This window comes from Cynara cardunculus, unplaced genomic scaffold (genome assembly GCF_001531365.2).
Source record: "Cynara cardunculus var. scolymus isolate 2C unplaced genomic scaffold, CcrdV1 Un_Scaffold_3614, whole genome shotgun sequence".
Taxonomy (NCBI): Eukaryota; Viridiplantae; Streptophyta; class Magnoliopsida; order Asterales; family Asteraceae; genus Cynara; species Cynara cardunculus.
Window position 1 is genome coordinate 1 of NW_020201544.1, and position 54259 is coordinate 54259.

The 54259-nt window shown below is 36.0% G+C and overlaps 1 protein-coding gene across 7 annotated transcripts; it reads left to right on the forward strand.

Annotated features, from left to right (window-relative positions):
• Positions 1-7958: 7958 nt before the first annotated feature.
• LOC112503711 (protein SABRE) lies at positions 7959-41310 on the forward strand. 7 transcript variants are annotated; one of them, XM_025107697.1, is made up of 23 exons: positions 7959-8254; positions 10401-10512; positions 11475-11747; positions 13264-13529; positions 15029-15242; positions 16929-17099; positions 17193-17270; positions 18286-18555; positions 20168-22279; positions 23989-25840; positions 26070-26167; positions 27657-28001; positions 28718-28836; positions 30671-30920; positions 31687-31911; positions 34925-35064; positions 36840-36912; positions 37986-38087; positions 38182-38364; positions 38562-38888; positions 38979-39146; positions 39641-40022; positions 40830-41310. In XM_025107697.1, exons 1-23 carry the CDS (start codon positions 8190-8192, stop codon positions 40976-40978), a joined length of 7974 nt encoding a protein of 2657 aa, XP_024963465.1. In that variant the 5' UTR covers positions 7959-8189; the 3' UTR covers positions 40979-41310. The 7 variants fall into 7 exon arrangements, with proteins under 7 accessions (XP_024963465.1, XP_024963466.1, XP_024963467.1 ...); XM_025107698.1 differs by having other exon boundaries at positions 18304-18555; XM_025107699.1 differs by having other exon boundaries at positions 16950-17099.
• The last annotated feature ends 12949 nt before the right edge of the window (positions 41311-54259 follow it).

Consider the following 54259-nt stretch of genomic DNA (forward strand, 5'->3'; position numbering starts at 1 on the left):
TTTTGTGAGAGAACCAACATTGTAAGCAGAATTTCAGTTGGCCATTGAAAAATTTGGAGAAGAAGAGAGAATTTTTTATGAGAAAGAAGATTTAAAAATTGAGAGATTTTTAAATGATCGTTTGATTGGATAATCAATCAAATAGGCTCTGATACCAATTGTTGATTCCAGATCTCTCAATAACACTAATAATCTAGTTATAAATAACCAAATTATAGTGATTTTACGAAGAAAGTTATGAAGACTCAAAAATAAAATAAGAACATTCAAGACCAATTTTGAGCTTCAAAGGTTTTACTTTATAAATAATAAAACGTAAAACAAAGAGTAAAAATCTTTTTCTCTATCACACTTACGTACTTTTACAATAGACCTAATCATCTATTTATAGTAGTTGGCTAATACTAAGATAACTATATATTGCTACTTTCTAGCAAATAATCTAGTTAATAGATAAAGTTTATCTTTTACATGGATAAGCATTATTAACAAGATAAACTATAATTCCAGCTGTTGATTTGTCATCTTCAGCTGTCATTATCAATGTGATGATTTCATCCTTATCTTCAAATCTCCATTGCACGCTTGGATGAATACTTAGAAAATCTTCTAAGTGTTTGTCTGTCCAGAGCATCGATGAGAACGTATCGTCCATTGGTCCTCTGGTTGAACTTCGTCCATCGGTCCAATGTTCATCGATCCTCTGGTTGGTCTCTTTGTAATATTGTTCACATTTTTTTTGTAAATCTATTTACTATGTCTACTTTCAGTGATTAATCTTCTAGTTTGTAAGCATTAAACATGTACTAAACTACTTGTAATATTACCAATGAATATAATATAAGTGTTTCGTGTACTTCATTGAAAAAGATCCCTGAAAAAAAAATAATAGGGACACATGTCTATGAGTTCCAGTGTTACTTTTCACATTCACTAACATTCTATAAGTCAGTAAATAAGCTTTCAGTTTCAGTTTCTATCCTTGTAACTTTTCTTAAATATGACTTAAGAAAATTCTTCAAGTAAATACTGACTCACTGAAAAAGATCTCAAAATAGTAAAAAGGGACATGTATTTTATATGTTATTTTTTTCTTACTATTATTTGATAAGACAACCTTCTTTATGTTGTCTTGTTATCATCAAATAGGGGGAGATTATTGATCATCTCTCTCAGTGATTTGATGATAATCCTTTTTGTTCTACACGAAGTATTTTTGTCTCTGTCTATTCAGTTCCAGCAATCTGCACTAGGTCTGTTCAGTGATCATTGAAGAACTTGTATTGTAAATCCAATCAACGACAACGATACTTCAAGAAGACAACACTCACATCAAAGAACCTTCAGCAAATGTTGAAGACTGAAACTGAAGATTAGAGACTGGCGAGTACGTGATCTGAAGCGGTATTCAGTGATTACAAGCATGTCTATATATATGTGTGAAGACTGTCCAAGCCTCAGCAAATGCTGAAGAGACCTTCAGGTTATTCCAGCATTTAGCGATCAAATGGAGCTTGCTAAGCACAATTGTTGTTGTCTTGTCCTTATACACACAAAGGACAAAACAAAACCCTTTCCAAACATGCTTCTCTCAATTAAAAACAAAGATTTTCTCAATCCATACAAAAAGATTAATCCACACAAACAACTTTATCCATATAATATGCAGTTGATCATCCGATACTATCTATACTTCTATGCTATATAATAAAACATAAACTCTTAAAAACCGTTTCTGATGCATCAAATATTGTTTATTGATGCATATTACTTAAAATTCAAGATTACAAGTAAATTGTGCGTCAGTATAACTTATTAAAACTCTATATTTAAATTCGTGTAACTAACTTCAGATACACATAACTAAATACATGATAATCATATTATTTTCAATATAAAAAATCTAAAATATAATTATAATAATTATTGAGTTCTAACAGAATATTTAATTATTAATCTTTATAAAAAAATTATATTATTAAATCAAAAATAAATTACTTTGTTATTAAATCTAAATTAAATTATAATAAAAAATTGAACTAAATAAATTACACCAAAAACGAGAAATTTTAAATAGTTATTTTGATACTAATATCGATAATATTTTTTTCCCAATTTTTATATGAAATTTTCAAATTTATATTTTATTCAAACATAAAAACATTATTGTTTTATTAAAACCGTATTATAACATTGACAGAGACAAACAATATAATGAAATATGAAAATCAAGATGTATTTCGCTGCATTGTGCGAGTATCCTTCTAATTTCAATTAAAAGTCAATACATTGATAGGTTGATTCGTACATTTGATTTGATGAGACGGATTACAATATCGGACAATGCAACCGTCATTTTGAAGACGAACTTTATGTTGTTATTTGTAAACATCATGTGCTGAGAAATGGAGATGTGGAAATGCCATTTTGGAATTTTGCCTTACATAATTGGCAAGGAAGGTATCGCTTTGTTGCAGGTTGATCTTAGATTGCATAGGTGTTAGCAAAAATGGATATACTCGAGATAATTCGGGTGTTTCTTTAGAAACTTACTTACTATGTTAGTTGTTAGTATTTTGTTTTAGTACTTCTCAAGTTTTATTGCTTTCAAACATTACATTCACATTTGATATTAATAAGCATTGATAATCCCTTTTTCCATCAAAATTAATGATGTATGTTGATGCTACAAATGCCATCAATGTTCTTTATGTGAGGCAAAGACTGACAATTTGAGGTTGCAACTTCGAGATGATGAGCTTGAGGAAGATGGATTTGGTAGAGTTGACATGAACCAACATTGTGAGGGGTTATTTGTATAGTCAAACATATTTTGATTCAATTAATTTAAGGTCCCACGTAGGCTCTCAAACAACATTTTGTCCTCGAGCCAAATCTAGCAGATGTTCAGGTATGTTCCTTTGAATGATATTGTTCGTTTTCTTAGTTTTTCACTTGTGGTTACAAACTTTTTGGTTAGTACCGTTTAGGTACGTACATGTGAATATAATAATGTAGTTTTCATGTTGACATTTTCTTTGATTGATATTTGTCAAGAATAGTCCTAATTTAATAGGTCTTGTTAATGCTACATACTTGCATTTTTTTTTTGTTATTGAGGTGATTTGGTTGCTTTTTTAGTGTATGCACTTGTAAGATGCCCCTTAAAAATGTTAATGTTAGCTTCCTGTATTTACAGGGTTTCATTCATTTGACCGAGGCCAAATTCATAAAGATCTTTCGCTATTTCCTAACAACAACAATTTTAACCAATGGAGCACAAAACTTTATTCATTCTCTAGTAACAAGGGCAACAGTTTGAGGTTTGAATCGAGATGTTTGTGAAAGCAACGAACTTAAAATACTCAAGGTTGAAACGTAGGTATATTTTACCAATTGTTATATATTGAGAAGCCTATCCAATTTAAATCATTCTTATGATTACAAAACGTATGGAGTGTAATATGAACAGAGACCCCCACACATTTCCCCCCACCCCGATGTCATTGAATGTATGGATATGATTGATAGTTCGATCGGGGAGAGATTAAAAGAAGGGACCAACAATTGAATATCATTCTTCTCTCTTGGGACAACACAAGAGTTTAATGGAGTTGTCTACCAGTCAATGGCGGCTTGCTAAGGACATAATGTAGACGAGGGTTAAAAGATAACTGAAATAGGAAAAGATGAGCTGGCGCATGCCAATAAGGCGGAGAAATGGGTTATGAAGAACTATTCTATACTCACCATATATGAGGAAGTGAATTTCTACGACCTCCAATGTTACGAACACATAGTTTAAGGTATCCAAAGCCTTTTTTGCAATGATGGGTCACGTCCTGTAAGTTTGTATACCCTCTCTATATACACGAGATCATTGATCCACCTTAATTAATCATGTATGATCTAGTCTATAACGAACTTTAATATAAAAATAGTTCATTTAAACTAACATTAGACAAATTTAATTTTTTTTCCATGTTTATTGTCGATAATAATGATTGTTTAAGCGTGGTTCTCCAAAATTACAGTGAATCGACCTTTGAAGCTAATTTTGTCGTCATGATTATCGTATCATATTGAAAAACCTTGTTACAGGGGTATTGTTTTTGCTAATGTAATTGACACGCGACCTCTTTTGCTTAATGATAAAGAATTAGAAGCCATTTGTATTTTCTGGCTTAAAATTTATAATCCTTATTCAAGCAGTAACATCATTTTGAATATATTCAATCTGAATTGGAATTTTCTCCATTCCAATTATTGTGAAGAGACATCTACAATCATTAGTCTTTGACAGTTTATTTGTGAAAATGTTTGTATAGCCAAAAAAGGACCGTATTTAAAATCGGGTTAAGTTCTAATTGTTCAAGTTGACTCTGTGATAATACGGTCAGCTAAGCCTTATTTGGCTACTCCACGTCGCTCCACTTGCTTAAAGGCAGGAGGGCAACCAGCTCGACCAACGGGAGAGGGAGAGTGAAARGAGCACACTTCTCGACTAAGGCAATCTCATCTAAAAACTCAAGCTCAACTTGCCGGTCTGAAAAGAGGCTTAACATTCGGACATATCTTTTCGATTGTTCTCATTGCTAAGCAATCCAACTCAAAATACCAATGTAAATTTTCATATTTTTTAGATTATTTATAGAAAATGTCATTCTAGTTTAGATAGGCATGAGAATGAGATGGGGACCTCAATCACCGTCCCCATGCCTAAGTTTAGACATTTGATTTTTCTTATTTAACGGTGGTTGAGAGGTTTTCACAATTTATTTTATTTTTTTTCTTAAACCTTTGTATATGCAAGGGTGGACCTATGATGCGCTGAGCGGGCCCCATGCACCTACCTAACTGATTTTCATAAATAATTTTTATTGTATGAAATGTGTAACTGCTAAATTTTGAGAGGTCCTCAGAGATATCAACAAATAAAGGAACATCAACAAAAAAACCAAAACAATCTCTCGAAATCAACCATAAAAATCAAAATCACTTGAAATGGAATTTGGCTTAAAACACGTCAGATGATTTGCGACTTTTGATCCAGCTTAAAAGTGTACCAGCAGTTAAAAATCCTGGACCCACCACTACGGGGTGTTTGAGATTGCTTATGCAAAAAAACTTGTGCTTTTTTATAAACGTGCTAATCAACTTATGTTTGTGTTAAACCAGAGTTTTATAAAAAGTATTTTGATTAACTTATGATGATACTAAAACGTAATAAGCTTATAAATACATATTTTTTCTATCAAACATTAAAAACTTTTACCGGTACCACACCAGAATAAATCAATATATATATTAAAGAAGAAACCATAAGTGTTTGAGGTGGCCTCACCTAAAACCTAGAACTCCATTTATCTTTTTTCTCCTTCAATTCTCTCAATATCCACTACTATATTTTTTTTTTGTTAATTTATGTTTTTTTGTTAAATGTTTGCATTCAACTCCAAACCATTCATCTTCTCTATATTAATTCTAATGACATAACTCCAAACCATTCATCTATTCTCATCAATCATTTATATATATATATATATATATATATATATATATATAAACAACAACTATTTATTCATCTTCATCTCTCACGCCCTCTCAAATTCTATCTCTATCCTACATATCTCTAAATTTATTTTTTTTCTCTTTGGTTTTTCTTCTATTTTACTATTGATAATCTTCATATTTTTTTTTTGTTTTTTCACTTCTCCCATAATTTTATGTATGTTTGTATCGTTATTTAGATTGTATCATAGTTTTTATGCATTATGTCATGAAGATTTGAAGAAGTATTCAAGTTCAATATTTGATTTTTTGGTTGCAATATAAGGTAATAATTTTATATTGATTTGTTTCATGATTTTGATTGCATTATAATTTTATTTATGTTTGTATCGTGATTTTTGTTTGCATTATAACTCTTATGTATTAGGTGAAGATTTAAAATGTTCAAGTTCACTATGTAATTTTTATTTATGTTGAACGTTTTTTTGTTTTGCAGGTTTTCAAGTTCTTTAACGTTTATATATCAAGTCTTGAAAATTTGAAGTTTTCAAGTTTGGGTTGTTGGAATTTTTTATTATGATCTAAGGTAAGGATGTTATGCAAGTTTGTTTTGTAATTAAGAGTGTATTAGAATGTTATGTATATTTGTATCATGATTTTGATTGGATTATATTTTTAAGTATGTTATAATCGTAAGTTTAATCGTATTATAATTTTATGTATGTTCATGTTGTGATTTTGATTGCATTATAATTTTATCTATTGGGTTATAAACATTTGGAGTCTTTAAGTTTGGTATGTGATTTTTTACATATCGTATGATTGGTTCATTCACTATTGTGTTCTTAAAGTCAATGTGTGTGTTGATGATGAAAAATGGTACATGTACATCATCATTTAAAGGAGACATATCTTTATGTGGAGTATTTTTTTACTCTTAAGTTTGTGTTAGATTTCTTAATATTCCCGTCGTTATTATTACTCATTTTATTTAGTTTTACAATTTTATTACTAAACAAATCTCTCTCTCTCAATATATATATATATATGTCTGTGTGGTGTGTGTGTGCGCGCGCATGCGCGCATGTGTGTATATATATTAAAATTTCACTAACTATATTTTATTAACTTTTTCAAATTATTTGAATACGATTTGTTGATGATTCTATTAACAATTAATATATATTTATATAAACAATCTTCAGATCATTAATCAAATTACTCATACTACCGCGCAACGCACGGTTCCCTTACTAGTTAATAAGTTAGAAGAGAGTATCTTATGAAAAAATCGTTATTACCGATGCCAAACCGCTGTGTGTGTGTATATATATATATATATATATATATATATATTCCCATCAAAGCAATAAAAACTTCTTATTATTGATACCACATCAAAACAAGTCAATGAACACTTTAAATAAAAGAATCATAAACATTTGGATACATATTTAAATAAAATATAAGATATGTTTTAGGAGAAAGGTGTGGTCTAACTTGATAGCAACTACATAACACGATCATGGATTTTTTTTAGCATTTTATGCCATCGAGGTTATTGACAAAATAGTCCCTGAACTATGACCTTATTCCAATAGGTGTCCCATACTCGTCATTCATTCATTTAAGTTATTGTTTGAGTAATTTATTTTAAAAATAGTCCTAGCAAGGTGTTTGTTGAGCTCTTTTAGCTTGTCACTTGTACTTTCTGCATCAACAAAATCTGGATAAGCTTTCCTCCCAGTGATCTTCGTATTAGAATAGACATTTGGCAATAAACTTCCGTTTGTTTAGAGGGATCATCCTAACTCTTAATGAACGTTGACAGCATGCTTAACATATGCAAATTTTTTTAAATACATAGCTTTTAAATTTTAATTAGATGGTAATGAACGTGTTTTGACAAATTCCCAAGCTATAATTAATCTTAAAGAAAAAAAGTTTGACGGAAAAAATCGCTTTTAAAACTTGTTTACAAGCAAAATAACTAAAAACAACCATTGTAAAACCAGAAAAAAACTCAATTTGGAATAATTAATAGTGTAGAGACTAGTCTTAGAATAATACGATAATTTGAAGTGTGTTATTTATAATTTAGCTCGAGAATTCCCCATCCACACCTCCCTTAATCCCAAAGATGTCTCTTAGAGACAATGAATACAAATAACAAAAGTTTGAACAGAGTAAATGTGTAATTTAATACATCAGGTACAAGTCAGTGAAGCATTACCATTTTGGATTTAGTAATTCTTGGTCTGGAAAAAGAAATCATCAAAAAATTGGGTTCTGCTTTTGACTGTAGAGTAATGTATAAATTTTAATGCACGAGGTACAAGTTATTGCAGCGGTGTATCTCTGGAATTTGCTATTTTTGTTTTGGGAAAAGGAATTACCAAATCTTTTGGCCTGCGCTCTTTACTGTCTCTAAATGGTCTACAAATCGTGGGTTTTGACCCTTTTTTACTTCCCCTTCTATAATCTTCTTACGAATTCTCTTCCTCAATTGTTATGAGTTTTGTGATCTCTTTGTTTAGAGGAATTCAATTCGATTTCAGTGTTTTTAGGGTTTGGTGATGATGGTGGAGTGATGTGTAGTGAAGGTATTGTTGTTCATCATCAACAACAAGAAGCAGAATGAACTGTGTGTAGAACAAAAGACGATTTGCTTTGTAGAGATGTCTCCTGTCAAATTCTTGTTTATGTTCTTGTTCATATCAATCATACTATGGCTTCTGTTCATGTGAGTAATCGATCAAGCATCTATCTTTTTATTTGATCAGTTTTTGTATTTTCAAGGGAAAACTGCTATATTCGGGGAGCTTGAATTTTGGAGTTATAGGGGAATGATCGAACATATCACAGCATTTGACTATGTTATTGCTACAAATACAGAATCAATGTAATAAAAATTTACATGGATGGATGGAATTGGATTATTGAAGTCCTATATCATAATATAATAACAAGTGCACTGGTGCATTCTTTTGACAATATTTTTTATATTTGTTGAAGTGCCAAACCCATTGATTCTGCAAAGTTGGGTGGAAGTTGAGTCTAATATTGTCTGAGTATACTAAATATCATATGGAAAGATTAATTTTGTGTAATTGGTCTATGAATGGAATGTTAGATCACTGAAGTTTTACTGTCTAATTTTGTAAGTGGGGAATGGGTACATTACCTTTTGGTTCTTAGATGAATCAGGAGGTTGATACTCTTAAGTGATACAGAATCCTTATCTTTTAAATGGAAAGTGTGTGAATTTGGTAATTTGTTTACAAGTTATGAAGATAGTTTGCCAATATAATGCTGTTACGTGTGGTTTACAGATAGAACCACTTCTCAGGCACTCCCTTCCGTCCTTGACATTTATTATCTGGAGTATTACAAAGATAGTCTCAGGAACTTACTGTTTAACCTTAATAAGAATATGGAGTAGCTAACTAGCCACACCATTTTGATGCATCAAACAATCAGTTTAATTAAGTCAAGTTATACATACTCCTGGGCCTCAATAAAATGTGACGGTTTCTGCAGTTTAATTGAAAGTAGTAGTTTGTTTGCAGTGTAAAGTTGTGATTTTTTTCTTTGAGTCCGTTGAAATGAATCATAGTCATGTACTTCTAGTTTCTATTACACCAAGTTGTGGGGGCATACTTCATCACGTATGTTACATCAGAATGAAAGATGTTGTTACACTAACAGTAAGGATGAAAACAATACAGTGGCTTAATTGAAGGTATTACGGATTCTTTTCTTAGTTATTATAATCTTTATCCATATACAAAATTTCTTATCATTTTTTCCTATACGGTTCTTGGGGGGTTCATTTTGAGCAACATCTATCCTGATGAGCCGTTTATTGAATCATAGCAATTGATGTTCGATCCTCAACAGAAGGAATAGATATTCAGAAAGGGGGTTATTATGATCAGATCAAGAATCAAACTTATCTAAACATTCCTGCTATTCTCTATTTATGTAAAAAAGGTGCTCAGCCTACAGGAATGGGCTTGTAATGGTCAAAACACAATCTTGACCCTATATGGTTTCGGACTTCTCTGGTAGGAGAGCCTTATGGATCTTTTTGGTACAATGTGTTACATAGCTCTCTTTTGTTATCTCTGATCGTGATTTGAGCTTTCTACATTTTCTATATCATCTCGTTATCATATATATATATATATGTATATATATATATTTTCCTGTTGTTGATAAAGATGCTTTAACGAATAAGCAGCATGGTAACTTATATTTTTATTATTATTATCATTAGGCACCTAAGGAAGTGCAAAATAAACATAGTAATGGCTAAACCTGCAAGATTTAAGCTGACAATCAACAAGCTGTTTAGGACTAATAAGGAAATTTGAGCTGAACGATTAACAAGTTGTTTAAGATCAATAAGGAAATTTGAGCCAAATAATCAACAAGTTGTTTAAGACTAATAAATGAAGGATCTTTCTTTGCTAATGCTGATCTCTTTTGTCTTTCTATCGAGTGTATAGTTGAGATACGGTCTGAGTATGAAGTAGAATATGGTTAATTGGTCATATGAAAATGGATATATGTGTGTGTATATATATATATATATATATATTTCTTATTGGCTGTGAATTTTGCAAAAGGAATTACATTTTTTGGGCTTATCTTGCAATTCAACTACAGTGCATCATGAATCTAATGGATCCTATTTTAAATTTTAATTGCACTCGAAGTTTAGAAGAGTAGTAAAGTTTGTGCAATTAATGATTCTTTAATGAAGGAACACACCGTGGTTTGATCTCATAGTCATATGTTTAATCATGCTTGGTTTAGAACAAATTTTATTATATTGCATCAATGTACTTAAAAGTTCCAGAGGCTAACTAAATATCAATTTTCAGATTTGCTTCCAAGTTAGTTGCTTGGACTTTAAGTCGGATTATGAAAGCATCGGTGGCATTTAAAGTTAGTGGATGGAAATGTTTGAGGGACATTACGATCAAGTTTGAAAAGGTGATTCCTTTTGGCTTTGGTCATGGTATCTGCTCAAATATTTAATTTCATTGATGCTAGCGCTTCAACCTTCCATGTACTGAGCTAGTTTATTCTGGTCTTTTAACATACATCTAATTGTGATTCAATTCTTTTTTCTTCCGGTATGATTGCTTTTATTTCTCCATGTCAAAATTATTTTTGGATTCTAATGATATGCATATTGAATTGGTATTTTTCAATTGATTCACATACTCATATTAATTTCTTGTATCAGGAACTCTATAAGCCATAAAGAAACTTAATTCAAATTGTTAGAATGATCTATATCAAGTAGTTAATATTCTAGAGAACTCTTATCTTTTTATCTATTTTGGAATGATAAATTGGATGCATATTAGCTAGGGACCTGTTTGTTGGATCTGAAGCATAACTTTTTGAACATGGTCGAAATAAGACTTATTTGACTTGAACAAAATCAAGGAATTCTTTGTCAAGACAGGAGGCAGGTACATGGATATTGGATCAAAAAGATAATTTTCTGTATCTTGTTAATATAGGATTTGTCGCTAGCGAAAGGCAATATAATACATGGTCAAAATTGGGAACTTATGTTATACATTCACTAATTTTTGCAGTAATCCACTGATACCATTTGAAGCCTTACCATTGCCAACAAGTTTGGCCCATTATGCTCTTCACTGGACTTGACATAGCTATTCATCTTACAACAGATGATATATTTCTTATTTTTGTTTTTTGTAGCATATTTTTATGCACCCTTTTCTATTGATATTGTTTCTTTTCAAAAATCAAGTACATCTTCTCGGTTTTATGATTTTCGTGTAATTGCATCTATGTTCATTTTAAGTATCTTTCTGCTATTGATATGACATAAAACTTAAACTACTACCAGATCGTCTAATAGCAGCTAACTGACATCATACGTTGTTGACCTTGATGTTATCCTTGGCAATTTGCAGGGTGCGGTTGAATCGATTTCTGTTGGTGAAATCAGATTTAGTCTACGGCAATCCTTGGTTAAACTAGGGGTTGGTTTTATGTCTAGGGACCCAAAATTGCAATTGTTGATAAGTGACATAGAAATTGTTACAAGAACTTCAAACAGAAATACAAAGAAAACAGAGTCACGAAAATCTCGCAGATCCCGCAGTAGCCCAGGCAGAGGGAAGTGGATGGTTGTGGCTAACATGGCAAGATTCTTATCAATTTCTGTGACAGATTTGGTTGTAAAAGTAAGTTGTTCCGATGAAAATTCTCATGTTTATGACATAAATCTTTTGGTACTCATTCTTGCTTACTGCTTCGTCTTGTATGAAATTATCTTGTACATATATATATGTATATATATTATTGATATGGTCATTTATAGTTGGCATGATTTGGAGTTTCTGTACAGCTTCTTATATTCATTAGACGCCAAAGACCATGGAGCAGGCAAGTTGGCTTGTCATAGAATAGTGTTTAGCTAATGTTTAAAGTGGTTCATGCAAGGATGGGTTACTAGCATAACCTGGCTGATCTGCTATTCAACTTGGGCATTGTATTAAATATTAATGGTGTACTAATTTCCGTTATATCTATCACTATATAACAAAGTTGTTGATAGAAGATATTCAAATATAATAGAAATCTAATAATTTGTTGAATTCAAAATTACAGAATGTTGTGGGTTAATTTTTTTGTCTATGATCTGTAAAATTGCATTTTTAGGGCAACTCTACGGGGACAAATGTCCCACCTGAAATTAAAGTTATCTGGCCCACTGAGAATCAAGGTGGTGTTTGGACTAAAATCCGAATTAAATATTATGAATACCCCCAATTTGAATACCCCCAATCAAGGCATTTTCTCTGTAACTTGTCTTCTCCTGAAGTGAGTTCTTTTAGATTTGTTTCTCAACCAAGCTAGTGGGCCATCTGCCATAAAGCTTAATGCCTCTGCAATCTGCCATAAAGCTTAATTAATACCTCTGCAATCTGTCATGGACTTACCCTGCCAGATAATTCTGCTAGGCCTCTATTCTACTGTAAAACTAGCCAAAGCAGCATGGTGGTCTAGCTATCCACTTGGTTCAGAAAATCAAGGCCAGAAGTTATTAAGTAGCCCTATACCAACAGGATGTTCCATCCACTGTCACTCTGAGTTACTCTCATAGTAATCCAGTATTTTCATGCACGTTTACACTCTACTTGCATATATGTCAGCACAAAAAATCTACATATAACTTCTTTTAATGAAAAAATGGACATCAAATGAGCGTTCCCTTATTCAATGAGTGTTTAGATTATATTCCTCCATGGTGGGCTGCATTACTACAGTTTGCCTGAGAAAAAGGGTTCATTGGAGTATGTAGAAAGTATTTCTGTTTCTTAGAGGCAAATTTGTATTATGTCATGTGCGCTATTTCCATGTAGTAGAATGTGGGAAAATATACTTGTTAGCCATAGCGGCTAGTTGAGTTGCAAGAGTAGATTTCAATGGAGGAGATTCTTTTAGGTAACCACTTGACACAAGAGGGTGCTCTTGTGGCTGCCTCTTCCCATCATGAGTCCCAGATTGTTGGTTGCATGTTTTTTATAACTTTTGTTACATAATGTGGAAATATTGGTCAAACACACAATATTTGATTATAACCTCAAAAGTCTTGTAAAGGTATATGGGTTAAATTTCCTGTTAGGCATGCTATCCTTTGCTTTATAAAGGTTTCATTTTATCAACTGCTTTTGATTTTCTATTATTTCGGGGCAGACACCAAAAGCTACTGTAGAAGTTAAAGATTTGGGCGTCGATATATCAAAAGATGGCGGTACAAAGCCTTCTCTTTTTGTGAAGCTGCAACTTTTGCCCGTTGTTGTTCATCCGGGTGAACCACGTGTTAGTTTTGATCAATCATCTAGCTTTAGCAATGGTGAAAACTTTACTGTGGGGCAGACATGCTTTGCAACAATAGAGAAGGCTTCTGCTCCTTTCATTTGTGAAGAATTCCATCTCTCGTGTGAGTTTGGTCATGATAGGTTGGTTTTCTTTGTTTTAAATATGTTTTTCCACAAACCTATATTACACTATTTAAGAATAATGAGTACTTGCTTGTTCTTTTTCTTTGGCTTTTTGTTCATTTGCAGAATTTCTAGTAGTTTATTTCTGTGTTCTAGGATTGTTTATTTGTTATTTTACATCACATGAACAAACTGTTGTTGGTATTGTTGTTTGAATCTTATTCTTTTGTTGCTTGCGAACTTGCAATTAAGCTAGTCATTTATCGGGCCAAGACCCACTTCCTATTCACTTGCTAAGATAGAAGGCTTTCTAAATGAGATCGACTTCATGACCTGGGTATGTTTGTGCTACTGCTGCTCAGAATTCAGATAACAGCTAACTCGACTAAAACCATGACACCCATAGTTTATGATCTTAAAGAGAAAAACATATTTTAGAGGTAGAAGATTATATTTATAATGTTAGAGTGACAGACTCAGCTTCTGTAATGTACTGATCTTGAGCGAGAAAATGTGCACTTTATATGGATGATGATAATTGTATACATGATTTCAAAGAGTATGAGTGTGCGAGTCATTTGCACTTTGAGGTGAACTTCTAATTCTAAAAATGTCTGTTATTTCTGAAAAGAAACTGCACTATGGTTTTGGGGAGAGAGAATGAGGTTTTAGAAAAATACATAAATGTTATATATTGTTTCTTTTTCTTCGTTAACCCATAATGTCCTACCCAGTTTCAAAGATATCCGACTTGTATTATTATAAGTCATTTGGTTTGCGTTGAATATGGTTGACAAAGTTTTGACATGGGTTAGAATGGGTTCAGATATTTATTTGGGTTCACAACCTAACCCACCTAAGTTTGCAATTCAATAGAACGAGAGACATACTTGGGGGTGGATTATCTGTTTTCCTGGTGTGCTGCTAGGATAAGAAAGCTCCTATTTATCTCTCATCTTTTGTGTTTATCTATTGAATAGCATTGGTTTTTTTTGGGAGGAGAAAGGGGGGGGGGGGTCTATTGGGATCCTATACTTGGGAGAAATCTCGTTAGTTTCTGGTGCCGGGTTGTACAGGTGGCTATAGGCCCTAATCTCACATGTCAGAAAAATGAATTTGTACAGAGCATCCAGGAAGATGGTCCTTCATAAATGCTTCAGTCTACAGCATTGTTGTATGTTTTTGTCCTTCCCATTGTGTGCCTAAAACTTTGGAAGTTTCTTGAAAGATGTGGAGTTATATTGGTATGTTTGAATAAAGTTCACTTGGGATCAGTGTTAATATGTGCCCCTTTATGTTTCTTCTCCTCTCTTTTACGTGCATGGAGTTATTAGTTGATGGGATAGGTACCAGACTTATGTATGTGGCTGAGCTCTGTTTTGCAATCTCCATTGATTTCTATTGATATTGAAACAAGAAGGTTTCTGGTCTAGGTGTTGGGTGTTGATGGTCCTTTGCTGTTTTTTTTAATTCTCTATTGAAGCTTTTGTATATATAATATAATACTCTTGCTGCAGAGAAGCAGGTATTGTAGTAAAAAATGTGGACATTTCTATTGGAGAAATCGCTTTGAACATAAATGAGGAGCTGATTCCCAGAAAGAAGTCATCTGACACCCAAGTTGATGAAGTTTTACAATCGAGCATGGAATACAACATCGCCAAAAAGCAGAAAAATAAACAAGCTGCCCTTTTGGCTGTGACCAAGTACACTTCATTCATCCCCGAAAAGGTTGGCTACTGTTGTATATGTTACTTGCATTTTCTTCTGTTCACTCCCCTGCCCCCTTATGAGTTATAAGTAACTTTCCTAAGACACTTGTAGCAGTTGAACCATCACATTTCTGTTGGGATGACTTGGATCTATTATCTTCTCGATCTTTCCCTTGTGTTTGCATCTTCTATTTTTTGGCCCATGGGGTTGCCTTAAGGGTGTGCTTGGTACACGGACAGGACTGGACTGGACATGACAAGACAGGACTGGATAAGACTAGACTGGACTAATTGTCTATTTGGTGTTTGATACGAGTATGACTAGGATAAGACTGGACATGTTGTCTGTATAGTTTTTGGTAAGCTCGACTGGACATGACAAGAATATTAAAATGACCAGATTGCCCCTCAAACGTACTTGATGGAAATTAATACATGAAACCTGATTCTTGGCAATAAAGTCTATTACAAACATATCTAATAATTTAAAATCATCGAATGACTTCAAAAAATATTAAATACAATTTTAATCTATTTAAAACAATAAATTCAATAATATTATGATATCTTTAATTTATATTTATAATTAGTTATTTGAAAATGGAAAAATTAATGGTGATCTGCTGTGTTAAGTACAGATATATTACTTGTATCTGGGTCTTAAACCCTAGTTCTCTGAATTTTGTTGAATGAAGTCAATCCAATGCCTTGGTGTTGCAGAAAGAGATTGAATTATTAGATTATATGAAGGGCAAGAAGTGTCAATCTGGGTCGTGCAATTGGTGGGATCTGATGACGATGAGACCCTTTGGGGCAAAATTATTGTATGTAGTAAAGAGGATTAATGGGGGGAGTTCATCATCAGGGTGTTAAGGTTTTTTGTTTGAGAAGAAATTAGGGGATCATTTTGCAGCCACACTTCTCACCTAGTATGGAAAGTATAACAATATCTAGCAGCAATGGGGTTATTGGCTTGATGAACATCAAGGTCACAACCATTTTAAAGTTGGACAGGATGATGGAGCCGACTTCAGGTGATGGAGCAGACGCCTCGATGACGGAGCAGAGGAGAGGGTAATGGAGCAGACTAGGGAGGTAGGCGTCGGAGCAGAGGATAGGGCATCGGAGCAACGAGGAGGTAGGTGACGGGAGAGCACAATGAGTTCTGAATCTGATATGGGTAGTAATATTGTCCGAATTCCCTGTTTTCTGTTCCACCTATTTTGGTGGGACAAAAAAGTGCATTTTGGTCCTAATCAGTCTTGTCTTGTCCCAGTAAAATGTCATGCCAAATGTGGGACAGAGAGTTTTTGTTTTGTCTTGTCACATTCTATCCCGCATACGGCATACCAAGCGCACCCTAAAGGAACATGAGGGGCACCGGAAGAGTAGACCTTATGCTTAACATGAAAACTCATTGGGTCACCCTTTTTGTTTTATTTCATCTTCCTTCCCAACTAGTTTGGGATGAAAGGCTGTTATTTGTTCTGTATCTTCCTTGGACTGTTTGTAGAGCACTTTGCTAACCAATAAGTGCTGCAACGATCTTAGAAGCCTACTAAGATACACAGGTTAGACTGTTCCATATACATCTTTTGGATACTATATTCCATTTTGTGTTGGGATCAGCAGTGTTCTCCTTCAAAAAGTTCGATTTGGTAGTTTATATTAGTGGTAGCTGATATAGTCTCTGTCTCTGTGATAGGTTTGTCTCACTTTGCCAAAGTTGAATGTGAGGTTTGTGCATAAAGAACACTGTGTTGTTATGGAGAATAACATTATGGGCATCCAACTAAAGAGCGTGAAGTCTCGGTTTGTTGAAGATATTGGAGAAAGCACCCGTCTTGATCTTCAGTTGGATTTCAGTGAGATTCATGTATGAGTGCAATGTTTAATATCTTGGCCATACAGAGTCATTGATATTGGTCATAGTTCCTTTTGTAATGATACTCTCTTTAATATGGTGTAGCTTCTTAAAGAAGCTGAAAATTCTATGGTGGACATTCTGAAGCTTGCTGTTATTTCTTCGGTTTACATTCCATTACAGGTACGTATATATATGTTTTCATAAATATCTTCAAATAGCTAGTAGGGTTGCTACTTATGATTTTTCATCTCTTAGGTGGCACTTTAATAGATATACGATATACGTTGTTGAAAGTATCCACTAAGCAATCCTATTCTGGCAATTACTTCTTTAAATAGCCACCTAAGTGGATATTTAAAAGTCTGTTGATGCCCCAACATTGAAGCAAGAAGCTGTCTGAAATTTTGTTGTGCTTCTTCAAGAGAATAATCAGTGGCAAATTCTTACTTTATTTGCATGTGAAAGTGACTAGTTATAAAAACCCCTGAGGTCCCAGCCTATATCAATGTACCCCTTGATGTTAAGGAACATATATGACAAGTACTTATTTTGTCCCACTTATAGGTGCTCTGTGAATTATTAACAGGCAAGAGTGAGAGTGAGTTATCTTTTCAGGGAGGAGAACCTACAAGAACAGAGAAGTGGTTTTTAGAGTTGGACAGATTTAGAAGAATGTTAGATCTACTTGGGAAAATTCAGCCTAGCAAGAGTTATTGGAGAGAGTACTTTGTCTACAGAAAGTATATCCAAACTATCATTAGATGTATAATAACTTCTTGTTTTCTCCTCACATGTCCCCCAGATACCATGAACAGCATGCCACTATAACATGGCAGTTTTGACCATTTTGATTACAATTTTTTTTATTTACAAGGTTTAAGTTCTTGATTCAAGTTGCCTTCAGTTGGTTCTTTTGTGGATTTCATGTTACATTTTTGTTGATTTATTTCTTTGCTAAATGTAAATTTTGACAAGCACTTGCATATAAAAGAAAACCTTTTTGAATTTTATGATTTAGCTTTCCCTGACGCTTTTATTGGCTACTGCATATATTGTATGATGCTATATGTTAACATGTAATATATTTCTTGTTGAGATGGCTCATGTGTCTAATGTTAATTTAAGTGTATATGGTGTCGAACCTTGAATTGCCTTCTGCTTTATCATTTCGCAGCACCAACTTCTCACCTTTTAGAATGCTTGGCCTTTTCAGCCCACATCACCTATTAGATCTGAAATTGATATTAAGCTCGGAGGCACCCAGTGTAACTTAATTATGGGAAGATTGAAGCCATTGATGAAATTGCGCTCCTCAAATAAGAAAAAGATGGTGCTTCAAGATGAAAATTCTAATCCAGTGACAGTCAAGTCAAGTGGTTCCAAAGCCATTATGTGGACATGCACAGTTTCGGCTCCAGAGATGACTATTGTGCTTTTTAATTTGAGTGGATTGCCGATATATCATGTAAGTGATTTATCTTGTCGCAGTCCTACTTTATTGTTTATCTTGTCGTTTTAAAGTTCCCTCTAGGATTTCTGTACGTAACTGGTACACCTCATGCATCTTGTTGTAATCTATCATGCTTGAGTTCAATATTTAGATCTGTTATTGTAATACAGTCAATCTCTAGACCCCTTACGTGTTGTTACTCACTTCCTTGGCAATGGAAAATCAACTTGGGGAAAATGAATATTGCCAATTAAAGACCAATTACAATTTCAAATACAAACACCAATTACAGTTTATCATGGGATACCTAACCATGGAGCAGTGTCCTTTGGGACTAAGCTACGCCTCAGCAACACAGTGGTAACAATTTGCCAAGATAGAAATTAGTTCTTATCTCTTATAATGCAGAATATAAATTTGGTGGTGTCCCAATTTTATTAGCTATAAGTAAGCGTATCTTTATTGTGTCATGTGTCCCAACCATCAGCTAAAATAAATGTATCTTTGATGAAGTGATATGATACTAAGTCAAACTTAATCATATTTATTTGGTAGTCAGCATGATAGCATCATGTTGTTGGATGCAAGTATATTGTAATGAGGTTAAATTTTTTGGATATCACAATTCACAACTACGTTCCATAGTACTAAGTAGGAAATCTTTATCAGGCTACTTTATGACTTAACATTACACGGTAGCTCACATAGAAACCATGCAATCTGTTGTCTAGAATACAAACAAGATGTTTTGTTGTAAACATACTTGCAGCCACAATTGAAGATTTCAAGTATTAGGTTTGTTTTTAAACAAAATTGAAAGTAGTGGTCTTTAAGGCTTAGGGCCTGTAACTTCCAAGTTCAAAGATTTGCACATATACTGACAGTTTTTGTGGCTAATACTTCCAGTGTAACCTCGATTCCTACACTTCTCAGTCTAACTACCTGAATTTCTATTGTTAAACCAAGTTTTGCCAATTATCGTTATCATAGTTATTTAATTCGGAATGATTGGTTACATAAATCAGCAGTGTTTTCCCATTTTCGTACAACTGTTGCTTGTTAAGATATATATGACCAAGAATGTGCCAGGTGAAAGACAAAAGACTGCATCTGAAAAGGAAGTTTCAAAGAAGAAAACCAAATTTTTCAAAGCTAGTTACATCTGATGCAGATCCTCTTTAGTTTCAAAATCTTTGCTTTGTGTACCTTTGGTAAAAATGACACATACCATCTCTGTAACACAAATTGGGTTATCAGTTCATCACCTTTTGGAAGGTTTATTGAAGTATATGGTTGCCAACTTGTTTGAGAGAGCATTTTCTTGAAACACAATTCAGCGACATCTTTTATGCTTCTGTCTCCAATATTGATAAGCACCATTCTTAAGACGGGTATGGATGTATGGAACTGGGAATCATTATGATCATTGATCATAGGCACTCAATAGTTTGCATTCTTATGGATGGCTGTTATGTCACTACTTTTCTGCTTTCACAGTCACCAGAATGGTGTATAAGTCATCCTATACATTGTGTTTACCACCTACTCCTCACCTTCTCCCTCTCTTCGTAGTCATGGTTAAGTTAACGTTTCTTATGCTTTTTTTTCTACTTTCATTTGCTTTCAGGGTTGCTCACAGTCCTCGCATGTCTTTGCCAACAACATATCAAGCACAGGCACTGCCATCCACTTGGAACTTGGAGAACTGAATTTGCATATGGCAGATGAGTATCAAGAATGTTTGAGAGAAAGCCTTTTTGGCGTGGAAACAAATACCGGTGCGCTATTGCATATAGCAAAGATTTGCCTGGATTGGGGTAAAAAGGATAAGGAGTCACTTCAAGAAGACAACTCTAAGTTCATATTGGTTCTGTCTGTTGACATAACTGGCATGAGTGTGCACTTGACATTCAAGCGTGTTCAGTCCTTGCTATCCACTGCTTTGTTGTTTAAGGCACTGTTGAAAAGTTCATCCCCATCTATTAAGACATCTGAACAAAATCGGGTAGGGCGTTCTACAAAACCATTAGGAAAAGGGATTCAGCTAATAAAATTTAATCTGGAACGCTGCTCTGTAAATCTCTGCAGTGATGTAGGCTTGGAAAATGAAGTTGTTGAGGACCCCAAACGTGTCAATTATGGATCACAAGGTGGTCGTGTTCTTATTAGTGTCTTACCTGATGGGATTCCTCGTACTGCAAAAATAGCATCAACAGTTTCTGATGAGCACAAGATGGTGAAGTGTATTGTAGGCCTTGATATTTACCATTTCTGTTTGTGCTTGAACAAGGAGAAACAGTCCACTCAGGTGGAGCTTGAAAGAGCTAGATCTGTATATCAGGAATATCTGGGAGACAACGATTCTGGCACAAAGGTGACGTTGTTTGACATGCAAAATGCAAAGTTTGTAAGGCGTGCTGGAGGTCTTAAAGAGATAGCTGTTTGCTCTCTTTTTAGTGCCACTGATATTACAGTCAGGTGGGAGCCTGATGTTCATTTAGCATTGATTGATCTAGGGTTGCGACTAAGGCTACTGATTGACAATCAGAAGCTTCAGGCACATGAGGACACACTCATGAAGGACATATATAGTAGTAGAGATGATGAACGTAGAAAAAAAGTTCATGTGGGATCATTACAGTCAGAAAAGAATAAAAAGAAGGAATCTCTTCTTGCTATTGATGTTGAGATGCTTACTGTAACTGCTGAAGCTGGAGATGGTGTTGAAGCCATGATTCAGGTTCAGTCAATCTTTTCTGAAAATGCTCGTATAGGTGTACTTCTTGAGGGACTAATGCTAAGTTTCAATGCCGCAAGAGTGTTTAGGAGTGGCAGGATGCAAATTTCCCGCATACCAAATGCCTCTGGTGGTGCTTCTAATGCGAAAGTTGAGTCAGATACTAAGTGGGACTGGGTGATTCAAGCATTTGATATACATATTTGCATGCCATATAGGTTGCAGCTGCGTGCTCTTGATGATTCTGTAGAGGAAATGTTGCGAGCTTTAAAGCTTGTTGTTGCTGCTAAAACAAAAATAATATTTCCATTTAAAGAAGATGGTGCAAAACCAAAAAAGCCTAGTTCCTCAAAAATTGGGTGCATAAAGTTCTATATACGAAAGCTGACTGCTGACATTGAAGAGGAACCAATACAGGGTTGGCTTGATGAACACTATCACCTAATGAAGAATGAGGCTCGTGAACTGGCTGTTCGGTTGAGTTTGCTTGATGCAGTTATTGCAAAAGGTAACCAGTCTCCTGCAGTTGCTGATACAGATGATTCTATTCATGAAGGCATGTTCCAAGTTGGTGGAGAAGAGATTGATTTGCACGATACATCAGCCATTGAAAAACTTAAGGAGGAAATCTATAAGCAGTCATTCCGCTCTTATTATCGGGCATGTCGGAGTCTTGTCACAGCAGAAGGATCAGGTGCTTGCCAGGATGGATTTCAGTTTGGTTTTAAGCTTAGCACTTCGAGAACCTCTCTTTTTTCGATAACTGCAACAGAGCTTGATTTAAGCTTGTCAGCAATTGAAGGTGGTGAAGCAGGGATGATAGAATTTGTACAGAAGGTTGATCCGGTTGCTCTGGAATATAAAATTCCGTTCTCTCGCCTCTATGGAAGTAACCTTAATTTGCAAACAGGCTCTCTTGTTGTTCAGCTGAGGAACTATACTTATCCCCTTCTTGCTGCAACCTCTGGTAAATGTGAGGGTAGGATCGTGCTCGCTCAACAGGTCAGAATATAAGTTTCCTTCACTCACTCTCTCTTCTCTCTCTCTAGTTACATTCAGTTTTTTGTTTCCCACTTTTTTCATTTGGACCCTTTACACCCTAACCTCTCATTCCTGCCTCTTTCTGAAATAAAAGACATGCACATGTTTTTGTGCACACCGTGGTTGTGAAATCCTTTAAAATGTGGTAACCGCCAAACTGATGATAAAATGTGTTAAGTAAAGAAATGATGTTCTATGTATTGCTAATTTAATTTCTGTGGTGTGTGGTGCTGGCTCATTTTTGGTGATGATAATGTTATTCATCAAATCATAGGAGTATAGGTTTATTACCTATATCTTTTTCATTTCTACCATGCATAAGCACAAAGTCATTAAGTTACTTGACTGTGTAGTCTCAAGTTCAAAAGCAAAAGTTTCATGCTGAACCATGTATGATATTAAATACTTGGGAAAATTGCACCAAAATGGAACCAACTTTCATCTAATTTTTATTTTGGGGAACCAACTTTTAAAATCGTCATTTTGGGGAACCAACTTGCACCTGATTCCTATTTTGAGGAACCAACTTTCAAAATTGTCATTTTGGGGAACCAACTTGCACATGATTCCTATTTTGGGGAACCAACTTGTAAAATAATTATAGAAAAATAACTAAAATTCATTTTTTTCCAAAAATTAATGCAATAAAATCTATTTTTCATTTCAAATCTCGTTTTTTTAATACAAATATCAAATTGAACAATTTAAAAAAAATCCAAATTACCACAATAATAATTGTTTTTTACTAATGCAAAAAAAATCAATGTAATAGAAAAAAATTAATTGATGCAATAAAAAATAAATATTAAATATCACATTCAAGATTTTTATATCTAACCAATCCATATGATATTAAAGTTTAAATCAAATTTGGCAAATCAAACCAAAAGTTTGATAGAGACCCTTAAATTACCTGTTAACAGTTCAACAGATCAACCAGACCCTTAAATAAACAAAAAGTTTGATAGAGACCCCTAAATGACGATTTTGAAAGTTGGTTCCCCAAAATAGGCATCAGGTAAAAGTTGGTTTCATTTTGGTGCAATTTTCCCTAATATTTATTTTTTATTGCATCAATTAATTTTTTTCTATTAAATTGATTTTTTTTGCATTAGTAAAAAAAAATTATCATGGTAATTTGGATTTTTTTTTAAATGTTCAATTTGAAATCTGAATTAAAAAAAAACGAGATTTGAAATGAAAAATAGATTTTATTGCATTAATTTTTGGAAAAAAACGAATTTTAGTTATTTTTCTATAATTATTTTGCAAGTTGGTTCCCCAAAATAGGAATCAGGTGCAAGTTGGTTCCCCAAAATGACGATTTTGAAAGTTGATTCTCCAAAATAGGAATCAGGTGCAACCGTGCAAGTTGATTCCCTAAAATGACGATTTTGAAAGTTGGTTCCCCAAAATAGGAATCAKGTGCRAGTTGGTTCCCCAAAATGACGATTTTGAAAGTTGGTTCCCCAAAATAGGAATTAGGTGAAAGTTGGTTCCATTTTGGTGCAATTTTCCCTAAATACTTTCTTGAAACTATATGAGCTTTTACTTATAGCTTCACTTTGAGATTTTTGAATTGTTTCTGCTTTCTTGCTATCATTTTTGTTTCTGGTAAGGAAACAAAACTAGAGAATGAATAAAAGAAATGATTCTGAGTTGTTATGCAGGCCACACCTTTCCAACCTCAAATTCTTCATGATGTCTATATCGGTAGATGGAGGAAGGTGCAAATGTATCGTTCAGTTAGTGGCACAACTCCACCGATGAAAACATATTTGGATTTGCCATTGCTTTTCCAGAAAGGCGAAATATCTTATGGAGTGGGTTTTGAACCAGCTTTTGCTGATTTGAGCTATGCCTTCACGGTAGCTTTACGTAGAGCTAACTTGAGTGTCAGGAACCCAAATGCTTCCAATATTATGCCCCCAAAGAAAGAGAAAAGCTTGCCATGGTGGGATGAGATGAGAAATTACATTCATGGAAAGACCACATTATGTTTTTCTGAGAGCATATTTAATATTCATGCTACGACAGATCCATATGATAAGTCTGATAAACTACAAATTTCTTCTGGATATATGGAGCTCCGACACTCAGATGGGCGTATATATGTTTCAGCAAAGGACTTCAAGATGTTTACAAGCAGTTTGGAGAATTTGCTACGGAATTCAACAATTAAACCTCCAGCTGGCACATGTGGCGCTTTTTTGGTGGCCCCAAGCTTTACTCTTGAGGTTACAATGGACTGGGAATGCGAGTCGGGCAACCCACTCAACCATTTCTTGTTTGCGCTTCCTTCTGAAGGTGTCATTCGTGAAAAGATATATGATCCTTTCAGATCTACTTCACTATCACTGCGGTGGAATTTCTCTCTCAGACCCGTCCCCTCCTCTGAGATTCTTTCACAGTCCTCCACTAACAATTATGCTGCATTTGATGAGGTTCTGGGTGACCCGTCTAAATTGGAGAGCGATTCAATTAGTTCACCAACTCTGAATGTTGGTCCTCATGATTTTGCTTGGCTCATAAAATTCTGGAACTTGAACTACATTCCTCCTCACAAATTGCGTTACTTCGCTAGGTGGCCTCGCTTTGGCGTCCCAAGATTTGCTAGGTCCGGAAACCTTTCATTAGACAAAGTCATGACAGAATTTATGTTCCGCATTGATTCAACTCCAACCTGTTTAAGGCATATGTCTTTAGATGATAATGATCCAGCTAAAGGATTGACATTTAAGATGACAAAGCTGAAATTTGAGATGTGTTACAGTCGTGGCAAGCAAAAGTATACATTTGAGAGCAAGCGTGATATTCTTGATCTTGTCTACCAGGGTCTTGATCTGCATATGCCTAAGGTATTTCTTAATAAAGATGATTGCACGAGTGTCATTAAAGTTGTTCAAATGACGAGGAAAAGCTCAAAGTCTTCATCCACGGACAGAGTTGTAAATGAAAATGTTGGCAATGCCAGAGGATCCACAGAAAGGCATCGTGATGATGGATTTTTGTTGTCATCTGATTATTTTACGATTAGAAGGCAAGCGCCAAAGGCAGATCCTGCTAGATTGTTGGCATGGCAGGAAGCTGGTAGAAAAAATCTTGAGATGACATATGTTAGGTCAGAATTTGAAAATGGAAGTGAGAGTGATGAACAGGCAAGGTCTGATCCAAGTGAGGATGATGGGTATAATGTGGTGATAGCTGATAACTGTCGTCGCATCTTCGTCTATGGACTGAAGCTCCTGTGGACAATTGAAAACAGGAATGCTGTTTGGTCATGGGTTGGTGAGTTATCTAAAGCTTTTGCACCTTCAAAACCTTCTCCTTCACGTCAATATGCCCAGAGGAAGCTGCTTGAAGGGACCAGGGTGCAAAATAAAAATGAATTTCACGAAGATGTCTCAAAGAACCCTTCTATTGGTCAAGGTGGAAGTTCTTCTAAACAAAAGGAGGCATCAGGATCGGATCTGTCTCTAACAAACCCATCTAAATTAGAGTGTCAATCATTTGGTGCTCTTGGTAAGTGCAAGGCCACATTAATGTTTGCTTTGGAGAAGCATCTATTGATATAACATTGATCTGATCATATTTTGGGGTTTCACTTTATTATCATGATAAATATGCATCGATTTTACATATCAGTAGCTCTGATCAGTGTTGCATGTTCTCCTTCATATAACATCTAGATCCTTGTAAGGCGTTATTTCTATGTCTAAACTCTTAGTGCATTTTTTGTTGTAATTGATAGACAAGCACGTGTTTGACGACTCTGATGAGGAGGGCACTCGTCGTTTCATGGTAAACGTTATCGAGCCACAATTCAATCTTCACTCGGACGATGCCAATGTAAGTTGTTATGGTGTTAAAACTAAATTTCTTTAGTGGAACTTTCTCACCCGTGAGAAATATAAGCAACCACCTTTTCCGATGCATGGTTTGCTATTTTCTCTTGTGTCTTTAAGTTCTGTATTCACTTTTGTTACTTCTAAACTAAGACACTCGTATGGTAATGCAATGAAGCCTGTTATTTCATGACTCCATTTACCATGTACATAGCCTTCATTCCTTTTTAAGTTGTTTGTCAGTTCCCTCCCGTGAGAATTTTGACAGGAGATTTAGGTTGACCCCTGTAATTTGTTAAGGATTGTGTGTGGTGTAGCCTTTGGCTGGGACTGCAACTACATTGGAAGTTGTGGTTTTTGTTTCCAATACTCAAACCACCAAATAAGGCCATCTGGCTTTTGTGAGTTTGATTTCTTTCGATACTTCAGTTTCTTGTTTTTTTATAGTTTTTTATGTAATCGTGCTTAATTAAGCCTAAATGGTGAAAGAACTTATTAGATAGTCGTTACTAAGAGTGCAAGATGAGTCGTCAAATGTTTAGTTTGTTTTCTAAATGTTGAGCATCTTTTGAATGCAAATTTTGTTCATTTTTTATTTTTGTCATTTGTAATATCAAACAATCATTTTGAAATGCTGAAGAGGAATGATTAAGAACTGATGAAGCTCTATTATGTGAATTTGGAGATCGAGTTATTACCAAGAATCAAAGATGAGTTGAGGATGCTTGATTAGGGGTTGATAAAATTAGTCATCAGTCATCAACACATAGAATAGAGAATCTTGTTCATTTCTGTGGGATTCTGTTGAGGAGGACCGGCCTTCTAGACTCCACCAGAACTAAACGTGTGGTGCTGCTAATGTAGATTGGTAAAACGGAATTGTGACACAAAAGAGTTCCTTTAGATACTACGTTTGGATTTGTGGGTTATATGTTGGTTTTCTGTTGTTTGAGGCATTATGATTTTACATTTGAACTGATCTTTGAGGTCCAAATATCCAGCCATGAACCGTCTTCATATCCTAATGATCGACTGCAAACCCTGTTTCAAATGCCATAATATTGGTGTAAATGGTCTAACCTGTGATAAATTAACCTAACATTGCACTGCTCCGCAACAATACTCATGTGTCTCTTGGTTTCTCCAATACAAGCGATTCAAAAGGGCACACTTTGCCCTATTTCATGCGTATAGGTTTGCCTTGGCACCTTGTATTAAGGAGAGTAACTTGACCATAAGAATGTCACCTAGTTTCTTCTTTTATCCTTGTTTGTGCTGTAAATGCGAAAAAAACTAGTCATTTATGTAAGCAATATGTTTGCCTTGAAAATATTTGTTAAATTCATCATGGTTCCTAAATGAAAGAGGAGATATATATGAGTAGAACACGAATGAAATCATAACAGAAGAATATGACAAGATATTTTGTTTCTACTGCTTGATCATGGATTGTGTATATGTTGCATCTTACTGGTCGTTGTTATGGTCAACAGGGTAGATTTTTGCTTGCTGCTGTTAGTGGGCGAGTTTTAGCTCGCTCATTTCATGCGGTTCTCAATGTCGGTATCGAGATGATCAAACAAGCACTTGGCAGTGGAGATGTCAACAATCCTGAATTGACATGGAATCGCATGGAGCTCTCTGTGATGTTGGAACACGTGCAGGCCCATGTTGCTCCAACTGATGTCGATCCAGGGGCTGGACTTCAGTGGTTACCAAAGATCCGTAGAAGCTCACCAAAAGTAAAGCGTACTGGGGCTCTACTTGAAAGAGTGTTTATGCCATGTGATATGTACTTCCGCTACACCAGGCACAAAGGCGGAACGACAGATCTAAAGGTGTGCTTGTTTATAGCATGCTCTAGGCTTAAGAGAAACTCATGCCCAAGGGACAAGATGAAATGCTGCCACTGTTCCAAGTGAAGCTATGAAATGAACCATGCAAATAAGCTTTCATCTCGTGCCAAAAAGAACCTAAAACAAATTAAATTACATTTTACATTTTGAATAAAACAACACAATTGATTTAAATCCCCTTGATCTTCATTATCAGCTTCATATGAAATATTAGGCTATTCAAGGTTCAAATGGTAGCGTGTAGTCTGGCATATACAGTTCATCATATCTGTATAATTTCCATCTTCTTACATACCAAGTGCTCATTGTATGACCTACTTGAGCATCTTTGATACTTCTACTTTGATTGACATCAGATGATCAAATTGGAAATAGTGGAATTACTGTTAATGCTTTCTGCTATCTGATAAACACCCTAACGTAAGTAAATAAGACATGCCTTTGCATTGGTTGATGCCTGGCTTACTAGGTGTTTGACAAATGGACAGAAGGGCCTCAGCTGTTGACTCTGATGAGCTTGGATGTGCCGTTAACAACCATAGATACACCAACAACTATAATTATGAATTATATACTTCCCCTAGAGTTGCATCATAGAAAGATGCGATGTTCTCTCTCTCTCTCACTCACACACACATACACACAGACACACTATTTTATATATAAGATTCATAGCTGTTGAAATCTTTGTGTCGCAGGTCAAACCTTTGAAAGAACTTGCGTTCAATTCTCAAAATATAACAGCAACAATGACATCTCGTCAGTTTCAAGTTATGCTTGATGTTTTAACCAATCTACTCTTTGCCAGGCTTCCTAAGTAAGAATCTCTTTGTTTATCACGTTTTTACTCTTGAAGTTGTATGTTATTTCTTGATAATTTGGGATCAACCTATTTTTTGATATAATGGATTTAAGAATAAAAAATTTATTATATGCTCATATATTACCACCCTCAGTTTTGAATTATTGATTGCAGTTGTTGAGTATATTTTATTGTTTTCTAATATCTAACTTGTGTACAAGGAAAGTGAGATATGACATTGTCGTGAGCGACTCTAAGTGCCAATGCATGTAATTATTTAGTTGAGATTATTGGTCACCTTTAGGAAAAAACCCACTTACTTTTAGGAAACCCCTTATGGAAACCACGTGGAAATCCTTTTACATCCTTGGGGGAAATCAATCTCATGGTTTTTCTGTGTGCTTAGGGGATAACATTTGAAAGAAAAAATTTGGACATCAAACAATAAAAATTTCCCCAGGCCATGCTGGAACTCATCCTACAACGGGAATTCCTTGGATAAAAAGGACTTTGCGTGAAGAATTGGACAATGTGTGATTCCTAGTCCATGGGGAGTTCGTCAACATACATAAACGTGAAAAGTCACACAAGGGTCATGGCTGGTAATGGTATCCTAATACAAGGGGCCAATGGGAAGTCAAGGGAACCTAGAAGCATATTGTCTACCATGAAATGACCCCTACAGTGGTCAAAGAATACAAAAGCAAAGTGACATCTGGCTGTAGTTATTATATATCCCCAGAAACCATGACAAAAAACCACAAATTAGTAAATGATCATCTTAGGATCATGATATGTTATGTTCGAAGAACTAATTCCATGGAATACCCACCTTTTGAGGACCCTTAAATGGCCAAATGTACCCAAAAGGGTTAGCTAGGCTGTTACTACCATATCACAAGGAAATCCCATGACAAACGTGCTAGTCAAGAACGAATGGTTTTTTTGGGTAGCTTGCAACGGCAAAACTATTGTACCATTACATGTGGGATAGCTAGAGTGCTGACTTTTGGATAAGATCAAAGTTGACCATGTGTTTATGAGACAAGGGGACACGTTATTGTGTTGCTACTAGGAAGAGGGAATCAACATTGTAGGTGGCTTTGTCAAAATAACATCTTTATATATCTGCTGGTCCCTCGAGATTATATATACCTATCTAAGCACATAATTTGAGACAAGTCAAAATTCTTAAGGTGATCCAGTTATTGCAGTCTTTGATCTGGATGTTGTCCATAACTCTTTGTAAGAGACATTGTTTTAATTCTCCACTGTTGTCTTCTCCTAAGCCCATTTGTTTTTCCATGGTAGTTTTTTTAACAATGGTAATTCAGTCCTAGTATTTCTCAAGAACAAATAACCTAGATGTTTTTGGATTATTAGGTTCAAATTAAATTAATTTTAATATTCTTCTATAGTTTATGTATTTTTATCTTTTAGAATGACTGAAACAAATATTAAGATGTTTCAAGATAAAAAGTTACCTATTTGACACTCATGAGCCAAATGGGCATTTAATGATTGAGTCGGATGCAGTATAATGTAGTTATCCAACACAAACTTCACTTCCCATCTATGAGGTAATTCAATCAATTATGATTTTTAAGCTGCAAACATCCATTAATGGAGCATACTCAGAAGCTAAAAAAATTTATGATGGATTACTAAGCGAACCAATGTTAGAGAAGATGAAACTATGACCAGTTTTACCTGAGGGGATGGATTTTTGTTGAGACTTACTAGTTAAGAATCTTTAGATGGACTGCAGGCAATGTGTTGATAAGCTGCAAGATATGTAGCTCAACCATTCTCTTGTACTCCAGCCATTTGACTGAAGTTTGTAATTCAGGCCACGGAGAAGTAGTCTTCCCAAATCAGCAGAAGATGATGACGACATTGAGGAAGAAGCAGATGAGGTGGTTCCTGATGGTGTTGAAGAGGTAGAGCTAGAAAGAGTCAACCTTGAACAGAAAGAGCGGGCACGAAACTTGCTTTTTGATGATATCCGGAAGCTCTCTCTATTTACTGATGCCTCTGGAGATGTGTATTCAGAGAAGGAAGGGAATCCTTGGATGATAACCTGTGGAAGATCTACATTGGTAAGATGCAAGTGTTTTCAACTAACTATTTTGGTATGCCTGGCAATGCTATGATTGTCTCGTACTCATTGAGTGTTCCAATATATCGGAATGTAGGTGGTGCTAATGGTCTTGTTAAACATTGTTTCTTTGTGGCTCCTTAGTAAACTATGTACAGTATAGGTTTGATATTATTTTCCTGTGCCTTATGCATTTGAGGTAAGTTTTTATATAGTGCTTGCATCTAGTTTAAATAAGCAAACCATGTAAAGCCATATTTAACTTTCAGCTTTTGTGGTTTATGTTGCCATATGCTTGAAGTTATAACTTTCAACGCCTCCCCAATCCAAAAATACAAGTGTCTTCATGATGTAAGCTGAATTCATGGAACATTTTGGGTCCTTCAGATGCTGATTATCCTTTTATATATCCCAAGCCCTTGGTATTTCCTGATGCCTTTTATGTTGATTCCTTAAAAATTGTTTTTATTTGAATCATACACTTGGAAAAAGTTGCATTACATGTAGACTTAGATCCATACAACTCTTCTTACAGTACCTCACTGACAGAGCTAGTTTCTAGATCATATGAAGTATGTTGTTAGTTCTCCATTGTTATGTATGTATCTCCTGGTAGTGAAATACAGGTCTGATGTTTTGTGTCAAAAGTCTAAAATATGGGTTCGCATATAAACATGCAACAAAGTTTGTGAGTGTGCATTCTTTTGGTGTGTGCATTCTTTTGGTTTTTGTTATAAATAAGACAACTAGAAGCTTTACATTTGCAGGTGCAAAGATTGAGGAAAGAATTGGTAAATGCACAAAAATCTAGAAAGGTTGCTGCTGCTTCTTTGAGGGTGGCTATGCAGAAAGCTGCACAATTGCGACTTATGGAGAAAGAGAAGAATAAAAGCCCTTCATGTGCTATGCGCATATCCTTGCAAATCAACAAAGTGGTTTGGGGAATGCTTGTGGATGGGAAATCTTTTGCGGAGGCTGAGATAAATGACATGGTAAGTGTTTAAATAATTTTTTTTTGTTATACCATAGGTGGAAGACAGTGTCTCTTACGAGAAGAAGCAGCTTTGTATCCAAACTTGTTGTGGGATACACTTAAATTGAACCCCAAAAGAGGCTACATAATGGTTGCAACCGAAAAGCAAACATAACGAGATGAAACTGTAGGGGTTATGGGACATAAATGGCACCTTTCAAACACTTTCATGTTTAAGGCCAACTCCTTTGGTACATACATCTCATGCAAATCTCTCTTCACTGCCACCGTGTCAAACTTGGCTGGCTTCCGGTTCTCTTAACAATCTCTACCAATAGGTTTTTCAAATGTTTACATTGGAGGTGACCAATCCACTGTTAACAGTGTTGCCTCACTTTTCTTCAATCATGCAGTCCGACTTTTTCTCGCATATCCTTAATTTAGTCCATCCCTCGTATTGCTCACATCTACCACAATATTTACATCCATGCTACACTCATCTTGTTACATGTTGATCTTGGTGGCTCAACATTCTGCCTGGTAAAAATTATCGCAGATATGGCATCTATAGAACTTAAATTCCTGTTCCAATGGGATTTGTTATTAATGCTGTGTTTGGTACATGGGACAAGATGGGACAAAACTCACTATCCCACGTTTGGCACAACATGGGAAAGGGACAACATGGTACAAAAAAGGCTTGATCTTGTTCCACCAAAAATAGGTGGAACAAGATAGGACAAGGATGAGATAAAAACTAAATAGGCGGACACCGGTAGCCACTGCCAACCACCGTCAGCCACCTCCACTACAACAACCTCCACCACCTCATAACCACCGTCGGCCAGCAACCACCACCGCCCGTCGCCACCACCACTACCACCATCGGTTACCTCCACCTCCACCACTACCACTGCCCACCACCATCACTACCTCCACTACATCGGCCACAACTACCTCCTCCACCACTGTCGGCCGACACTACCACCACTATCCACCATCTTCACGACGTCCACAACCACAGGCGTCCACCAACCACCACTAGCCCATGCATTCTTGGATCTCACACCGATAACCTCATCCCCTCTATTTTATTACCATCAGTATCGAGCCTACCTAATTTTTCAGTAAGTTTATTATTTGTTACTAAACTTACTCATAGTTCGGAAATATCATTTTTATGCCCTTCACTAGATGTTGTATGATCAAGAACTAGTCTCTAGTTTTGTCCAAATTGATTTCCGACACTTTAGTCTCTAGTCTTAATCTATGCTCGAGATCCACTTTTATAGTGTCACTGTGTGGCACATAGCTTGATCCCTTCCTAACTCTGGTACAATTATGAATACATCATCCTTATTCTTGTTAATTGAGACCTAGGTATTCTTTATCCATTCACGAGACATCCTCCTTGCCTAGTTGCCTTAGGGGATATACATTAGATAATCCAGTGAGCCATACTACACATGCCTCCCTTCAAACTTGTAGGAATACCATGAGACCCTAGAACTTTATATGCCTCCATATTTCTTAGCTGCTTCCATCATTTTGAACACTACACATATACATCTTCTGTTAGCATCTTTAAAAGAGTCACCAAGTTCTCTTATACACTTATTATCATTTCCATGAACAACTTATCAAAATTCTCTTGATCATCCTCTAACCTTGCATCTTTGACTGTAAGTCTTTGAATCTCATCCTTGATGAATTTATATGACTGATATCCCTAGGTTTCTATTCTTTCACCATGGTGAATGTGTATAATCCCCTTCAATGCATTCAGTGTGACTTATGGAAGTACCTCATGTTAGATAAATTTTGGTGCAGCCATACAACCTGAAGTTGGTGTGCATGAATGACTTGGCTTCACCTGTTTGTATCTCTTGTTAAGTTGTCTATTGCTCAAGACATGCTTTTGTCATGCGACAGTTTTTGTTTATTTAACCTGTCTGTATGCCGCAAAGATATCATCATGCTATTTTGATGCCAAAATTCCAACTTCCAAGATGAGATGAAAATTTTATCCCAGGAAATATTTTCAGAAATGGCTCCATCTTTGTTCAAGCCTTGTTATCCCTTGCAGAATCTTTACATATGTAGCTATTGTCTTAAACTGATTAATGGAACTGTCCTCCTGAATCATATTTCTCTTTTCCATTACTCAAATAGAAAGTGTCTTGATTAAATTCTGGTTCAGATGAACTCTATATGCATTCAAGGAGGTATTTCAGTTTGTTCAATATTTGCAATTTGTTGGACCATAAGATTTGTGCGTGTTAATATTTATAGGTTGCAGGTAAACATGCAGATATGTCAGCCACATCCAGTTTGTAGAGAATGGAATTTAGCATTTAATGTGGAGACTAATCAATGACTTAGATGGAGTTATGCTTTCCTAGTCAGAGCCCACACAACAGTGAAATGGCAATACACATGGAGATATATAGATTCATTTTTTTAATATTGAGACAATCGTTCACTATATGGTGGTTAATGTTATTTTTTTCCTTGAGAAATAGAGCCAGTTTTTAAATGGTTGACAAGTACACCTTCAAAATGTGAGCTACAACTGCTGTGACATTTTTTTTTGATTAACCTGGATATCCAACCCGCTGTGCGAGCCGACTAATCTTAGGGCGACCACCTGCTTTGCAGATAGCCCGGAGTCACCGTATTTGAACCTCCGTGGCCACAAGGGGATTTTTATTCCTCCTTGGATTTGAACCTGGGACCTCCTGGTACTTTTGACCTTTGGAGCCAAGCTCAAACCAATCAGGCACCACCCTTGTGGTTAACTGCTGTGACATTGTATTCCCTAAAAACTCAAGCTAGTCTGACTGTAGTCTTCTATAACAGAATTGATATTATTCATGATTTTTACTTGCCTTTTCTGATATTGTTCATCTTTTTTTTTTTTTTGGTGCTCTTTGGTTGTTGAATGTTTCTCTCTCGTCCTTTTTTTATGGGGCGGGGGGGAGTTCACAGCCATGGACCTTCATTCCTGACAAATCTTATGGAACATCTTGCAGATATATGATTTTAACAGAGATTATAAAGATGTTGGTCTCGCCAGGTTCACAACAAAGTACTTTGTTGTGAGAAATTGCCTGCCTAATGCCAAGTCTGACATGCTTCTGTCAGCATGGAATCCTCCTCCTGAATGGGGAAAGTATGTAAATATTTCTTCTTCTGTAGGATATTTGCATAGGTTTTGAATTCAATCTGTCTGCTTTTGCTCTTCATGCTAAGCTTGGTGATGATTTTATTTATTTTCGGTTTAAAGCAAATTTATGCAAATTATACGACAAATGTATTGCTATTGATGTTCATGATATTCAAGTCTTGATCATGAAAATCCTTCCATTCTTATTGTTCTTGTTAACCAAGATGCTAGTCTCTATTCCCCTTATGACTTCCTCTCGTTTTTGGAGCTCCCTATCTCCATATTCTGTACATGGATTCCAATAACTGTTTCTTGTCATGCATGCTTGAATCTTTCTGGAGAAAAGATAGTTTAGTATGTTAGTTCTACAGTCTGTATAAATACTTATTGAGGTTAATTAGGTTCTTAATATGCTTCATATTCCCCTTAGGTTTCGGCTACGTGAGTGATGTACTCCATACGATTTATGGAAGCACCAGTTTATATCTTCTTTTTTATGCAACAAGGTGTTGGATCCTGTTTCTGAATTGGACTGTTTGAAGCTTTTCAGACCTCCTATAATCACAATCTAACCCTCAACAGCTGCTATAAGACCCTTGATGTCATGTATAGAACCAATTTTAGCTCTGACTGTTCTGTTCTTGTTATTCCTCTTTGCAACTGATACAAATGATTGTATCTATATAATGTGAAAACCGTCTATAAATAGGTACATCAACAGGAAAGATAAATATTAATGGATAAACATGAATAAGATCAGGCTGGGCTAGGACTCTGGATAAACTAGGATTCTTGATGTTGATCATGGGAGGTGTCGCATATAGTTATATGACATGTGAAGATGCAATCAACTTAGATGGAAAGTTCTGACCCTCGAAGTGTCTTGTCAAGACATTGGCAATCTGATTTCTTGTTCTAGTCCAAACTAGTTCAATAGATGCAGGTTTTCCTGTTCTAACAAATGTAGTTACAGTCAACCATAATAAATTTTATGATTCAGGAGGCCGCTTATGATGTTGTCCGGGTATCGAACTCATCTCAATATGCCCTAAAATAGATCCTCAAGTTTTGTTCTCTACATTCTTTTAAGCATTAGAGCAGAGTTCTTTCAGAGGAGAGTTCTGATGGCTGTTTGACTGTTGCTACTTGCCGCTGACCACAACGTTTTGCTCTGTTCTACTTAATAGCCTGTTTATGACCTTGTGGTTCTTATGTATTGTGAAGATCTGTGATATATGTTATATCTTATAAGTGATATGTCTGTATGCTTTGTCTCTCGTTATTAGCAAATTTACTGGAATAAACTGTAGAACATTTAACCTGCCAAAATATAGGGTCGAGGGCTGTGTTAACTAAAAGGGATCTGATGACATCTGTGAGATGTGTAAAAGATAGAAGAAGGGTAGCCTGTGGAATTGAGGCTCTTAAAAAACTTGAAACTAACCAACAGGTGTGAGACTGTTCGCCAATGTAATTCAAAAGTGGTGTTGGAAATCTAATGCGTAACGGACTTGTTTGTAGTGTGAACTCATAAAAGAAGATGCAACCAGAGTTTTAAGTTTGGTGATATTCTTGTATGCTTATTTGCTTTTAGCAAGTTATTGGTGTATGGTCTGGAAAAGTTTCACATGCCAAGTTACTGGGCTGGAGGATTTTGTAAACCAAATGCATCTAATCTTATGTTGGTCCACAGTGCCTCAGTTTATTGTAAATTCCTCACAGCTCTTAGTTATATTTGTATGTTCTGCTTTTAACCTAACACTTACTTTTTGCGGCTGCAGAAAGGTGATGCTTCGAGTAGATGCAAAACAAGGAGCTCCAAAGGATGGCAACTCACCTATTGAATTATTCCAGGTACTAACTCCCACTCGCTGCTGCTCCTCCAGTTTCCAAATGGGGAATAGCCAACTTTCACCGTCTTGATGATTTCTAAAGTTAAAATTGTCGAATGATGATGAAGAAGCTACATGTTAGAGGCAGGGAAGAAAACATGATTTTGCCTATGTTCTATGACATGCTCCTTTGGGGCTTCTGACCACATTCAAGTACTCCTCAAGGTGGTGAAGTCCTTACAATGTTCAAGGATACCTATGCCTGTTACTGTTATAGGAATTTAGGGTTCCTAAGCACTCGTATGATATATATTTTATATATACATAATATGATGTGATGGGCTGGGCTGATGTTTAGGTGTTTCAACACTTAAATAAATTAGCATTTAGCCTAGTGAACTACTAATAGCTATCAAATATTACGAAAATCCTCTAACAAAAATCATCAAGTTCGAGCATGGAGATCAATTATGCTCAACGTGGGACAACAACACTTAACAGAATGTGGAACAAAATTGTTTTCTGGAAATTCATTTAGGCCTACTTGAGAGAGGGGTATATGCACCGGTGGCATTCATAACCACCTTCCCTTGCTCGAGATGGACAATGTTCATATGTGGAATTAACATTATTATGTTTTCATATTAAGACAATTTGTGCAACACAAGTTGGAAAATCTGGTAACACTGGTTTACTTATCCTTTTCTTCCAGGTTAGCTTTTTTTTCTTCTTGGATATAAAATTAGTGGATCTTACTTATACAATAACCCTACTACTTGAGTTGTTGGACTTATTTTTTTAGATTTAGCATGAACTGCAAATATTGATAATAGTAGTGAACAAGAAGTCGATAAAATATTTGTACTCGATCCATTTCATAATTGAAAGCCACTTTTACGAATTTCCATTGATCAAAGATACATGTAGTTTATATTAAATGTTACTCTTTTTCTAATAAAAACAATTTCTCAAAGTGAATTCTAATATTTGGTATCATGGAAGTATTAGTAATAGAAGTATCTAGCATGTAGTAGTTTATATTAAACGTCTCTTATGTGCTGTGTACTAATTAAAACTACTGCTTAATCATTATAGGTGGATATTTACCCTTTAAAAATACATTTGACGGAGACGATGTACAGAATGATGTGGGAGTACTTCTTCCCAGAAGAGGAGCAAGACAGTCAGCGGAGGCAGGTTAGGAGGTCTTCCTTTATCGAGTAGTTCAACCCATATTTTTTCCCCAAACTTTAGAAACCGCAACAATTGAATATATCTTTTTGACAAATAGGAAGTTTGGAAGGTCTCAACTACTGCTGGTTTACGACGGGCAAAAAAAGCCTCCACAGTGAATGAGGCTTCTGCATCAAGCAGTCACTCAACAAAAGAATTAGAGGGATCTTCCAGATCTAACATTTCTGCTCTGCCATTAACATCTGGGAGCAATCATTCCTGCCATGCTGATTCTATTCATGTGAGTTTTTGATGTCCTTTATAATGATAATGTTTCTGCCTAGATAAATTACTTGTCAGGTTTTGCAAATGTGATTCATTTATTAATGTTTTTAACTACAATCAGAATCATTGATAAGACTTGCGTGGTGAAAGTTTCTTACATATGTTGCATGTTCTGTAAATGCATATCACAATTTATCGTTGATTATCATGCAGGCATCAAAGGTGCAGAATGTGAAAACCACAGCACCCGAGTTAGGACGAACTTCTTCTTTTGACCGAACGTGTGAAGAGGCAGTAGCAGAATCTGTTACTAACGAACTTATGCTACAACTCCACTCTTCAGGTATTGCTCCATCAAGGAGTGAACCAGTTGGAAGTCTAGAGCAACAGGATGAGTCAAGTAAAACTAAATCAAAGGACTCAAAAACTGCAAAAGCTGCACGTTCTTCTCAAGAAGAAAAGAAATTAAGCAAACCAACTGACGAGAAAAGGTCCAGGCCAAGGGTAATGAGGGAATTTCATAATATCAAGATTAGTCAGGTTGGTCAGTTATATGAGGGCTTGTTTTTCAAGTGTAGGTAGCATTTCTTACTGTTTAGTGACACATTTTCTTTCATTCTAATGGAACAGGTTGAATTACTAGTGACCTACGAAGGCTCTAGATTTGCTGTAAGCGACCTAAGGTTGCTGATGGATACATTTCACCGTGTAGACTTTACTGGAACTTGGAGGAGGCTGTTCTCAAGAGTCAAGAAACATATAATTTGGGGGGTTCTCAAATCAGTCACAGGAATGCAGGTCAATAACATATGCTCTCATTTTTATTAAATGATTTAACATTAGATTACCCTTGCTTGCCCATCAGCTGATGACTTGCCTTTTTCACACTTGTTGCTTATTTTCTGCAAATCACATTCTTTTCCCTTTCCTTAAAAGCGTTCATGCATTTATGTTTTCAGATTATATGGTAATAGTCCTATAGATCACATCATGAGAAGTGTTCAAAACCTTTCATCACTTTTCATTGGAGAACTTCCACAATCTAATTGAAGAGGCTAGCAGAAAGCTTTGGTTAGGTAGTGGAAGTCACCCTTAGTTTAACTGTGAATTCTTACAACACAACATGGACTCTACTAAAATTTCCTTACCATTATTGATGTTTTTCTCACAGTAGTTCCAATAAACAAGGACAATTATGCGAGTAGCATAAACTAGATAAATATTGCCTGATGTGATCTCTTTACAAGGGGATAAAATATGTTCTATAAAATATTTGACAAATCTACCTGCAGGGTAAAAAGTTCAAAGATAAACTACATGGTCAAGGCAAAGAAACAACCGTGTCTGGTATCCCTACCACCGATCTCAATCTTAGTGACAGTGATGGTGGCCCTACTGGTAGAGAAGATCAGGTTCCAATAACTTGGCCTAAACGACCTGCTGATGGGGCGGGCGATGGATTCGTCACCTCAATCAGGGGCCTATTCCATACTCAGCGGCGGAAGGCTAAGGCCTTTGTGCTCCGGACAATGAGAGGTGAAGGAGAGAATGATCAAATGCCTGGTGATTGGAGCGAAAGTGATAACGAGTATTCTCCTTTTGCCAGACAACTAACCATAACGAAAGCTAGGAAGCTGATAAGACGGCACACGAAAAAGTTTCGCGCAAAGAAAGGTTCGTCTCACCTGTCTCTTTCTATATCTAAAGTCATTTTTCGATTCTTTGAGTTTCATTTACCTTTTTTTCTCCCACGGATCTACATGTTCAACATTGTTTATGCTTCCATATTTTGTTCTGCATTTCAAGCCGGGGTCTTCACGGAAATAACTGCTCTACTCTTCGGTAGGGGTGTAAACGAGCCAAGCCGAGTCAGTAGTAGGTTATTCGAGCTCGGCTTGAAAAAAATATGCCAGGCTTGAGCTGGACTCGAGCTCGAATAACTTTTTCAATGTAGGGATTGAGCTCGAGCTCGATTTTTTTTTTGAGTTGTCGAGCTCGATGCTCGTTTATGGGCTTGTACTCGCGATCATTTAATTTGTTTATTGGCTCGAGGTTTTTAATATTTTTTTGTATTATTCTTGAACATATGAGTATTATATTGGGCTCAAAAAGGTCATATGCTTGAATGGCTCGGCTTGGCTCGAAAAATATAATCGAGCTTTCGAGTGAGCCGAGTCGAACATTTGTTTGATGAAGCTTTACTCGTTAAGTTAAACGAGTTCTATTTTGTATTCGAGATCGACTCGAGATCCATAATTATGAAGCTCGAGCTCGAGTAGCTCGTTTATACCCCTACTCTTCAGGGTAGAGGTCAAGTCTAGGTACATTTTACCCTCCTTGGACCCCACCGCCAGGTAGGATATACGGAGTTTGTTTGGTTTGGTTTATTTTGTTCTCCGCTCTTTGAAAATCTAAAATTTGGTCAAACCAACAGAAATTCATAAATCTGTGATTAACCGGCCTTGTGTTTTAATTGATCAGGCATATCTTCACAGCAGAGAGATTCGTCACTTCCATCGTCACCGATAGAAACGACACCATATGAGAGTAACTCTTCTAGCGGATCCGATCCTTATGAAGACTTCCTCGAATACAAAGCTGCCCAAGAAAAATCACTTCCGTTACCTTGACCATGCTCCAAGATAACACAGAAACGAACATCTATAAATTTTTGCAACGCCTTGCCAACAGTAACGAGGCCACGAGTGATTGGACCCCGGCTCTATCGGTAAGGCTGAGTTTTTGTATGATCAAAAGCAGGTTCAATTCAACAGTTGGTGTAGATATAGAAGGATTATGATTTATGAGAGTTATATATATAGCATGATGTATCCGTCCTGCTTTCGTGCAACCAGAACACGAACATCAGGCTCTGAACCGTCAAGAGTTGGATGGTTGTCCCTGAATCTGATTTGTATATTTGAGATGGAAATAAAGGGGAAGCTTCCCTCGGTTATTACTATTAGTATATATTTTTGAACAAACTTGGGAGGTTATCAAAAGTTTATGGGTCGTATCTGCAGCTGCCCCTGGATACAAATTTGTCTTGGCAAATTGCGTCATTTCGAGCAAGCTAATTCATCAAAATACGCAGGCATCGATCCCCTAACTTACGATACTCCGTATGCATTTTGCCTGTTCCGGTGGTGGTCGAGATCATTGGTTGTTAGTAGAACTTTGGTTACTATTGTGATTGACTACTGCGATTGGAGACTCATTAGGTGCAGTGATGGACAAAAACCGGTTCCGGTCGAAACCGGTTAAGGTATAGTGTAACCAACCGCTTATGGGCCCTCGGTCCCGACCATTAAAAATAATTTATTTATTTTTTAATTTTTTTGATGATATATATTTTTAATACATTGTAAAATTTGTAATTGGGTCGTTCAAATACACTTTAAAAATGCATTTTATTATAATTAAAATTACGTTGTCTTACAAAATTACATTCTAAAATTATTTTAAAATACACTTATTTCATCGATCATCATCGGTATCCCATGTCGGATTGATTTGAAGAGTCCTGTTCTTTTGAATTCTTCTAATAGCCTTTTGATCATCAATGTTGAGTTCCTCATTATTGTCATATTTTGAGTAAGTGTCGTCGGTATCGGTAGTTGGCGACGTGCTTAGTCCCATGACGATTTCATTTTCTTCCAAATTTTCTTACACTGCTTCAATCTCCACTTTTAACGATGTCGTGTGTTGAATTCTATCAATGTTATCCAAATAATCTTTCAAACAGTTGCAACGTTCCACGGACTCCGGGCTTAGTCTTGTCTGACGTATCGAAATGATCCTGCCACTAAGAGAAAAAACTTCGAAGCTACGATACTAGCTTAGATTGTTAGTATATCACGTGCTATGCATGCCAAAACTGAGAATTGAGGTTGATTTTGTTTCAGAAAATCTAAAAGATTAATTTTTTTCAAAATCTTCGACATCATTTGTGAGGCATGCGGCCATAAAGTTAGTATGCACATACATATTTAGTTCACCCAAATCGTTATCAAATCGACTTTTTTTACGTGATTCATTTAACACCTCGTTAGTCATCAACTCTTTCCGACTTTGTCGATGCCACCAGAAGAACTAGAACCCGCAAATCCACAACTTGAAGAGCTTTATTGTTGGTTTCCTTCTTCATAAAAATGTTTATAATGATCAAATAAATCTTGAAAATTACGATTAAACATACGTTTTTGTTCCGTTGAAAAAGAATTATTTGTAGTTGTATCTAAACCAATGGCCATACATATTTGTGTAATTAAAACTTCAACACCGATAACATTTAAATACGGGTTTAACGCCTCAACACAAAGAAAAACAAATGAGATGCTTACAAAATATTTTGACAATTTCTTTTTCATTAAATTCATCAACCTTCCCCAATCGTGATGGTCTTCGTATTGGGCAATCTTACATGCCAAAATATACATTTGGTTTAAAACTAAATGGCTTGTTGGATAATAAATGCCGGATAAAAGTGTTGTCGCATTTTTAAAACCACCTAAAATATCGTACAATCCTTCAACTACGGCCCAATCAAGATTTATAATAGAATTTTGCGGATAATGGTGTCTATAAAATGAAAAAATTATAATTTTTTTTGTTTTATCAAAATTTCAATCATAAAATAAGTCGAATTTTAACGATTGAGCATATCGAACCTCGGTCCCAAAGCTTTGAAACCAACGTCTTCGCAATATTTTCTATATTCCGCATTCATTTTCTTACCCTTTGTGAAAATTTGCCGCAACATAAGTCTAAACTTATCTATTACGGGTTTACAAGTATTTGAACCATCTTGAACGGCTAAGTTATTATGTGTGCACAACAACGTGTATGAAATAATTTACCGTTTAAAATAGGGGTCAAATGACACTTTAATTTTTCCACACATAGATTGCTATTACTAGCATTATCAAATGAAATGCTAATTATTTTAGTAGTTAAATTATAAAATACAAGACATTTTTTAATAATTGAAATTGATGTGCACCCGAATGTGGAGCACCAAATAGCTCAAACGCGATTACAAGTTTGAATAAATGCCACGATGAAGGCTCAATCCAATGTGTTGTTATACATATATAAGAAACCGGAAATCCGTATGGTGCGGTCTATATATCACACGTTAAAGAAACGTTGTTAGACAAAAGAGAAAACATTTGTTGCATTTCACCTCAACACATTTTAATTACATCACGTCTAAGAGTTTGATGACTTACCGGCTTGTATCGTGGTTGTAGTGTTTTTTGGATCAACTTCGTAACATAAGGGTTGTCGAAATGTTCGAAAGGCAACCCGACTTGAATGACACATTGTGTTGTTATTTGGCGGTTCAACTCGGCATCATATGACCATATTTGACCTCAAGTGTCAAGTATCGGTTGGTTTGAATCGCCCCCAGACCTCAACCCCAGATACATTTTTTTGGTGTGCTGCCTTAAAGTAGAATTTCCTTCCGCCGTAAGGAGAGCTTGACACATTTTGCACTATGTCTTTCTTTTCCCGTTTGTGAGGACCACCAAGTTGTATGAATTCCAAATCTCGAACTTTCTTCCATGTTCGGCGAGAACTTGGGCAACTTGTTCGTTTGATGCATCATCTTGTTCGTTTGATGCATCATGTTGTTCACTGGTCATTTTGTATAACAAAGAGAGAAATAAATGAGAACTGTGAAGTGGAAACAAGAAATGAATACGAGTCGAAGTCACATAATATAGCGAGAAACCGAGAATTGTGAACGTTTTGCGAATTGAGAACTTGGTATGTAAACCCCTCAATCAGTACACTTATATATATAGTGTTTAGAAGGCAAAAAATACAAAAAAATGGTCAAAAAACGGCTAGTTTTTTTTTTTTTTGAAAAATAGCGGCTATACTTAAAAAAAAACGACTATATTTTTGAAAAATCGGGCCGGGCCAAGCTGGTCCATAACCGGTCCCGGTCCCGTAAAACCCTCCAAATCATGAACCGATCCTATAACCGGTCTAGTCCAAGGCCTGGCCGTTCTTTTGCCGGTCCCGGTTCCGATCCTCCGACAGTCCCGGGCCAGGCCGAGCCAATTTGACCATCACTAATTAGGTGGATCTAAAGATGCACAAGGCTTTAGGGACTAGGCCTTCCAAGCCCAGCTTTGGTAAGCAAAAACACCTAGGTTTAACCACAAGGGTTGTAGTGTAGTAGTTGAGACCCGGGAGATGTGATGGAATATTTCATTAGTTATTGGCTCAATTCCAGGTGTTCACAACAATTGTGGTCACTGAGTTTATTTGCAATCAAAATTTATTGTGATTAGTCTGGACATAGCCCGAGACACCTTTCCAATAAAAGAACGTGTATGTTTTTCGCGTCGGGTTTTGGGCATGAAAATAGATCTGGATGAGCTTTTTCCATGACAACTTAATTGGGCCTTGAAAAAAATTGGTCTGATCGGGCTCTAAGGCATTACCTGGGTCTAGGCTTGCACTTGTCAAGCGTGGACACTTTTTCGGTTGCTACTCTTCGTTGCAATCAACTGTCCCCAATTAGAGATGCACAAGGCCCAGGCTTTTTATTGGGCTTGAGTGCGGACTCTCAAGTTAGAACTTGATTTTCTAAGCAAAAGAAATGCACGGGGGACTAGTCTTTGGTTGTGAAAACGAGCTTGATTCAAGTCTTAGAGGTTGGGTCGGGCCTTAGAGTGAGCTTTCATATAACGATAAACAATCTAGGTTTTCTCTTGTGTGCATATCTAGTTCTGACGCTACCTCCTCAACGCTTATATAAGGTATTTTAGCATCGAAGGGATACGCCAGGGTAGGACAGTGATGGTCGAAATGTGTATAAAGCGTGCACCTATAATCAAAATGTTATTGGCCCAAATTAGCCGATAACCCCATCTTTCTTTCTGGGACTCAACAAAGTCGAGAAGTGTGATTTTTGAACAATTCCTAACCTACCATCTCTTTTTAAAAAATCCAACTTCGAAAACAGGATTCAGATGTATAATTATCAATTAAAAGAAAATCAGAATTTCCCTTTCCAAAAATTATATATTTTATAATATAATAAAGATCTACCTCAAGTTTCCATTAATAGATTAACTGCCCTTACAACATTTAAATAAATTAACAATTGATATTTTACATATTATTATTTATTTAGAATAAATTCAGATATATTTTAGGCGTAAATCACAGTTTTTTTTTTATAAATAAAGTACAACGACCGTCTTTGTTTTATTATTATTCTATCGAATTAACATCAGATCTTGATCAATGATTTTTTAGAACTGTATTTTCAGACAAAAAAAATGTTTAATTTAGATGAAACTTAAGTCAACCATTTGATTGTTCAACACGCATTTCATTAATTTAAATATGAATTAATTATGAATAAATGATTATACGATATATATTCATAAAGTTATATGTTAATATTGTTGTAATATGAAAAAGATGCATGTAATTGGGAGGGTTGATCCAAATAAACAACTAATTCTTCTCTTTCTTTTCCAAATATAAAAAATAAGTTTTGATTTATAAAAAAACACAGAACATTAACCAAATAAAAGAGTATAGAAATAATCAAATCAAATGTGATTTTACACTAAAATCATACGTAAATTCGCTTGTGATTCATGTAATTTTGGCTGTGACATGATGTTGCGAGCCAAGCTCATCTTTGCATTGATTGTATTTCGTAATCACATGTGATTTGATCCTCTTTTTGTTCTCCTATCTAGATTTTATTTTCACTTCATCATCCTGTATATATGTATATGTAAATGTAATATTTATTTATGGTGAATGTTCAAGTTTCAAGAATAATGGAATGCATTTATTTCATGATTGGCTTCTTTGTCCAATAACTACTTTTATAAATTATTAATTGAGGCTGAGGGTACTCTAATTGGTTGGTAGCAATGAAACATTAAAAATCACCTACAAAGTCAAAGTTTGACACAATTTTAGCCTTTATTTGTTGTACTCACGTGTTTATAATATTTATTTTCGGTTATTTACAATCGGTTTTTTATACGTTTTTCTTGATGCTTTTATGATTTATGTTGGTATCGATGCAACAATTGGATGATGTGGTTAGGGTTTGACATGTCTTAATTCATCTAGGGGTTGGTTATGTATAAGAATATCAGTTTATGTTTCCTTGTTTCAGTACTGATTAATTAGAACTTAGAATATAATACTAGTTTTCATGGTTGTTACTGAACTTTATAGGGCCCGTACATACAACTTGATTGTTTTCCATTGAAAGTTACTCGATTTGAACCAAACGTAACCGTGTTTGTGATTCTAATAATCGTTAAGAAATGTATTTTCCTGACATAAAGTTTTTGTATGATATCATATCAACGGAAAAGTGTCAATAATATAAACATTTTCATCCCTTGTTGGACGTACTAGCAAAAAATTATATGGTTCTTTCAAATGATATTTTTTTATTAATCTGGACATCCAACCCGCTATGCGAACCGATTAATCCTTAGACGACCATCTGCTTTGTGGGTAGCTTAGAGTCACTGCATTTGAACCTCTGTAGCCATAAAGAAGATTTTTATTCCTCCTTAGATTTGAAACTGAGATCTCCAGACGCTTTTAACATTTGGAGCCCCACCTCAAATCAATCCCGGCACCACTATTATGGTTTCAAATGATATTCATTACCCAATAGTTAATTATACATTAATTTAATATATTATAATTATTGATATGTTTTTTTAATGAAATTTGGGAAACTTTTGTGCAAAGATTTGTCAGAATCTAATTTGGATAATAATAATAATTATTATTATTATTATAAGGTTTAGTGGATCCAATTCAGTCCTCATAATTATACTCTTCTGAATGAAATTTAAATACTTGTTTTTGCACATAGGCTTTCTGCTATTTCTATTCTTCTTGTTATTTTTATAAACTTTTAGTTATGAAAAGTATTTGTTGTTTTAATGCATGATATAAATATTAAAACTTGAGCCTACAACATGCATGTAAACTATATCCATTTAGTGGTTGGTTATGGTTTCCAGGGTATCGGATTCTCATCGATGTTTGTGTTACTCAAGTCGACATTCTCGCTTCTGTTTCTTCGACTGCTGTTCGTGCGGGTGCTTCACTCTAGAAAAACATTTAAACTGCAGATAAGATTGGACTAAGTGGTTTGACTATTTTTTAGACTAGACTGGACTAGACCGCTAGACTGTTCAAACCACAAAAAACGATCGGATTTGACTGGTTTTCAACTAGGTGGCAATTTTGTACCAAACCAACCCAACCAACATGTGTAACCAACCATACCAATTAAACTGGTACCAACTTGATTGATACCAATTACAGTCGGTTGGTAGTACCGAACCAAGTATGCAAACTTGGTTGTTACACGGTATTAGAAGTCGTGTACCACGATTGTACCATGATACCGACTTATTTAATTATTTATTAGTTCTTGTATTTTTTATGTATTGAATATTAAACATTGTAACTTTATCTATTTTATGTTAGAATATTTGAATGTTTACAAGTCTTATTCTTTGTAATTAAAACTCTTTAAACATCAGATGTGTTACTTTGAAAACTTAAAATGTCACTCAAAATTCTAAGACAAGATTTAAGTTTATATATATATATATATATATATATATATAAATATATATATATATATATATATATATATATATAACTTGAAGTTGGCACAAAACCGGTACTAACAAGAAAAATTTGGTACTAAGTATAGTTAGTTGGTACACGGTATTAATTTTTTTCATTCCAATTATAATTGTTTGGTACACATTATTGAAGAAAAAACATAATACAATACCAAATCCACCCCTGGATTGAACTAGGGATGGTGATTTACCCCGACCCGGTGGGGAACCCGGTTCATTGACCGGACGGGGATTCTCCGCTAAAACGGGTATCGGGGATCCCCGGCAGAGGCAATCCGAGGTTGGGGCAGGGTCTGGGGATCCCGATAGAGGCAAACTGGGGTTGGGGCCGGGGTCGGGTATTGTATCCCCTGTCTCGTTCCGTACCTGCTATATTAATAGTTGACTATTTGGGTGATTGGGCTTTGGTTATACACTTGGACCATATATCGTATACGCCAGCTAGAGTCTGGACTACAATCATCGTATGCTCGTATGCGTCAGTCGTCACACGAATACACGATCTTTACTCAATCGACCCTCGTCTGCTCGTCATCGTCAGTCATCAATCGACTCTCGTCAATCGACCCTCGTCAATCGTCACAACCACTCAGGCGGCCTCAACTACTCGTCTTTTTCATCAATCGTGTGAGCCAGTAAGCCACTCAACCAGTCCTCTTCTTAATTTTCCTGGATAAATGATAATTAGGTCATAATAGAAGATGCATAATATCCATTAATGTAACTGTTTGTTTCCATTCATGTTGTAAATAAAAATCTTTCCAATTTTGGTTTTTGGCCTATGGATGTTGACATACTTTTAATTATATTACCTGTTCTTGTCATTCTATTTAGTGCAAATGGAGAATCAAATAGAAGCAAATGAGGAAACAAAAACGTTCCATCACTAGATTTCCAATATCTCCTCAAATATAAGTAGCTCTACCATTTTCAGCTCTTGAAGCTACTGCATATATTATAATTTATACATGATACTATAATGGCGCTGAGAATATTTATAAACTCTCAGGAATGGAACAGATGCGCCCCCAAAGATTCTCGCTGTCGTCTATTGCTCAAGAATCTAAATTAATGATGTAATTACATGTTCTTTTTTGTAAAAACCACATGAAACAGTGGGTATTTCCTGTTCTTGTCACATGAAAGAAAAGTGCATAATAGTTATGAAACAAATCAGCGAAATTGGTATATAATTTGTTAGGAAACAGTGGGTATGCGTAATTTCCTGTTCTTGTCATTGAGCTACTTAATTTCTTCTTTCTTTTTCTTTCTTGATTGAAATTGGTATGTAATTTGTTTGATGACTTGATGTTCTGTACTACTTTAGTGTGAATGTTGATATTGTAAAATACCAATATCTTTTAGGGGTGAGCATAGGCGGGTACCCGCCCTATTTGACAGGAACCGGAACTGGAACCGGCGGTTCTTGAGATATTGGAACCAGAACCGCTTAGAACGGTTCTTGAATTTTTGGAACCGAAACCGGAACCGCCGGGAACCGGTTTCGGTTCCGGGTACCCGCTTCCTAAAATATTAAAATTTTGTTATTTAAAAATAAAAAATAACACATTGTCAAAACACTAAATAAATTAACAAGAATACAAATTATACGAAATAATGGTTACAAATATTGTTTAACGATTACAAACTATAATAAACTAATAGTAAATGTTGAATGTTTAACGATTACATACTATAATTGTAAATGTTCAAAGTTTAAGGATTACATACTACATAATTCAATTAAACACACAATTTTACATACTGCGACGATTTGATGAAGACGGTCCGTGAGAAGCCTCAGGCCTGAGAGTATGAGTCGATGAGGTGTAGAGGCAAGACCAAAAATCTAATCTATAGTTATAAGTTCTTGACTTAATTTAAATTTAGTATTAAAAAAATTAATTATTTTTTTAATTGAAAAATACCGGGTACCCACCGGTTCCGGGTACCCGGTTTCGGAACCGGTCCCGACAGGTAACGGTTCCAAAAATTTGAGAACCGGAACCAGAACCATTCTCAATCGGTTCCGTATTTAGGAACCGGAACCACTCATATCGGTTCTCGGTTCTGGAACCGACAGTTCCAAGGCAGTTTCGGTTCCGCAAGTGGGTACCTGGTTCCGCTGCTCACCCCTAATATCTTTAACTTTGAAACGAATCAACGGTTAATCAAAATTCTTAATTTTGATGGAGGTATACGTATGTCTCAAAGAAAGTATTGTTTGGAATTACTAAATGACTCTGGTTATTTACTTTAAAACGATTACAAATTTATCCATGTACGGTCTGCAGACTCTATTCATTAGGTCCATAAAGACAGCCGGTGCTTGGTTAGCCCGAATGGCATAACCAGAAATTCGTAATGACTGTAACGAGTTCTGAAAGCTGTTTTGGGAATGTCCTCTTCCCGAACTCTCACTTGGTGGTATCCAGATCGTAGGAAAATCTTGGAAAAATATACCGCACCTTGAAGTTGATCAAACAGATCATCGATTCTAGGAAGAGGGTATATATTCTTGATGGTCAACTTATTAAGTTCCCTATAATCAATGCACATTCGCATTGACCCATCTTTCTTTTTAACGAATAGAACCGATGCACCCCATGGTGAGTAACTTGGTCTTATAAATCCCCTATCTAATAACTCCTGGAGTTGATTTGATATTTCTTGCATCTCCGATGGTGCCAAGAGATATGGTTGCCTTTGCCACTGGGGCAGCTCCAGGAATTAAGTCGATACCGAATTCGACTTATCTTTGCAGGGGTAGTCCTGGTAAATCCTTAGGAAATACATCAGAAAACTCCCGAACTATAGGGAAATCTTTAATACCTTTCTCCTTGACCTTCCCATCAATCACATGTGCCAGAAATGCAGCGTAATTCTTCTTCAAGTACTTTCGCATTTTCATGCATGATATTATCTTAACTTTTAGATCTGACTTGTCTCCCTGAATCACAATTGGGTCATTTCCATCTTGAGAAATCCGGATAACCTTCTCTGAACAGACAATTTCAGCTTGATTTTCGGATAGCCAATCCATGCCTACAACTATGTCAAAACTTCCTAGTTCAATCGGTATAAGATCTATGTTAAAATTCTTATTGGCTAAACTTAGAGTGCTATCCATAATTATGTTTCTAACCTTAATTTCTTGACCATTGGCAAACTCAATTACATAGGCTTCTTTCAGCCTTTGGGACTTTAGATTAATCTTCTGCTTAAAGTCCAGTGATACAAAACTTCTATCTGCCCCTAAATCAAATAGAACTGATGCGAATTCATTATTCAAAAGAAACGTACCTGAAACCACATTGGGATCATCTCTAGCTTCTTTGGCTCCGATCTCAAATGCTCTGCCCCGTGCCTGACTTTCTAGGTTTCCTTGAGTGGCCGGTCGGGCTTGACTTGCATTTGCTCCTTGTTTCCTCTTTGGGCAAACATTCCTCATGTGATATGGACTTTCACAATCGAAGCATAATCGTCTTCGACAATCCTTTGTTGCATAACCCCCTAAGTGGCATCTTTGACAGATGATGCAGTTTCCCTAGTGCGGATACTTGCATTTATTGCACTTGGTATTGTCTCTTTGTTTCACCGCTTGAGTTTGTACCCCAAAATTTCCTATCACTCTCCTATTCTTGTCATATTTTCCCCCAGATCTTAGATTCCATGCTCCTCCATTTTTCTTTTTCCCTTAGCGAATTCCCCTGATCGAACCGCATTATTCGTGAGCTTGGTGGCAATATCTATTGCCTCCTTAAGGGTTTTTGGGTTGGCCGAGGTGATGTTTCCCCTACTTTCTGGAGACAATCCCCAAATATACCTATCAATGCGGACTTCCTCCGGTGTTACTAGATGAGGTACTAGGTTTGCTAACTCGTGGAATCGAGTCGTATATGCAGATATATTATCCCCTTTCATTTCATGATTCCATAACTCCATTTCTAGCTTTTGGAGTTCACTTCTTGGGCAGTATTCATCCTTTAGTAATTTCTTTAATTCTTCCCAAGAAAGCTGGTTAGCCGTTTCCCGACCCCTAGTTTGTACCAATGTATTCCACCAAGTAAGTGCCCTTCCTTGTAACAAACATACCGCATATTCTACTTTATTACCTTCAGTACATTTACTAATGTGAAGAACAGACTCCATGCTTTCGAGCCATGATAGTAATCCTACTGCTCCTTCGGTTCCATTGAATTCTTTCGGGTTGCAAGATCTAAAAGATTTATATGTGCATTCCCTAGCCGCCCTTGGTTCTGGATTGTTTGATTGATTAGTATTCAGGCCAGCAACCACTTGACTAACTATATTGGGGAGTGCAGCCAAAAGTTGTTCTGACACAAGTCATGCAACCTCAGGGTTTTCTCTTCTTAGCGGCATTTTCTATGGCCTAAATTAGAAGAGAGTTTCATCATTAATATGGTAATACAAGGACGATAACTTCCAATCATTTAAATGATGTAAGGGACATTCATCGCATGGATATTATTCAAGCATTTATATAATCAAACAAATTAATCTTATACACACCATGACTTGTCATAAATAAGCATTTCTTCAAAAAGACATCATGCATTCATAGATGATTATAGTCACAAAAACATGATTTTGAGTTTCTATGCCAAAGAGTGGGTATCCTACCACTAATCCATCTTCCTAGAACAACATTCATCCTATCACTACTCCCAAAATTAACATCATCATTCCACTCACTACCAACCATCTGTATAATCTCCTTATTTCTCGCCTTGCTGCAATGACGGCATCCGTGTTCCTCAACATACGCTGATGGTGTGCTTCCATCACATCGGACAGGTTGTTTAGGATGTGGTGGTGGTATCCCAGCTGGGTCTGGTGCACTTGTGTATCAGATGCGATTCTCCTTACCCATTCTCTTTCAGCCGGATTCATGCCCCGGGTGCACGACGCAGCACTTGAGTTATCCTGCTCCCCAATTGTGGTCGGGATGTCTCTCCTATGACTCTAACAGAATCCTCAAATGTCACACGTTGCGGCTGTGGAATGTTCTTCCTTGGCGTGACTCTGATCCTTGAGCCATGATAGGTTTGTGGTGGAACATCAGGTGCTGGCTCCGATGGGGGTAGGAAGGATGCTTGTGGAGAGGCGGAATCCACTAGTCGCAGTGTCCTCCTGTTCATATGGGTCTATCTCTACATTGTGGGCTGAGTTTCTTCTAGAGCGGCCAACCACGTAACCGGATTCATCGACCGAGTATTCACTAGGATTAGATGATGCCATAGTGATCTGCAACATTAATAATATTAATTACTAAATGCACCATCTATAAATACTTAATGATATAACCAAAGCTTCTAAGCAAGGCTAAGGGTGACAATCAAGCTAGACCCTCTAAATATAAAGTCTCTGGTTGTACTACCAGAGCCTCTGGTTTCATGACCAGAGCCTCTGGTTTCATCTTATATAGAAAAGTATTAGATATCTCGTCCATCGGTCCTCTGATTCCACATTTAGACTAAACAGGTCAATGGAATTTTACTTCATCAATCACTGGTTCTGCATCCATACTTAGAGAAATGATGGATTTCTCCTCCATCGATCCTCTGGTTTCTCATACCTAACAAATCAATGGATCTCTGGTCCATCGACCTCTGGTTTCCTTCTCACTAGTGCTTCTGATGCATTCATGAACACTTAACAAATTTAAGGAATTCCTATTCCATCGCCTTTGGTCCTTCTAACCAGAGCTTCTAGTGCCACTTAAACACTTAAAATTTTTATGAAATTTCTATCCCATTGCCTCTGGTCCCTCTAACCAGAGCTTCTCGTGCCACTCAAACACTTTATAATTTTATGGAATTTCTATCCCATTGCCTCAGGTTCTTCTAACCAGAGCTTCTGGTCCAATATGGACACTTAACAAAGTAAGGGATTTTCTAATCCTTCACCTCTCTGGTTGGTTGACAGGCTAGGATCGTTCGCATATTCCTAGTGGGCAGAATGTCCGCACAATGTCGGTGCAAGTATACGCCGACACTATGATCGCTTGCAAGTAATAAAGTGGTACAAAGTACCGAGATCGTTCCCACAGAGAAGGTATGATTGAGATTTAGAGATTTAGAGATTTAACATGAGCTTCTTGCACGAGTTTCGAGATGTAAAATAACTTTTGATTTTTGTTTATAAAAAGACTGAAATAGGACCGACTAGCTAATTAACGAGATAAACTTTTAATACTAAATGATGGGCATGGGTGCA

Bases quoted from the DNA above. Each gene is read 5' to 3' on its own strand.
- LOC112503711 (XM_025107697.1), top strand. From the start codon at position 8,190: ATGTCTCCTGTCAAATTCTTGTTTATGTTCTTGTTCATATCAATCATA. The intron at 17,100-17,192 runs GTATGAGTGCAA...AATATGGTGTAG, and splicing joins TGGATTTCAGTGAGATTCAT to CTTCTTAAAGAAGCTGAAAA. The intron at 17,271-18,285 runs GTACGTATATAT...CTCACCTTTTAG, and splicing joins CGGTTTACATTCCATTACAG to AATGCTTGGCCTTTTCAGCC.